General features: G+C 60.7%; 2 protein-coding genes across 2 annotated transcripts in view; one reads left to right on the top strand and one right to left on the bottom strand.

The window, feature by feature from the left end:
- The window catches only part of TOLLIP (toll interacting protein), an 18,628-nt gene extending 5,853 nt beyond the window's left edge, over positions 1–12,775 (top strand). The window contains exons 2-6 of the mRNA XM_001362615.4: positions 3,263–3,412; positions 7,515–7,697; positions 9,681–9,833; positions 10,634–10,724; positions 11,502–12,775. Coding sequence (XP_001362652.1) covers positions 3,263–3,412; positions 7,515–7,697; positions 9,681–9,833; positions 10,634–10,724; positions 11,502–11,716 — 792 coding nt within the window. The 3' untranslated portion in view covers positions 11,717–12,775. The remainder of the gene's footprint in view (positions 1–3,262; positions 3,413–7,514; positions 7,698–9,680; positions 9,834–10,633; positions 10,725–11,501) is intronic.
- Positions 12,776–22,660: 9,885 nt separating this feature from the next.
- Positions 22,661–65,867, bottom strand: MUC5B (mucin 5B, oligomeric mucus/gel-forming). Its single transcript, XM_056803556.1, has 41 exons — positions 65,642–65,867; positions 65,050–65,127; positions 64,254–64,319; positions 63,808–64,069; positions 63,225–63,339; positions 62,769–62,859; positions 61,663–61,769; positions 60,543–60,759; positions 59,082–59,207; positions 58,233–58,350; positions 57,995–58,133; positions 57,537–57,647; positions 56,685–56,754; positions 54,973–55,110; positions 54,611–54,775; positions 54,220–54,314; positions 53,703–53,829; positions 52,184–52,439; positions 51,136–51,188; positions 50,766–50,866; positions 49,969–50,120; positions 49,444–49,582; positions 49,244–49,357; positions 48,570–48,749; positions 47,989–48,228; positions 46,984–47,140; positions 46,300–46,428; positions 42,397–42,541; positions 41,994–42,037; positions 41,706–41,906; positions 31,799–40,399; positions 31,369–31,550; positions 29,025–29,202; positions 27,330–27,434; positions 27,166–27,203; positions 26,021–26,270; positions 25,136–25,353; positions 24,904–25,026; positions 24,214–24,262; positions 23,858–23,966; positions 22,661–23,130 (listed from the first exon to the last, which is right to left on the bottom strand). The coding sequence occupies exons 1-41, from the start codon at positions 65,865–65,867 to the stop codon at positions 22,953–22,955; spliced, it is 14,193 nt and encodes a 4,730-aa protein (XP_056659534.1). The 3' UTR covers positions 22,661–22,952.
- Between the last annotated feature and the right edge of the window lie 1,959 nt (positions 65,868–67,826).

The raw sequence follows: 67,826 nt of genomic DNA, 5'->3' as shown, positions 1-67,826 counted from the left end.
GCCAGCCCACCCTCACGTGCCCATAGTTGGTTGGGATTTGAATCTTAAATTTTTGCCCAAGAATCAGATTAGAGTCCAATAAGTTGGGTTTACTGAGGAGAGAAGAAAAGATAAGAAAAGAAATGAGAAGCTAATGAAGAGAAGAGCCAAGCCTTCTCACTGCAGTCCTTGTGTCATCCTCCAGCCAGTGTTCATGGAGCCTTCGTGGCCCTTCCTCACCCTATCCAGGCACCATTTTGTATTGTGTGCCTAACAAAACCAAGTGATTGGGCCATGCTTAATGAGCCCCAGCTGTCTGAGGAGTGGGCCAGATGCTCCCTCTGTTTCCAGGCAGCTTGAGGTGGCCTTTCCTGGGCCCCTTCACTCCCAGACTCCAGGTCCAGTCCAGCTTAGGTCCTGCAGTGCTAGGTTGTCTCCAGGTGTAGCAGGATTCCTTCCCTGGCGCCATTTTTGTGTGCGTGAATGGGAAGAAAAGCAGACAATCTGCCCACCCGTGAGTCCTCAGTCCCCAGGAGCATAGGCCAGCTTGGAGATAGCCACAGGACTGCTTACCCCGGCATGGAGTGTGGCCCAGCGGACGGAGAGCTGGCTTTGGGAACAGAAGGACCTGCCTCTGAGATGAGCCGCTGGGGTCACGCTGGCCCTTCCCCATTGGGATTTCCCTGAAGTTGCCAAAAGGTTGTTAACTAGCCTCGACGGGGAGGTTCTCTGGAAAGGCCAGCTCGGGGTGCCTTGTTCCCAGGACTGTTCCACGTATTGGCCGGCCCCAGCAGCCCGCCCCTCTTCCCAGGACAGGACCGCTGCGTCGTCATAGTGATTCGCAGTAAAGGAAGTCCCTGGAGCTTTCTGGAGTGGACAGCACGGAGCAGCCACCATCTCATTGGTGCTTCATGTCAGCCTCACTTGGAAGGCGCCAGGGCCCCCGAAGGCTAGCCTTGCTGGACTTTCCAGACTCCACTTGTTCCCCGCTCCAGCCAGGTGTGCCATCCCTAGGCTGCTTGGTGCCTGTGAGGCCTCCCGGGCCCTGATGTACAGCTTGGACCCCATTTATGCCCTCCCTCCTGAGCCGTCCCCGTTCCTGGTGGGTGGGTGTGATTATTCCCTCGTAGACGTGGCTGAGTCTTCTCCTTTGGGCCAGAACCTCCAGGCCAGTAGGAGTCGGTCCACTCTTTGTCCTTGTACGTCCAGCTCCTGGCCAGAGCCGAGCACGTGGTCTGCCTTTGCTAACATGCTGGATTGCTGAGATGCCCCGGCCGGGAGGTGGGTGTCCCTGACCCAGGGGAGATGACGTCCATTCAGGCCGGTACGGAGGGCAGGGATCGGACAGTTTGGGCCTCTGAGGCCTTCCCATTCCCAAGATGCTTGAGTTCATCCTGTCAGAGGCCCGGAGTCGAGGCCGGACTTGGCTGAGAGACGAGGGGGGCTGGTCAGTGAGGCCCGAAGGCTCCTCGCAGCAGGAGACGGGGAGGTCAGAGAAGAGCCTCCAGGCGGTTTTGTTTCCGGGACAGACCTCCGGGCCGGCCCTAAGCGTGCTCCTCGGGCTCCGTTCTGTGACGCGGATTTGCTGCCTTTTTTGTCAGGGAGCGTCAGGACCGATAGAGACGGTTTAAATGCCGAAGCCGGGAGGCCTCTCATTCCGTTACCTAATGTATCGTCCACAGAGCCCTGGAGCTTGTCCTCCTCCTGAATCCTTTTCATCGCGTGGTTCCCCTCCAGTCTGTGGCCTCCGTGCACCCGGGGAGCCCGGAGCGGGCCTGCCAAGAGGGCTCCTCGGGGGAGAGCGTTCCGGTGGTGCTGGTCTGGTCCCTGGAGACAGTGCCTGTGCCTAGGCAGCGGCTGTCTTCACGGTGGTTTGGTGGCCGGTCCTCGTGCTGGGCCGCCGGCTCGTCAAGGAGGCGAAGGTTTCCCTTTCACCAGACTTTTATTTATCTGTTAAACATGTCCTAGTTCCAGGTCAACGTTTTCGTGTTCTCCCCCCCCCCGGAGAAGACCAGCAGTTGGATATCGGCTCCACATTCATCTGGGCTGTTTGTGCCCGACCCGTGGCAGAGATTGGTCTCCCGCCGGACTTGGACCCGCCGTAGTGCTGACACTGGGATCAGCTTCGAGCAGAGGACAGCAGCCTCGCCAGACACATTGTAGAGCCTCGGTGCGGAAGAAAACCAAGAAAAATGAGGGAGGCTGGGCATCTCAGCCCGCACCCGGGCTTCTCTGCTTGTGCTCGGCCCCCCCGGCCCCCTGGGAGTTGCTTTGGGCGGAGGAGCCCGCTCTCCTGGTTCTGCATCCGTTCCTGCAGGTCCTCCCAGGCTCCTTGGAGACCCCTCAGCATTTCTTAGCTCCCCGCAGTGGTTCCCTGATCGTGGGCCTCCCAATGAACGTCTGACAAGGTTGGGCGGCCTCAGCCGGGCGACCTTGCCCTTGGTAGGCCGGAAGAGGCCGGGCAAGGTAGGGCCTGCCTCAGTCTCCTCGTTTGTAAAACCGGGACAGCGGCCCCCGACTTGGCCCGCTCCTGAGGGCGAGCTGCCGTGGTGGTTCTGTGGCTCGCTGGAACTAAACAGAGCCAGGACGTGCCTCGTCCGAGCTTGGGACTGGGCTGGAACCCGGCCGGGCCCTCTCCAGGGCCGCCAACAGGGCTTTGTGAAGTTACTAGTGATCCGAGTGGCCGCGCTGCGCGGGGCCCCGGGGGTCTGTGCCCACGGCTTGCCCCTTTTTATCGGGCACGCGGGCAAAGGCGCCGATGGCACACTGGTGCAGAGCTGGGAGGAGTCCTCAATCCCGCCGCCGCCAGAGTTAGGAGCCGGAAGGGAGCCCTGGGCCGGATAAAGGCCGGCACGCACGTGGGACAAAAGCTTCAGCACCCCAGTGTGAGGAGGGTCCGATGAAGTGAGCCTGGCACAGGCAGGCTCAGAAGAAATGCTTCTTCCCTTCCCTTCTCCCTTCCCGCTTGTTCTGAAAGCAGGCCGCGGGGCACCCCACAAGCTGGCCCGGTGCCCTTGTGGCAGTTTGTGGGGGTGGGAGGCGAGCGTCGGCCCCGCACAGATCTCCCCTGGGCCAGCGGGCTTCATTCCGGGAGCTGCCGTTTAGGGCGCACGTTGCTGGGGAAGCTGGAGAGGTCGCAGGGAGGTAGTGGAGGGCCTGGAGAGAAGGCTCTGTGGGGACAGGAGCGCCGCCTTCGGTGTTTGAAGGGCTCCCTCGTTCAGGAGGCCCCCAGAGGCCGGCTGGGAGCTGGAGAGTCCTCACCGTGCTCCCTCTGTTCCCCCAGGTTTACATCGGCGAGCTGCCCCAAGATTTCCTGCGCATCACCCCCACCCAGCAGCAGCAGCAGATCCAGCTGGACGCCCAGGCTGCCCAGCAGCTGCAGTATGGCGGAGCCTTGAACACTGTGGGCCGACTCAACATCACTGTGGTGCAGGTACTGGCTTGCCGTTGGCCCCGGGGTGGGCGGAATTCCCTCAGAGGGCGGCTTTATGCATGGCCAGTTGGACCCGAAGATGTCGTTCTTGCTTTATCATCCCGCGTCTGGGAGCATTTTGTCTTTTTGTCGTCTCAAAGGAGAGCTGGGCAGTTTGACCCTGACTGGTGATTGTTGCCCCCCTTGTCCAGAGTGGTGGGAGGAGGCCGTGACGGAAGGCGAGTCTTCCCCTCCTTGACGGGTGCTTGCCAGGCTTTCTGTCCCGGGCCCCTCTTGAAGCTTCTCCCATCAGCCTCCATCCCCAGAGGCCAGAGGGGGCTTGCTCTGGGGCTGCTGTGGCTGGAATTGCTCATTTTTGGTGGGCACCTGCCGGGTTTCCCCGAGGGCATCTCGTGTATAGGTGACTGCCAGACGGGGCTGTGCCAGGGCTCTCAAGTGTAGAGATGATACGGGGCAGGTGGAGATGGCAGCCACAGTTTCCCGTTCTGTCCATCCAGTGGGTTGGTTTTCCTTGTTATTAGGGCTGTAGTCAGCACAGGGATCATACAAACCGGGGGGACATCCCCACCCTGGGCCAGGTCTGCTTGGTCTGATGGCTTGTGAAGGGCCTCAGGGGTGCTGCAGTCAAGGAGGCCCAAAGGCCTCTCCTGGAGGGTAGCTTTGGAGAATCCCCAGACCCCCATCAGCTGCTCAGCTGGAAAGTCTGCGGAAGGCCTCAGCTGAAAACTTGCCCAGCCCCTTCCTTCTCTGGCTTGCTGTCTCGCCAGTTTTTTCCCAAGATGTGTAGGAGTCAAAGGGAACATTTCAATGCTGCCCCTGCGTCTGTGCAAGGTCCTAGCAACGCTGCCCCGATGGTCTGAGCAGACAGCTCCTGCCCTCTTCCCCATCTTTGGGGAATGGTTCAGGGATGCTCTTGTCTCTTTTTCTTGAGTTTTGGCATCACGAGCACCATCTACCACCGCTGACTCTTCCTTTAACAAGTGAAATGAGGCCACGCACTGGCTCTGCCTCTCCCTGGACAGCTTCAGACTGAGGCCCCTGAACATTGGTCCCCTTCCTTGCTCGGGCAGCCAGATGAGCCTCTAGCTTGGTCTGGCACCCAGCCACCATTCTGCCCTGGCTGCTTACACTCTGTGGTTGTGGGGGGCTTCTCTGGCTTGTTGATGTTTTCATCGGTGTCCATGGATTTTGCTGTCACCTCCAAGCAGACAGTTTGCTGATCTGTGATCTTTTCAGCCCTCACTGATCGTCAGTCTTGGGGCAGCAGCTGCCCATGGATATCGGGAACTGGATGTCCAGGAGACAGCCAAAGCTCAACGTGTGCCCAACTCAATGATTAATTCATTCCTCCAACCCTCCCTCCCCTCCTCCCCTCCCTGTTACCGTCCAGCTCCCATCTAGGAGTCATCCTGGAGTCTTCAGTCTCTCTCATCCCCCAGATCCAAGATGGTGACAAGGCCTATGTTTCACCTCTGCAACATTTCTGGTCAATCTCATCTGTCACATCTCTTATCAATTTCACTTTGGGACCATCTCTGGTCAATTTCACATCTCCAAACATCTCTTGTTTATTTCACCCCCTGGACCATTTCTTGTCCATTTAGCCTTGCAGCATCTTCGTTTCCTCAGTGTCTGCTGGGGGTGGGGGTGGGGGTGGGGGCTTCCTCCCTAGAGGCTCTCTCCACTCCAGGACCTCCTCTTGACTATCAAAGTGAGCTCCCAAAAGCCAGGTCTGATCACTATACTGCCCCCACCCCATCCCCACTCAGTAAACTTGGGGGGCTCCTTGTGGCCTCCAGAAACACAGAGAAACTCTGTGTTCTCACTTAGGAAGCCTCCACTGCCTGTACCCTTCTTGCCTTTCTGGTCTTCTGACACACTTCCCTCCCCTTCCCAGTGATGCCGGCCTCTGGGCTCTTCCTCACCCAGGACATCTCTTCTCGAGGCCTAGAGTGCTTTTGCAGAAGGCCTTCCTGGTCCTCTCTGAGGGAATGGCTGAGCAAACATAATCTCATCTGATCCTCAGGCCAGCCCTGTGAAGCCTGCAGGAGTTAACCTCCCCCTCATCTTACAGTTGGGGAAACTCAGGCAGAAACCGGGTCAGCAATTTGCCCCCAAGGGTCACCCAGCTAGGAAGTGTCTGAAGCTGGATTCGAATTTGGATCTGACTTTCTCTCTCCTGTTCTGTAGCAGCTGGCCCGGTTACTGCCTGTGTAGTTGTTTGCTTGTTCCCTTGAAAGCAGGCACTGATTTTTTGCTTTTTGGCAATGGTGATGGAATGAAAGACACTGGGCCCCCCCTCCATTGGCCAGGCTGGTTTCTTATCTTTCTTCTCACCTTTTTGTCCAGAACGCTGCTTGCCTCAGTTTCCTCATCTGTAAAATGAGCTGGAGGAGAAAATGGCCAGCCTCTGTCAAAAAAACTCCCGATGGGGCCATCTGACACAACCACAATTTTGCTGGAACACGTTTGACTTGGCCATCTCGTATGGGGCACTTTTCGGGTGTTGTGGCAGCTTCATCACCAGCTTACTGGCATGAGCTGTCTTTGCCCATTCGTGCCAGATCTCTCCAGAACCCTCCCAAAAGCAGGCCTTTGTCTCCTAGAAGGACCCTGGCCGTTTCTCCCCATTCTTCTTTGGGGTGGCTGGGATTCACCTGGAAATCCGTCTGCTTTGGAAGTGGCCTGGGATTCTCTTGGGCCGGCGCCTGACCCACTTTTCATTCAGCTGCGGCGGGCGGGCGGGCGTGTGCTGGTGCCCAGAAGCAGCTCGGAACACTTGGAGCTTCTGTTCTGCCCTTAGAGGCCCCCAGCACGTACGGTGGCGGCACTCACTGGGCTGCAGTTGTGACCCTTGGAGGCTCCCCCGGGGGGCCGAACCAGCTCTTCCACGGACTGTTTTGATTGGATGTTACGGGGGAGTCTCTGCTCTTTGCCTTGAAGATAAAAGGTCGGCCTGCTTTGGGGGGGCATTTCAGCTCTGAAACAAGTGCTTGTGCCCAGTGGGGAAACTGAGGGCTCCGCTTTGGATGGAGGCAATCCCGCCTGCTCTCCTGGGCCCAGCACAAGCTCTCGGGGTCGTCTGTCCGTGATAGCCCCAGGAGGGCTGGAATCTGGGCCCTGGCATTTCCTCCATTTGCCCCCTTGGAGCGACTGCCAGGCTCCTGTGGGAGCTTCTGGTGGCTTCTGGGCCTTGGTTGCTCCCCCCTTCCCCGTTTAGCGGGGCATCGGCAGCTCCTTTCTGCTCTTCCATCTTCCAGAGGGTCTGGACCGAGTGGGGTGGATAGACGGGAGAGCCCTCGCGGGAAGGAATGAGCATTTGTTGGGCCCGTGCCGTGTTTAAGTCCAGGAGGACGGCGCCGGCCCCCAGAGGGCTCCCACCAGCTGGGGGAGGCGGCCCCCCAAGGGAACTTGAGCTTGTTGACTGCTGGGGGGTGTCGAGACCTGGAAGGAGGGGTCCTGGGGGGAGGCAGTCGGCAGCTGTCACGGTACAGCCGCACACCTGCCAGTCGTGCAGAAACAGTGGCCGCTCCGTCGAGGGCCGGCTCGTCCCCTGCCTCGGGAGGGTGGCTCGCTTCACGCTCTCATCCTTGGGCTCCGTGGGCCCCCGCTGCTCCCTGTTCCTAGATGGGGACTCCTGGGAGGCCTTTGGTGGCCTCGTGCCCAGCTTTTCCAGGCCAGGGACCGCCCTCTGGTGCCATCCCCTGCGTGGGCCTAGAAACAGGGTCGTGCAGGTTAGACAAGTGGTTCTGGTGCTCGGCCGCCCTTTCCTTCCTCTCGTAGTGCTTGGTTTGGTGGTAACAGCAGAAGCTGTGATGGGCCCGGACTCAGACTCGGGCATCTGGCCCACCTCTGCTTGAGCCTCCCTCTCAGGACGGGGAGCTCAGCACCTGCCAGGGCAGCCCAAGGCCCTCTGGAGCCAGGAAGCGAGAATTGGATCCAGGGTGTTGCTGACCTAGTTTTGGCTGTGTCGAACTATAAAATGCTTCCTTCAGGCCACGCGGGTGAGCCGCAATTGAGCCTCGGACCTGGGAAGATTTCGAGGTCTGCTGGGTGCTTCGGGTCCCTCAAACCCCTTTTCTCTGACCGGGTTTTCTCGTAGGCCAAGTTGGCAAAGAACTATGGGGTGACCCGGATGGATCCGTACTGCCGTATCCGCCTGGGCTACGCCGTGTACGAGACAGCCACTGCCCACAACGGCGCCAAGAACCCTCGGTGGAATAAAGTGATTCAGTGCACGGTGCCCCCCGGGGTGGACTCTTTTTACCTGGAGATCTTTGACGAGGTAAGGCCCGAGGGATGGACAAACGGATGCGCAGTGAGTGATTGCCCCCGCAGCGCTGTGTGCGAGTGGCGTGGCAGGTTTGTGTCGTGCGTGTCTGAGTCAGGGCCTGTTTAGGATCTGGATGGGCTTGAATCAGCCACATCCTGGGAGGCTCTCTCACCCTCTCGTATTCTTGAAGAACCGAGGCTGTTGGCCAAGAGCCCCTTTTGTCCCGCTCCTTTCCTCTCATCCCCCAGGCGCCTTCGGCCGCAGTTCGGTGTCTGCCATCTCCCTCTCCTCTGTGATGCTCCCCTTCCATCCCATCTCCTCCGGCAGATGGCTGCCCCCCCCCCCCGCCCATCACTCCTGCTTCGGGGCTCCCCGTCTACGGGCAGCAAGCACCCCCACGTGCCCTCGCCCTCAGTGCCCATCCTTCCCTGCCAGCTGTCTGCCCGCCTCCGCTCCTTTTTGTGGCTCAGGGCCTGGAGAAGGCCCCGGGTGATAGGCGTCTCCAGTCCTGCTCTCGGCCTCGGCCTCGGCCTCTAAGAACTAGTCTCTGCGCAGTTCCTCGTGGATCTTTGATGACCGCTCGCTTCTCCTCCTCCTTGGCTTCTGCAGCCGGGGGCACCCACCAGTAGTCTCGCTGCCCTCTTTTCTCCAGGGTCTCCTCTCTCTTTGCGGCCTTGTGGCCCTGGGCAGCCCTCTGCGCTTTTAGTGATCTTCCCGTGGCCCACGATCATCCGGCCTGCCCTTCCTTCCCCAGGCTCTCCGCTCACCCCCAGACCCTGACGGGATGCCCCATCGACATCTCTCACTTTCCCCGGAGCCCCCTTAGCTTCTGCGTGCTTCCCGCAGATTGGGCCTTCGTTGCCCTGCTCTCTTCCCTTCTCAGCCCCTGGAGCCTTTCAGAAAGCCTTGAATCCATCTCCTCTCTTCCTCCCAGCCCTGGTCTCCTGCCGGAGCTGCTGGCCGGCCTCTTCTCTCCCTCTAGCCCTCTCCGGGTTCTAAAGCAGTTTGTTTGTTTGTTTGTTTCTGAGAGTCCTTGAAATCCGATGGCCAGACTCTTTTTGGAGGCAGCTTTCAGAGTTAAGCCCTTCCCTTCCATCTTAGAAGTAGTATTGGTTCCAAGGCAGAAGAGTGGTCAGGGCTGGGCAGCGGGGGTGAAGTGACTTGTCCAGGGTCACCCAGATAAGACGTGTCTGAGGCCGGATTGGAACCAGGACCTCCGGTCTCTAGGCCTGGCCCTCCAGCTGCCCCTTATTCAGTGATTCTTGACCTTTTTTCTCCTTCCTCTCTTTTCCAGGTCAGGTGTTTTCGCTGTGCGAAAGCTGCCTTGAAACTCTTGCTTTGTCTCTTCCAGGAATGCCCGGGTGGTGCTCTGTGCCCGGCCTTTGTCTCTCGGTGCTCTGAAGCCGTTCTCTTCCTGGGTTTCTGTCCCCAGAGCCTCTCTGAGCCCGGGGAAGCTTTTTATGGCCGGGTTCTTCATTGGCGGCTCATTCTTCCTGCCCCTGGCCTTGGGTTGGGCGGAGGGAAGGCCTGGCCTGCTTCTCTTGTGCTTGCTTGGGGGGCCCTGCCAGCCAGTGGGGAGGCTCCGGAGGGAAGGAGCTGCAGCTCCCCTTTGGCCTGGGCTTCCTGCCCCGGTTCTTCCTCTCAGGCTACAGATGGGGCTGGAAGCTGGCCTCTGAGCCGCACACACGCTGCGCACGTCTGACCGGCTTCTCTCCTGCGTGGTCGCCCCCGGCCGCTCCTTAGCTCAGGACGCCTCTCCTGGCGCCCCTTCTCCAGTGGCCTCGATCAGTGCTGGGAGGGGGGGGGGGGCAGCCCAGGCTGCGGGGCCGGACTGGTGTTTTCTGCGTTTGTTTGGAGAACAAGGGCGGAACTCGCTGGACCTGCCTGGCTCTGGGAATTTGAGTTGTGAATGAATGAAAATGATCGCGGCAGGCCGAGGCGGGGGGTGGGGGCTGGCCTGTGTGCGCGCTCTGACTCGGGCCTCTCCCTTCTCAGCGAGCCTTCTCCATGGACGACCGCATCGCCTGGACCCACATCACCATCCCCGAGTCGCTCAAGCAAGGGAAGGTGGAGGACGAGTGGTACAGCCTGAGCGGCAGGCAGGGCGACGACAAGGAGGGCATGATCAACCTGGTCATGTCCTACTCGGTAGGTGGGGCGCAGCCCTGGCTGCAGGGCCCCTTTCCGTGGTGCGTGTCGAGAAGGCCCAGGGCGGCGGCGCCCTCACCGGGGCCCTGAGGGCCCGAGCGGACGCCGGCTGGGAGCGCCTCGGCCGCCGGAATCGGGGCGGGTTTCCTCACTGCAAAGCATGTCTGTCCTTCTGCCCTCCGAGGGAGTTGTAGTCCTTTGTTTCCTTTCAAAGCCTGCGAGTCCGAGCCAGGAGGGCTGGCCAGTGGGGGTGGGGTGACTTGACCTGGGCCACACCTCCAGGATTTGCACCCAGGACCCCAACTCTGGGTTGAGCCACCTGGCTGCCCCCTACTTTGACCCCCTAAACCCCAAGCCCGAAGAGTCAGTCGGGCGGTAGCATCGCCTCCACGGCTACATGGGGGCAGCGGGGTTGATTTGAAGTTTCTCCGGGGTGATTGTCCCCCCGGGATGTGCCCTTCGTGGCCCGGCACGCACCCCGAACCCCTGTAGGGGCAGAGCAGGCCCTCTGCCTCGTGTCCCGACGTAGCCAGGCTGTCTGCGGCTGCCCAGTGCCGTCCGTCGCCTCCATGAGCTTCTGAGGAAAGAGCCCGGCGGACGAGAGCCCGGCCTCCAGACTCGGTGTGGCCGGAGAGGTCAGAGGCATCCTAGCGGTCATCGCGGGGCCCAGAGCCAGAGAAGGAGGCTCCGCCTGTGCCCGGGGCAGCGAGCTCCCGCTTTCCCCCCAAGGCCTCCTCTCTGGGCCATCCTCCGTGCGGCCGGCCCGGCCCGCTGACCACCTCTTGTCTTTCTGTCCCCAGTCTCTGCCGACCGCCATGATGACGCAGCCTCAGCCTGTGGTCCTGATGCCCACAGTGTACCAGCAGGGGGTCGGCTACGTGCCCATCACAGGTACGTCGCTCCTCCCCCCGCCCGGCCCCGAGGACTCCCAGTCCTCCTGGAGCGTGGCGACGGCCGGCCGCCATCATGGAAACTCGGAAGCCTCCTGGGCTTTGGGCGGCCCTTTCTCGCGGGCACGTTCCTCTTCCTGGCTGCTGTTGTGCCAAGTGCCCGGCCCTGGGGGAGGGGAGAAGCCTTTCAAAGGCTTTGCCGGGAGCAGTGCTTAAGGCGGCAGCTTCATCGACTTGGCCGGCCGCTGGGCAGCACGTCCAGAGCGGCTTCCTCAGCCGCCACAGGAAGTGGCCGATGAAGAGAGCGTGGGCGGCGCGCCACAGCCCGCGTGGCTCGTCGGTTTCCCTCGTGGAAACTGAAATTGCCCCGTGGGACTTCCTGAGAAGCACCTTCGGGTCAGCGAGGTCGTGGGCTGTCCCTGCCCCCGGAGGGAGCCTGCAGGGCCGAAGAGGACGGACGGGGGACGCCCGCCCGCCTTCGGGGAAACGTGGGGCCCCTGCGTGTGGCCGCTGTTACTGTGCGTGTAGGGCCGGCTGGCTCTGAGCCCCCCGGCCAGCTCCGCGGCTTGGAGCCGCCCGCCCGCTCCTCTCCGCCCCGGACCCCGGGGCTTGCCCGGCGGCCTGTGTGGGGGCTGCGGGGGCGCAGACTCGGCCTCGTGGCTCGCTGGGTCAGGAGGGGAGAAGCTGAGGCGCGCGGAGGGGCCCCCCGAGAAGGCGGACGTGGCCCAGCTCTCAAGGCAGGGAGGCGCGCTGAGTTGCCATTTCTTCTCGTTCGCAGGCGTGCCGGCGGTGTGCGGCCCGGGCGTGATGCCCCTGGCCGTGGCCCCTCCGGTGGTCAGCCCCCCGGCCCCGTGCAGCGAGGACGACCTGAAGGCCATCCAGGACATGTTCCCCAACATGGACAGAGAGGTGATCCGCTCGGTGCTGGAAGCCCAGAGGGGGAACCGGGAGGCCGCCATCAACTCCCTGCTTCAGATCGGGGAGGAGTCGTAGGCGCGGGGGGCCTCGCGCGGGACCTGGAGAGAGGAAGGTGGCCCACGAGCGAGCGTCCGTGCGTCTGTGCGTGCGTGCGTGCGTCCGTGCGATCGTCCTCTCTCCGTGCCCCCTCCCCCTACGCTGTCGTGGCCACTGTCTGCACATGGGTGTGGGTTTCCCACCTCCCAGCGGCGGCGCCACACGTCGGCGCCATTGGGCTGAGGGGGGAGAAGCGTCATCGCGTGTATTTATTCCCTCGCCTCCCCTCCCCCCGCCTCCCCGGGAGGAGGCTCACAGGCATGCCCCCCACGTAGCTGTACCCCGAGAGCATGCTCCCCCGAGCGTAGCCCTTAGGTCGCCCCGAGGGGGCCCGTCCATGCCAGCCCTGCTCGTGTTCACCGCTGAGCCCCTCCAGGGGGCGTGGGGGGGCGCCCAGGGGCCCCCCAGCCCTCTTTAGACAACTCGAGGCCGTGCACTTTCCGGGGGGCCGCAGGGGGAGGCCCCTTTGTCCCCGCCAGGCTTGGGGAAGGACCAAACGCGGGGTCGGGCCGCTCTGAAGAGGCGGCGCCCCTCGGGGCCAGCTTGGGGCCGGCTTCCCGCTGGCCTGGGGCCCTGCTAGCCTGGATTCTTGGGCCCCATCGTGGTGTTGAACCCGAGGGCTGGAGCGCCAGACCTTGGCCGCCGCGTGACCAGAGGAGGCGTGGTCATGCCCCCCCCCCCCCCCCCCCCCCCGCTCTCCTTTGGGGCTGCGCGGCTGGACCTCGGAAGGACTTTCTCAGGCGGGGACTGGGGAGGGCCGTCACCGTGGCCCGAGACGGGCTCGGACCCGGGCGCCGCGCCCTGCGGCTGCTCGGCTGGGCATGTGGCACAAGGCAGGCGGCCGGAGGGCATCTGCCCAGCCCGGGACAGCAGAACGACTGGCCGTCGGCCCTCCTCTCCTTCGGCGGGCGCGGGTGCGAGCTCGCTGGCGGATCGCCCGGGGTGCGGGTCCTCGTTCTGTAGTTGGGTCCAGCGTCTGCGTCTTCTGCTTCGCGAATGTCTTCTAACTTAATAAATGGTCGTCTGCGTGGATGTTAAGCAGGCCGTCCAAGGCCTTCCGGAGCTCATTCTGCGACCTCGAGCCCAGAACACGGGGGCTTCCCTTGGCCTGCGCGGCCCCCGGGGTCCCCGACGAGGGGGAGGGCGTGCCGGGCCGCCCTTCCTGCCCCTCCCAAGCGCGCTCCCAGGGACTCCCCGCCCCGGGCGCCCCCACTTGTCTTTGTGCTCCTGGCCTGGCTGGAGGCTCGAGGGAGCCGTTCTAGAGCCCCAAAATCCCCCCAAACCTGGACGCCGTGCCGGGAAAGGCCGGACCGCGGCCTCCGCCAGACGTGCCTTCGCTGGAGGAGACGCTGCTGGCCGCCGCGGTCCGGCTCACGAATGGAAGCAAGAAGCCTCTCCTCGGACGGGACTGCGAACTGGGGCTCGCCAGCCTCGGAGCGGCCGCCTCACCGAGGAGCCTCAGCTGGGTCCACGGAGGGGTCCCGGTTCTGTTGGACCAGGAAGGACCAGAGCAAACATCCTGCCGGGGGGGAAGGGACCGTCCTGAGCCGGCGCAGGAGGCGGGATGCCGGGGCTGGGGATCAGCCTTGGACCAGCCACGGGGCGCCAGGCGCTCTCGATGGCTGCGCCACACGCGTGGGAGGAGGCCGAGGCTGGTGGCCTTTGAGGAGGGGGAAGGAGGCTGCGGCCTGGAGTCCTCGGCAGCCTCGTGGCCCGTCTCATCCGGGGGCTTGGCCGATGGGCCAGAAGGTCCTGCTTGCGGGGAGACGCCGCTGCCAGGCAGGAGGGTCCTCGGGGGCCGCTTTTGGCAGGGCCGAGGCCTTGGGGAGTCTTCAGGAGCCCACAGACCCCAGGCTGCCTCTCTGCCCGGAGGATGCCCGGGAAGCAAGCCGTCTCCTCCATCGGCGTCTGGGGCTGCTTGCCTGGCTCCCGGCTCTCCCTCGGGCGGCCTCGCTTCTTCAGGGCTGGGTTGGGGGTTTGGGCCGGTCGGGGTGCTGAGGAAGGTGGGCTCCTCCCAGACAGAAGAAACGCTGCTGGCCCCGGGGCGACCAGGAGGGACTCCAGGCCCACCCCCAAAGCCGGCCTCGGCCCGCTTTGTTCAGGGAGAGCCTCTCCTGCGCTCCACCCCGGCTGCCAGCCCTTCCCCCCTCCCCACCCTGAGTAATCCGGCCAATAAACATTAACCGAATCCCGCCGGCGTGCCAGAACAGAGTCCTTGCCCCAAGAAGCTCACGGTCCCCTCCCCTCGGGGAGACGGCACCCGAAGGAGCCCCGGGGGAAGGGGAGGTAGCCGGCGGGGGGCACAGACGACCCCAAGGGAAATGCATGTCGGCTAGGCCTGGCCCCTCCTTAAAGGGAGGAAGAGGCTGGCTCGTCTGCAGCCGGAGGCCGGGCCCAGGAAGCCCAGAACTCCTGGGCCGTTCACTTGGCATCCTCGGGCTCCGGCGCAGTGCTTGGCCCAGCAGAGAGCGAGTAGGTGCCGCTTCACTGATGCTGCGCCACTCCCTTCTTTCGGCAGAGCTGGGGAACCCTGGGAAAAGCCACCAAGAATTAGCAAAGGGTTGGACCAAACCGCTCATTCTGTCTTGCACCCGGACGGCACAGTGGGTAGAGTCAGGACCTCGGCAAGGCCCGAGTTCAAATCAAGCGGGATGCTGCCTGGGTGAACCGGGGACGTCCCTTCATCCTGTTTGCCTTGGTTTTCCCATCTGTCAAATGAGCCGGAGAAGGAAATGGCCGGGAAAACCCCGACTGGGGCTGTGCGAATGGCCACAGAGGGAGGGCCCCGGCGAGGGGGACGCTGCACGGACGGACGCCGGACCCTTCCTGCCCCTCCGCTCGTGCCGTGTCTAGGCAGGCCCTCGCCCAGCCGTCCCCCACGTTCGGTTGATGCTCTGAGAGGAGCCTTCCCCGCGCCGCTGCCCCTCTGCCCTTCCGAAGGTGGCTCCTCCAGGCCCAGCGCCTTGGTCAGAGGGGCGCCCGGCCTTGAGCTCCCACTCTGGGCCCCTTCCCGGCCCTTCCCCGGGAGCTCCGAATGGAGCCGAGTGCCGACTGCGGAGGCCCCGGAGGGAGCCCTGGGAGGGCACAGGCTGCTCCTGTCCCTGCGTCCCCGGCGCCAGCGGCGAGTGGCGAGCGGTCGGCGCAGGCTCCGATCGCGCTGTCTGCCGGGCAGCCGCGGGGAGGCCTCCGTGGCTTAAAGGCACCGACGGTCGTCGGGGGCGTCCCAACTGGGCCTCGGCATGGCGGTGTGGCGCCCTGGGGAAGGCGGCGGGTGTAAACACGCGGGCCCTGGGCTCGTTGCCTGGTGCTCGGCCATGGGGATCGGTCCTGAGGGAGGCGGGCCACCAGCGGGCCCTGCTCTCGCCTCCGCTCCCCTCCTGCTTCTGGAGGGTCAGCTGGCAGCGACCCGAGAGCTGGGCAGCGCCCAGGGAGGCTGCGGGCGGAGCTCGGCCTGCCCGGCCGGGTGCTAGCTCTTGGTCTTACCTCGGCAGGCGCCCTGGGCCAGCATCCTCTTAGGCCACTCAGCTTGGGGGGGTCCAAGAGGGCTCTCACGGCCATCAGGCCCTGCCCGGAGCCTCAAGCCAAGGAAGTCAAGACCTTCCTGTGTGCCAGGCCACTTGGAGAGAGAATGGAGAAGGAAAGGGAGAAAGAGGAGGGGAGGAGGGGAGGAGGAGGGGGAAGAGTCGGGCTCAGCCCGCTTGTCCTGGGGGATCACCGGCATGAGGATGGCTTCACTCCAAGCAGAGAAGCCTGCCCAGCCCCAGGGACAACTCCTCGCCCTCTGCCCAGGAGAGCTGGTGCCAGGCGCCTGTGCGCCTGAGAGCAGGGCCTGAGGGGAGGGGAACTTTCTCCTCGCGCTTCCATCCCGCCACCCGCTGCGCCACTCACATCCTCAGGGAGGTTCCGGAGATTCAGTGAGAACATCTCGGCTTTCCTCAGGGAACTCGAGGCCCAGAAAAAGGGAAAGTTCTGCCATGCTCCCTCGTGGGAGGTGCAGGCGGGCAGATCTGTGGAGACGATGGCTACCACATTCCTTTTTGCCTCAGCAAAGTGGGGTAACGGGACAGATGCCAGCAACACTGACGGCTGGAGCCCCTGGAGGGGTCTGGGGGGCCAGTTTTGCCAGCCCGAGTCCCCCACCTCCTCCTGACAGCCTTCCTTGATTGCTTCCATCTTCCATGCCTCTCAGGCATCTTGTCGATGCTCACCCCTGCATTCAGTCAGCATTTATGAAGCGCCTGTGGTGGTCTTGGCCTTCTGCTGCCTTGGGGTGTCCAGAGACAAAAAGGGAACAGTGCCTGCCCTCAAGCTGCTTCCCTTTCCTGGAGGATAGGCAATAGTAAGGAATAAGTAAATAGAAATTATATAGGAACTCATGTAAAAAATGGGTAGCTAGCTGGTGTTATAGTGGATAAAGCACCAGGCCTGGAGTCAGGAAGACCCGAGTTCAGATCTGGATTCAGACAAATACTAGCAGTGTGACCCTGGGCAAGTCATTTCCCCTGTTTGCCTCAGTTTCCTTATCTGTCAACTGAACTGGAGAAGGAAATGGCTGACCCCTTCAGCATCTCTGCCAAGAAAACCCCAAAATACCTCCAAAAGAGTCTGTCGCCATGACCTAACAACAAAAAGGAAAACCACGGCCACCTCCCCGTCCATCCTTTCCAAGCACCCTGTTGTCCAGCCCAACTGACTTTCTCGCCATTTTTCCTGCATGAGAGCTATTTCCCATCTCCACCCCTTTGCCCAAGCTGCCCCTTGCCTGGGAAGCCCTCCTTCCTCCCCTTCACAGATCCCTTGTTTCCTCCTATCAGCCAAGATGCCTCCTTCTGCCCGAAACTTTGAGGGGAATGTTCTGTGGATGGTCCCACCCAGCATGTCCCAGACCGAGCTCATCACCTTCCCTTTCCTGGCCCCCCAGCCCCCCCCCCCAGGGGCTCCAGCCATCAGTGTTGCTGGCATCTGTCCCGTTACCCCATTTTGCTGAGGAAACGGGCAAGCACTGGTGAAGTGATGTGCCCAGGATCACACAGCGAGGAAGCATCTGAGCTTATTGACCAGGGCCTCTTGGCTTATTCATCCATTATTTCTGTCCACAGCACCCCCTCAGAGATCTAACCATGCTACTCCCCTATTCAGTAAACCTCAGTAGCTCCCTATTACAAAATAAGCTATCTTAGACCTAGAGCCATAAAGGACTTTGGAGAGCACCTGGCCCTCCCCCCATTTTGAAGATCAGCAAACTGAGGTCTAGGGAGGTCTCGCTGGCATTCTGATTCCTAGAGCCAGCCTTAGTCTCTGGCCTGAGTTCCAAAGCTACATTATGTACTGCCTCCTGGGCATTCCCAACTGGTAAGCATGGGCCATCTTGGACCTGATGTGTGTGAGCAGAACACAGTGCCTTCTCCCTCCAGCCCTTCCTCACTGCTGCCCTTTTTCCAGGCACCCTCAGCCCCCTCCCCTGAGAGCCAGCCAATGGCCAGCAATGCCCGAGACTCCTTCTCTTCCCCGAGGACCCTCTGGTGTATCCACCACTCGGCCTGGGCCTTGCCACCAAACCGAGGAGTTTGTGCTTGAATTTGGGGATGGTGGTGTGGGAAGAGCACAGAGGCTGGAGTCTTGGTGCCCCAGCCCAAGCCACCTACCCAGTGGCTCCCCAGGGATCTGCTAAGGACGTCTTGGCTCTGGGTGCCAGGAGTTTGCCATAAGAGCCAAGCCTTGTCCTCAAGGGCTCCAGCCCAGCAGGGGAAACAAGCTGTGTGTGGCTGTGCCATCAGTTTGGGGAGGGCTCCGAAGGCCAGAAGACTCTCAAACATCCGATCCTGGAGGGAATGGCAAGCCATGGAGGCATGGAAGGGTGACATTAGAGGCCGAGTTTTATTTTATTTTTTTTTAAGTTTTGGAAAATTTTATTAATTAATTTAGAATCTTTTCCCATGGTTATAAGATTCATGTTCTTTCTCTCCCCTCCTCCCTCCCCCACTCCCAGAGCCAATGAGCAATTCCACTGGGTTTTATATGTGTCTTTGATCAAGACCTATTTCCATATTAATATTTGCATTAGGGTGATCATTTAGAGTCTACATCCCCAATCCTATCCCCATTGAATCGTGATCAAGCAGTCGTTTGTCTTTAGTTTCTGCTCCCACAGTTCTTTCTCTGGATGTGGATACAATCTTTCTCCTCAGTCCCTCGGTTGTCCTGGGTCATTGCAGCTGCTGCTAGTAGCAAAGTCAGTTGCATTCGATTGTGCTACAATGTATCAGCCTGTGTACAATGTTCTCCTGGTTCTGCTCCTCTCACTCTGCATCACTTCCTGGAGGTCTTTCCAGTTCACATGGAGTCCCTCCAGTTTTTATTCCTTTGAGCACAATAGTATTCCATCACCAACATATACCATGGTCTGTTCAGCCATTCCCCAATCGAAGGGCATCCCCTCATCTTCCAGTTTTTTGAGGCCCGAGTTTTAGAAGTGCCACCTGAGGGGAGGCTAGACGGCAGCGGGGAGAGATTTAAAGAAGGGGGCACCATATGGTTCTTCTGTGGGGAGGGGGGATTCTCATTCCCAGAGGCACAATCTTGGCTCTGAGACTTCAGCTCTAGACCTCAGTTTCCTCCTCTGTAAGATGGGGCTTTTCCATGTAGCGCCAGCCTCAGCATGTTGTGAGGATCCAGGGAGGTTGCACCTGCAGAGCCACCAACTGAGACGGTTCGGCTCATGTGGTGGCATCTGGAGGAGCCTGTGAAGGTGCCCCTGGGAGAGGCTTGAGCTGACCTGCATGGGAGAGGGGGACACAAGGGCATAGCTGTTGTGTGCACAGGCAGCACTCAGGGACCAGGCAGAGACTACCCCATTGGGGCTGCGGGTCTCCAGAGGTGGGGGATGCTGGGCAGCCCTGCTTGGTTCTTCCGCATTCTTGGGGCTTTGGCCCTCCCCTCAGTTTCTTCAGGGCTGTGGGAGAAGGTGGCGCTGGATGACTTGCAGGATCCCTGCCGGTTCCAAGCGAAGCCCCAGCATCCTGTGAGAGACGTCTGTCCTCGAGGGGCACTGCACAGAGACTGGGGAGAGCAGGAGGCAGCCTGGCGTGGTGCAGTGCTTCTGGCCAGCAGAGGGCAGCAGAGTGCCTCCTGGGTGCTGGGTCCCAGGCCCTTCCTCACTCCTGGTAGGCCTGTTGGTAAGCTAGGAATAACCTGACTCACTGAGTCTGGGCCTTGGGAAAACCCCAGACAGCAGGCAGGAAGCCATCCCTGCCTGCCCTGAGTTGGCGTTCCAGGACACAGGTGTCCCAGGGCTGCCACGGGAGGTCAGGAGCATCTGGAGGGATGGTGCAAGTAAGGCAGGGAGGACTTCCTGAAAGAGACGGTGCTGCCCCTGCCCACCTACCTGAATCTAGAAGGGACCATCTTGTTCATTGCCCCCAAAGATGGGAGCTGACCCCCTCCAGAGGCAGGCCCTACGGGACTCACAGAGAACTTCCCAGGCACAATGGCAGAGGTCGAAGGTCAAACAAACTCCATTGCCCCTCCCACTGGTTTAAGCGGCACCCCTCAACCACCAACAGGCTGCCCTGGAGACTCCTTCCGTGTCCCCAAGGCCCTGGATTGCCACTGCCACCCTCAGTCAGTTAGCAAAGTTTGGGTAGAGCTTATGGGCTGGCACTGTGCTAAGCACCGGGGTACACTTCTGGCCCTCAAGGAGCTCCTAGGCTTGTGGGGAGACAACACGGGAAAGGGGTGCGGGCACCGGGAGCACTGGAGGAGCCTCCTGGGAGAGGGCACGACGTCCTGGACGGGATCCTTGGCTACAGAGATGGGCTTGGGTGTTTCTGTCAGCTGGCCTGTGGGTCATCAGTCCAGTGTTGGGGGCTTCCAGAGGCCACAGATTAGGGGATGGGGGGGGGCGGAGCAGCTGAAGAGAGGCCAGTGAATTCAGAAGCCTCAGGCCTCTCCTGGAGAGAACAGGGAGCCTGGGAGGGGCGCCTTGGGAAAACAAGACAGGGCGATCACCTGTGCAGTGGCCTGAGGCAGTCTGACCAACCAGGGGTGAGCTGATGGTCTGAGCCACAGCTATGGCCATGTGTGAAGGTAGGAACCGCCTGATGTGGCAGATGGTTGGGTGTTGGAGGAGACCCTGGCGAGCCAGCTGAGCCCTTGGAGGTGAGAGGCAGGGAAGGGAGGAGGGAGGACTTGGGGGGGGGAGGGGCTATGTTAGATCCCCAGAGTTGATCCGGTCTGGTTTGGCAGCTGCCAGTCGGAGATGGAGGAGGTTCAGGAAGGAGGCCAGAGAATGGGATGCGAAGGAACCCGCTTTTTCCTTCCTTGGGGGTGGATGGGTAGGAGAGACTCCGGAGCCAGGGATTTTCCTGTTTAAAAGAAATCAAGAGAAATAATGCAAAAGATGTGAAGGACTTGGGATAGAGCAGTTGTGTGAACAACGAGGCCAGGAGGAGGAGTTGAGGCCCAAAGGGGAGGGGAGATGAATTCGCAGGGTGACAGCCCCGAGGCCACATTTGTAGGGAGCCGGGCAGCAGCCAGTAGCCAGAGAGCCAAGGGAAAGAGGACATGGGGCGGCACCTCGAGAGAGAGAGATGGAATGGGACCACACACGTGCACGTAGAAGGGTTTGCCTTGGCAAGAAGAGCCAGAAGCAAAGGCTTCTGGGTTATGTGAGGCGAGGGGGCGGCACTCTCTCAGGGACCAGCCTCCATCCTCCAGAAAATGCTAGGGAACAAGGCTCTGGGGAGAGGAGAGGAGGCCACATTTGTAGGGAGCCGGGCAGCAGCCAGTAGCCAGAGAGCCAAGGGAAAAAGGACATGGGGCGGCACCTCGAGAGAGAGAGATGGAATGGGACCACACACGTGCACGTAGAAGGGTTTGCCTTGGCAAGAAGAGCCAGAAGCAAAGGCTTCTGGGTTATGTGAGGCGAGGGGGCGGCACTCTCTCAGGGACCAGCCTCCATCCTCCAGAAAATGCTAGGGAACAAGGCTCTGGGGAGAGGAGAGGAGGCCACATTTGTAGGGAGCCGGGCAGCAGCCAGTAGCCAGAGCCGAGGAAGGGAGGACATGGGGCGGCACCACGAGTGGGAGAAGCCCCTGTGCAGAGGGGGGGCCGTGAAGGGTCTCCTTGTGGCTGCTGAGTCTGTAATGACGCTGCCCCCTCCACAAGGGCTGATGCAGCAGGCGCCGTTCATCCGCTTGGCCTTTTACTTCCCTGGATCGGCCCAGGGAGGACGCGTGCCCGCGGGGGGGAGGATTGGCCAGGGAAAGTAAGCAGAGTTTACAGACTTGGAGGGCCAGTTTGCCAACTGCCTCTTGGTGTGTTCTGTGAATCTCCTTTATTCTTGCAGCAGCCCTGGGAGGCGGGCGCTGTTAGCCTCACTTTACCCATGAGGCAGCCGAGGGGAGGGTCTCAAAGCTGGCAAATGTCCAAAATGGGCTCCTCTGATTTCAGGGCCCCCCTGGAGCCCCCTAAGAACAGGGGCAGCGGCCGAGGGGGGACGCCGTCAATGGCTGGGGTTGGGAAGATGTCGTCCTCCCCCCTCCCCTCTCATAGCCAATCAGTTGCCCAGTTTTGTCTTCGCCCTTCTCGTTTCTCGCGTTGGTCCCGTTTGCCGTCCTCGCGGCACAGCCGCCCTGGTTTGGGCCCTTCTCTGTTCCCTTCTGGGCCGTCTCCATGCTCATCCTGCCTCTAGTCTCCCCTCGGCCACCAGTGATGGTCCCCTCGAGGGCACAATGGCGAGGCCCTTCCCATCCTCAGTCCAACCTCCCTTTCCAGCCTCCCTGTCCATCCCTCCCCCTCATACTGTTCCCTGGACGTGACACCCTGCTTGGGCCCAGGTATGTGCCTGGAATGGCCTCCCTCGTCCCCCTCTAAAATGCTGGCAGGGAAGGACAGAGTCAGGATCCAAAAGGACTTTGGGAGGCTGGAGCCCCAGGGCTAGTCTGATGTGCCCACCGGCGCATGTACCACAGAAAGGGAAGATGTGGCAGCTTATTTGAAAAAGGTCTGTGGGTCTGAGTGGAATCCAAGCCCATTATGAGTGATCAGTCAGTGCAATTGTGGGTGGCACGAGCTTGGCCAGGACCAGAAGGAGGCAGAGCCTTGTCCTCTGCTCTGGGCAGACCTGGCCTCAGATCAAAGGCTGGGGAAGGGTTGGACTCGTGTCCCCTGAGCATCAGCCACAGGACTTGGACATGAGCCTGGATCAGAGGAAAGCTCAAGGGCACACGAGAGTCGTGTTCAAGTGTCACAGACTGTCCTGTGGGGATGACACGGGAATCTGTGACTTAAAAACTATTGGATCCGGGGCAGCGAGATGGAGAGCCGGGAGGTCCTGGGTTCAGATCTGGCCTCAGATCTTTCCTCACTGTGAGACTGTGGGCGGGTCACTTCACCCCAACTGCCTAGCCCTAACTGCTTCCCTGCCTTGGAAACAACACCGCATTGATTCTAGGAGGGAAGAAAAGGGGCTAAAAACATTCCTGGATCTTCTTCCCTCCACAGCCGTGTCCAGCTCAGATCGTGCCCCCAGAGGCCACGAGGCTTGTCCCACCCCAACATCTCTCCTAGTGTCTGGCTGGTGGCCCTGCCTTCTCCTCCCCCACTCTGGGGCTTCCCCAAGAGCCTCCTGGGAGACCCTAAGATTAAAGATGGCGCTGCCAAAAGAGGCAGAGCCCAGCGCGTCCCGGAACGTGGCAGACGGATCGAAGAGCCCACGGAGGCTGCGCTGCCCTTCTGCCTGCCTGGCACACCTGTGTGCGAGGAGCTGGGACCAGGGGCCAGAGATGGGCACGCAGTGGCTGGCGACGGGGACATCAAGCTAGGACCCGACTGAGCACGCCCGCCCACCCCGAGGCCCTTGGAGGACACGGGGGAGGCCGGTGGCCCCCCTTCCCATCTTTAAGGGCTACGAGACCTCCTGTCAGTAGTCAGTAAGCATTTATTAGGCACTTTCAGGGTGCAGACACGAAGGGAAAGCGGCCCCTGCTCCCCAGGAGCTCACAGTCTACGTCCATTAGCCCAGAAAACCTGGAGCGTCACCTGACCCAGCGGACCGGCCCCCCAGGGTATTTGGCCAGCCAGGGGGGAGCCCCAAGACTCTCCAGCCTTCTTGGGGAGAATGGGGGGCGCGGCGGGCGAAGGCGGCCCAGGGACCCTTCCTGGACTCGCAGGGGAGTTTCCGTCCACGCCGGGCTGCAGTCCTCCAGCGCGGTCCCTAGGCCACGTCGTGGGAGGGCTGGCAGGCAGGCGTGCAGCCACAGGCATCCACGCGTGTGTAGCTGTGCTGGATGGCCGAGCCGTCGGGACACCTCATCCGCACCTCTTCCTGGTGCACCCGGGTCTCGTGGCAGCAGGTGCACTGCCTCCGCATCTCCTTGGCCTCCAGAGAATACCTGGGGGGTGAAGGCACTCTTGGGGGCGCCCGGGGCAGGAGGAGGGGCAACCCGGGAAGGCAGAGTACAGGCACCTCCAGACCGGGGCGGGGGTCCCCCTCTGCTTCCTTTCCCACGTGGCCCTCCCGGCCCCCTCTCTGCAGCTCGCCCCGGGAGCCTTCACCTCCGCTCTCACTTGGCTCTTCCTCTGGGGCCATCCCCAGGCACGGGCCACCCTGCTCTTACCCCGGGGACGCCCAAGGGTGGCAGCTGCGGCCGTGCGGCCCTCCGTGAGAGCGGGCGGGGCTCTCGTCCCACGGCTGGATGCCGAGGCCGGCAGCACCCGGAGAGGATCGAGGCTGCCCCCGAGGCCGTCCTGGTCTGCTTGGGGCAGCAGCTGGGGCCCCCGGCCCGACGGGGGGCCTGTCTGTCCCCACAGGCACCCCCAAGAAGGAGGGATGCCGCCCGGGCCGGGCCCTGTGCGGGGCCAGTGGCGCCCCTTTGCCCCGCTCGTATCTGCGGTCCGTCTGGCGCCTCTCTGGAAGGCACCCTAAGCCGCGTCTCTCCGGGTGTCCCCACACTGCGTCTGCCCTAACGGCAGGGCTAGAGCCGTCTCGCGGGACGAGGGAGGCTCTTGCCCGGTGCAGACGCAGACACTTCCTGGGGAGGGTTTGGGCTGTGGCTGGGCCGGGATTGGGGGGGCAGCTGGCGAGGAAGAGGAAGAGGAAGGGGCTCGTTCCTCACTCACATGGACGTGGAGAAGCACGACCCAGCGCAGAAGGTGACGTGGACGGCCGTCTCCGACACGCAGCCGCCGTATCGGAGGAGAGTTTCATTGGACCGAACCTCACAGTTTTCTGGAAAGAGGAGGAGAGAAATTGCCCCGGTGCGGCCTCCCTTCCTTTATCCTCCAACCCCTAGGCAGGGGCCGGGGCGGGGGGGGGGGGCTGGAGATCATGGGGGTGGAGGAGGGCCCTGGGAGCCCCTGGAGACTTCTAGCAAAAGGAGGGGGCAGACGGGCTGTTTTATCACCCGGGAGCTGGATGGGGCCTTTGGGGTCAGCCCAGCTATTGGGCCCTCCAGGTCTGCCCTGCCTTGACTTACCTTCGACGTGCTCACATTCATAGCAGCAGCCCACTTTCCTGAGGACTCCCTGCAGGCAAAGCACAGCAAGCGGAAGGCTTTAGAGCCTGGACTGGGCAGTGCGGGGAGGCGGGGCCCCAAGTGGGGGGGCAGGTCTCCAGGACAACGGCCGGCCGCAGGAGCACCAAGAGCCCCCAAAGGGGCTCCGGGCCTCAGTCTCCTGTGATCCTCCTGAAGGGCGGGGCCACCCCAAGGAGGAAGCGGGCTCAATGGCTGGAGGGTCCACGGCTGGCAAGTGGCAAAGGTCCTCGGGGTCTGGAGCCCAGGGGCCCCGGAAGCGTTGGTCTGGGTGGGCCTTGAGGGGTTCACACCAGCCTTCCTTCCTGTCCCTGGCTGTCATTCTCCTCCTCAGCTCACACTGATTTGGCGCCTACTGTATGCTGAGCACTTTGCTAATGCCGCCTCATTTGCTGGTCACCCCAGCCCTGTGGGGAAATGCTGCTGTCCCCCCCGTTTTACCCCTGAGGAGATCAAGGCAGACCGAGGGTGAAGGACTCATCCAGGGTCGCAGCAAGCGTCTCCCCGACTCCTTGCCGGCTGTCTGCACCCCGTGGCCCCCCGAGCCGCCCCGGCGGTGCCAGCCTCCTGGCCGTCCTGGGGCTCTGTGTGTGTCCTGGCACACGCCGTGCGTCTGACGGAGGGAAGCGGTACCTTGCATGAGGGCACGTCTGGGCACTCGACGGGTCTCTGCGACAGCATGAACTGGCCGTCCACTTTCTCGCAGTGGTATTCTGTACAGTTGTCCACGCTGCTGTTGACCCAGGTCTCGTTGAGCTGAAATGCCAGGGGAAGCCGGTCACGTGCCTGCTTACCTCAGAACCCTCTGCTGGGGGGCACAAGGGGACTGCCCGGGCCTGGCTCTGGCCCCCTCCGGCCTTCTCACCTTAATCCTCTTCCCATCTGGGGTGAGGCACACGGCTGGCACACACTGCCCACAGCACTGGCCCGGGAGGACCTGGTACTCCTGGTCCTGCGGCGAGAGGCGGAGAGCAGAGGCTGAGTCCTGCCGGCACTGGCAGCCCTCTCGGCTTCCCCAGGACTGTTGCTCCGGGCACGTGCCCCCTCGCGCCTCCCTGCTGCTCCCTGGCAGTCGTCTCCCCCCTCATCACCAGCCTCCCATCCACCTCGCGCCCACCGTCTCAGCGAGGTCTGACCGCCACCCCGTCCTCTGCTCAGGGATCGCCTACAGCATAAAGCTCCGCCTTCTCAGGGGCAGGCAAGGCCCGCCTCGCCTCCTCTCTTGCTGGCCCTTGGCACCACACTGTGCCTACCTGCCCGGGCAGGGCTGGCTCAGCCTCCCCTCCAAGCCCTGGCTCACGGCTGCCTGTGTTCAGGGAACTTTCAGGGGCTCTTGTTCAGCCCAGCGTGCCCTCCCCTTGCCAACGCCAGCCCCCTGGCTCTCCCTGCTCCCTCAAGTCTTGGAGTGGGCAGCCTTTACAGCCTGGCACCCCCAGCTCCTGCCAGGCCATCCAGGCTTCCTCCTCCGTGGATTGTGAACTCCCCGAAGATAGGGCTGGACTTTCCCAGGATCCTCTCACCCCGAGCTGGCAGAGCTGGCATCTCAAGCCACTCTTCCTTTTTCATCCGAGGAAACTGAGGCTGGGGAGGGGAGGGATTTGCCCTGGGTGGCGGGGGTCTTCTGCCTCAGGGCTGGGACTCAATCCCGTGTCCCTGACTTTGGGGGTGTCTTTTCCTCGGACCCAAGAAGCAGGGGTAAATGAGGAGGAGCTTGGGGGAAGACGGGAGCTCAAGGCTGTCGATGACAGACCCTCGTGAGAGCTTCTGGGCCCCTGGACACGGCCCCTTGGCCACACTGAGCCAGCTCGGGGTCCTCCGGGAGACCAGGAGAAGTCCATGAAGGGGGAGGCTGGCCAGGGAAGGGGCTGGGCTCTCACCGGGCCACAGGCGGTCGAGCAGGGCTCGGCCTCACACCACACCGTGCTGTTGGTGTCCGGGTTCACTTCGGCGTGACAGGTACACGTGTGGCAGGGCAGGTCTGAGGGAACAGTTGACCCAATCTGGGAGGAGGAGGAGAACGAGTCAGGGGAAGGAGTGGCACCCTGTCCAGGCAAGCTGAGGAGCGCTGCCACCTCCCGTCCAGCCAGGAGGGATGTTTGCGAGGGAGCCGCTTCCCCTGCTCCTCCCCTAGAGCTGGCCCCGCTGGCGGGCACACACACATCCATAGATGCACAGCAGTGAGAGGAGAGGAAAGGCCACGGTGCTCTAAACAGCGAACGTTCCACGCCAGGCCAGGGTGGCTGCCGTTGAGGAACCACGAGCCACGACGCGTCTTCCCACAGGGATTTCTTAAGAGCCGCTGGAGCCTTCTCTGCTCTTCCGGAGGACGGGGGGCGTCTGCCTTCCTCTCCCCCCTCCCAGGGTCGCTGCTCAGACTGGCATCAGTGCCACTGAGAGTGGGCCCATTGTGCAGATGGAAACTCCGGCACATGGAGAAGCCTCAGGAGGTGACCCCAGTCCCACATGGCCGTGGGACAAGCACAGAGAGCACCCTTCTGGGCACCCGAGTTCTCACCTGTGGGTGCTCTCTGTCTGTCTCCATCCCTCCCTTAGCCAGTCTCTGCCTCTGGGTTTTCTCCTCAGGCCTGGAATGTTCTGCCTGCTGGCTCCCATCAAGTCCCAACCAAAGACCCCCTTCTCCAGGCAGCCTTCCCCCCACCCCCCTGTGCACAGCTGGCTCTGGATGCGCTTGCTTGCCCGTTGAGCCCCCCAACAGTTAGATAGCAAACCCCTCGGCGGCAGGGGCCCGTCCGGGCTGAGGGCCCGAGTGTGTCTGTCTCTGCCTCCCTCCCTGGGGGAGCTGCCCAGAGGACGGGCTCCTGACCGGCTTCTTCCCTTGGGAACTGGCCCCGTGGGTGATCGGGGGAGACCCCGGCGCGGGACAGGCTCACTCACCCCGTACGTGGTCCCGTTGTGCTCACACTGTCTCTCTCCTGCGAAGGACAAGAATGGGAAACGGGAATGGAGCGTGCCTTAGAACCCTGATGATGCCCCCCACCCCCAGCGTGGGCAGGACAGGCTGGTCCCAGGAGTCCCCGGGGCCCAGGCTCAGCACTCACGGCAGCCAAAGACAGGGCAGCAGGCGCCTTCGGGCAGGAAGCTGAACGGCTCCTCTTGGGGCTGACAGCTCGGCTGATCTTGTGGGCAAGTGGCCGGGTCACACACTAAGAGAGTGGGAGAGGGAGCCACAGGTGAAGGGAGAGCCCGGAATTCTGGGAAATTCTCCTCTGGCTCTCCTCTGCAAACTTGACTGCTGGGTCTGCCAGTGGTCCCTCACTGTCCATGCAGAAGCCAGTGCTCTCCTCCCCACCTGGCTTCACTGTCAGAGGAAGGGGGGCATCCCTGCCCCTCCCTCCCCAGGCCCCCCATAAGGAAGGCAGGAAAGCTGTTTTCATGCTGGGTTACAAGATGGGCAAACTGAAACAGAGAGGGGTTAAATGACTTTCCCAAAGTCACACAATCAGCAAATTATCAAGTCAGTACTAGCTTAAAATAACAATGACCCTGAGACCAAGGTAGGATGACTCATATTGTCCCCATTTCATAGAGGAGGCCAAGGCAGCCCCAAAAGGAAAGTGATCTACCCAGGGTCACACACCTGGTAAGTGGTAGAGCCAAGATTTGAACTCATGTCCAGGTTCTAGACTAACCCTAACCCACCTGTGTTGATAATGCTTCCAGATCCATAAAACTCACCTATGGAAAGCAGTGTACCAATCCTGGGTTTGTCTAATCAGCAAATGAACTTTGACCTCCCTGGCTGGCTGGTGCCATCTTTTCTCACTTTCTCCTGCCCTCCCCCTCTGGACCCACGCCAGAAAGCTGCTCACCCCTAAAGAACCAAGATTCCCTCTTCCCCAACTCTCGCCCTTGGCCACCTCAGCAGCTTCTGCTCCTGCTGCAGGACCCATCCCACCACTCTGGAATCTTGCCAGCCCGCAGGGCATCAACATCTACATGTCCTGCCAAGCCCTCAGTGGCTCCAGGGGCCAATCCAAGTCCCAGCCAGGCCTCAGGCCAAGTCTCCCTGGGCTTTTCCTAGTCCCTTGCTATCCTCGGTGGTCACCTTCCTCTAGTCGGATGGCCATCAGCTGCCAGTGATCCTCCTAAAATTCGGGGCCAAGGCTGCCCCCTTCCATCCCTGGAATGGTCTCTTCTGAGCAGCCTAAAAAGCCCAGAGTTCTGTCCCAGCCTCTCTGACCATTCCTGCCCCATCAATATGTGTAAGTCTTGTAGCTCTCCTGGGTTTCCTCATCTGAAACGTGTTGTGACTCCCCAGGGAAGTGGGGGCTCTTCAAGGGCAAGACCTTCCTCCCTTTGGCATTTTGCCACGCACATGGTTTGTGCTCCTTGAGGGGAAGTCCAACTCCCTATCTGGCATTTAAAGCCTTCCACGATGTGGCCTCCCTCAGCCAAACCAATCTATTTGCTGTCTGACTCCTTCTTGGGCTTCTGTATGTCCATGTCTCTCATTTCTGCTGTGTCCTGAGCTGAACTCCCTCCCCATCACAAGCTTTTGAACAGCTGTCTGACTACGTCTTTGAGCCCCAACCCTGCAGGCATTTTTGAAGTTCCTACTATGTGCTGGAGATCCAGGGGCAGAAAGAGAGAACACAATGGCCCTTGCCCTCAAGGAACATAGTGACCCTCTCTTGGAGAGATCCTAGGAGCTGCTCAGAGCTCATCTAGGCCAGCCTCCTCATTTTAGAGGTGAGAGAATGAGGCCCAGGGAGGTGAGTCCTGGCAGTACTTACCGCAGTGTGCCTCCATGCAGCAGGCATTGTCTGCCCGAGGTTGGTAGACAATGGTGAAGCCCTTCTGGCAGTTGGGGGGTGGCGTGGGCTCCTGGCACTGCACGGGTCTACATTGCACCGTGAGGGAGCTGTTGTCACAGACGCAGTCTTGGCAGTTACTGGTCCACTGCTCTCCAGGCTGTGAGGAATACATCGACATTGAGAACAGATATTGGTCTGGTTGGGGCCAAGGAGAAAGTTCCTCCAGGGCTCTTGGATCTCCCCAGCCCCAGGGCTAGGCTGCCCCCCCTACCCCCCCCCACCCTGGCTTTTTCCAACTGTATATGGAGGTGACTGCCCCTAGCTATGGGCATTGGGAGCCCCTCTCCTGCCATGCTCTCCATCTGGGAGATCAGCCACTGGGACCTTCTTACCCAGACATTCCTGCACATCTCTCAAGCCCATCCTCAGCTCCTTTGCCCATCACCTCTGCTGCCAGAGCATAAACTCATTTTGGCTGTAAGCAAAGGGTGGAGCACATAGCGAGGAAGGAGACTGCTCCTGGAAATGCTCAGAGAAATGACTTGTGGGTTATGTGCCCCGCCACCCCGCCTCCAGTTCTATCCCCATGATCCATGTAGGTATTGGGTTCAAGGCTGGTGTCTAGAGACAGAAGAGAAGCGAGTCCCAGATGGACCCCTTTGGGAATCCCAACATGAAGGGACTGCAAAAGGGACAAAGCAGCAAAACAACAAAGAAGAAGCTGTTGGAGAGGTGAGATGAGAATTGCCAGCGTGTGATCCCTCTGAAGCCAGGGGAGGAAAGAAGATGCGAGGGTCTGGGTGGTCGACAGGACCACAAGCTGCAGAGATGTCAAAAAGGATGAAAATGGAGGAAAAGCCAGTTGATTGCATATGAAAGAGACCGCTCATGACTTTAGAGGGGACAAGTTCAGCCTAGGAGTAGAATTTCAAAACTAGACTGCGAAGAGTTGAGAGAAAAATAGGTCACGAAGGAAAATATAGAACCCAGCAGCAATCCATCCATCTATCTGGATTTCCATCCATTCATCCATCTACCATTTGTCCTGTCTAGGAATGAATAACAATAATACAATAGCCAGCATTTATTTAACAGCCAGCTTTAAGCCTTCATTGATTCACTGATTGATTGAGTTTATCTAATTTAACAGCCAGCTTTAAGATTTGCAAAGACCTCTTCTGTATGGCGCCTTTCAGTCTTCACAACAACCTTGTGAGACACGTATGGTTATTATCTCTGTTTTGCAGAACAGGAAGCTGAGCCTGAGAGACACTGAATCTTGCCCAGGGTCATAGAGCTAGTATCTGTTTGAAGTCAGATTCAAACTCAGGGCTTCTGGACTTCAATTCAAATGCTCGATGCCTTGTGCATTCCTGCAATCTGTCCACCCGCCCACCCACCCATCCACCCATCCATCCATCCACCCACCCATCCATCCATCCATCCACCCATCCACCCATCTATCCATGCATTCATCCACCCACCCATCCATCCATCCACCCACCCATCCATCCATCCATCCACCCATCTATCCATGCATTCATCCACCCACCCATCCATCCATCCATCCACCCATCCACCCATCTATCCATGCATTCATCCACCCACCCATCCATCCATCCATCCACCCATCCACCCATCTATCCATGCATTCATCCACCCACCCATCCATCCATCTATCCACCCATCCATCCATCCATCCATCCACCCATCCATCCATCCATCGACCCATCCACCCATCTATCCATGCATTCATCCACCCACCCATCCATCCATCTATCCACCCATCCATCCATCCATCCACCCACCCATCCATCCATCCATCCACCCATCCACCCATCTATCCATGCATTCATCCACCCACCCATCCATCCATCCATCCACCCATCCACCCATCTATCCATGCATTCATCCACCCATCTATCCATCCATCCATCCACCCACCCATCCATCCATCCATCCACCCATCCACCCATCTATCCATGCATTCATCCACCCACCCATCCATCCATCCATCCACCCATCTATCCATGCATTCATCCACCCACCCACCCATCCATCCATCCATCCATCCACCCATCCATCCATCCACCCATCCATCCATCCATCCATCCACCCATCCACCCATCTATCCATGCATTCATCCACCCATCCATCCATCCATCCATCCATTCATTCCCTGGATCCATTTAGACATGCGTTGATTGCTCCACCCGTTTGCCCGGCCATCCCTCCGTCTCTCCATCCCTGAGTCATGCCTGTTTCCCACAGGAAGAAAGCCGGCCCGCTTTGGAGGGGCCCAGACGATGTGTGTGTCGGTCACCTGTCTTGGCGGGTGGACATCATAGCAGCCTGGAGGAGGAGTGCTTTGTGGAACAGCGGAGGAGGGTACAGATGGTGTTGGAGTTGGACACGGCCCATTAAATCTCTCTATTTCACATTGTTGGTTGCAAATGGCAAAAAAACTACAGCCTGCTTTGTCTGTCCTGTTGTAGATCACGTCACCTGTGAAAAGCAAAGGAATCTGAGAAGTTCCTCGTCTGTGTTGAGGCCCCTTGTGTGTCCTAGAACCTTAGGAGGCACCACGAAGGGAGAAGGCAAGAAACGGGCTATGAGAAGCATTGGGCACGCCAATGGGTGTGGAGGAAACATTCACTTGGCTCTGAGAACTTCCCCAACAAATGGATTTCAAAGAAATCGGAACTAGTGGCAGGATGGAATTTGCTCGAGGTAAAAATGAGAATTCTACTCACCGGGAGAAAACAGGTCACCTGACACGAGGCAGAAGCACGGAGGTGTGAGGGTTGAGGGCACTGGGGATGTCTGTGGCCCAGGAGGCACGGAGACAGACGTGGGAAAGGACGAGATGGAGGATGTCTGCAGAGTAGGGATGGTCACAGAGGCAGTGGAGACGCTTGGTGGCGTGGTTGCGCAGTGACTGTAGTCATCACAGCAGAGCACCCGGAGGTGATAGTTCAGGCAGTACTTGGTGAGTCCATCCTGGTCCCGGTTTCTGCAGATCAGACCAAAACTGACGTTGCACTGCACAACCTGTTTCACTTGACTGAGGGGGGTACTCGAGTACTTCTCTGCCCGGCACTGGATGGCCTGAGGCTCCTCGCAGATGGTTTCCCCTGCGGCCCGGAGGTTGGCGTAGGTCTCAAAGTCTCCGCCATCTTCTCCAGGGATGGGGTAGCTGTGGTCAAGCCAGTCCGTCCAAGTGCAGATGGGTGTACAGGTGGTGGATGCCGGGGCTGGACTGCTGAACGCTGAATGGGTGGAGGGCCCCTTTGAAGAAGTCAGCCCTGTAGACGTAGGCGCGGTGTGGGTGACTGTGCTGCTGGGGACGGGAGACAGCGAGAGTGTGGCTCCTCCAGTCATGGTTGAGGACAGAGAGCGGGTCCCTGGAGACTCAGAAGTAGTGTGTGTGGTGAGCACGAGCCCAGGGGAAGTCTTCCTGGAAGTCAGAGTAGGCACGGGATGAGCTGAGGTAACTTCCTGGCTGGTGCCAGTGGCATAAGACGTGGCTTGTGTGGAAGGTTTGAGGGTACTCGTGGCGGGGATGGAAGATGATGCTTCGAGTGAGGTTAAGGTCGAGCCTGTTGGGGACGTGGTAGACATGGTGGTAAGCGGTGTCGATGGCGTGGTTGCGCAGTGACTGTAGTCATCACAGCAGAGCACCCGGAAGTGATAGTTCAGGCAGTACTTGGTGAGTCCATCCTGGTCCCGGTTTCTGCAGATCAGACCAAAACTGACGTTGCACTGCACAACCTGTTTCACTTGACTGAGGGGGGTACTCGAGTACTTCTCTGCCTGGCACTGGATGGCCTGAGGCTCCTCGCAGATGGTTTCCCCTGCGGCCCGGAGGTTGTCGTAGGTCTCAAAGTCTCCGCCATCTTCTCCGGGGATGGGGTAGCTGTGGTCAAACCAGTCCGTCCACACACACCTGGGCCGGCACTCTGGGGTTGTTGTCACCATGCTGGCGGCTGTACCCAGTGACCCGGGAGTCGTCTTTGTCAGTGTGGTGACCCCAGTGGAGTGTGATGGTGACAAGGTGCTTGGTCCTGCTGTGGTGGACCCCAGAGGGGAGGTTCCTGCAGAGGTTGTTGCTGTAGGGCCAGTAGGTGATGGGTTGGAGGGTGTCACCGAGCTGGTAGCTTCCTCGGTCCTGCCCGGTGTGAGTTGTGTTGGCTTGGTGCCCGCTGTCTTCACATTTGGGGCGAGAGAGGAGGTGCCCGAGGACGTGGAGCCGGCAGACACGGTTGTGATGCTGGTGGAGGATGTCGTCCAGGTTGCCGATTCCATGGACGCTGCGCTTGTCAGAGATGCGGTTGTCCCACAGTGACTGTAGTCGTCACAGCACAACACTCGGATTTGGTAGTTGAGGCAGGTTGTCTGAGGAGCCTTCTGTTGACTGTTTCTGCAGATTAAGCCATAATCGACGTTGCATCGCACCACCTGCCTGAGCTGCTCAAGTGGCAGGTCTGGATGGAGCAGTGACTGGCACTCGATGGCTATGGGCTCCAGACAGATGTTGCCCCCGGCGTCCATGATGCTGTAATAAGTCTCAATATCCCCCCCAAACCTGCCTGGTTGGGGTTTGTCAGTGTCAAACCAATCTGTCCACCGACACCGGGGCACACAGCCCGTGGTGGGCATCGTGCTGCCCGTGGGCACACCGCCGCCAGTGGTGGTGGTGGTGATGGTGAAGGGGGTGGATAACAGCGGGGTGGTCCCAGGCGGGGTTTCCGCAGTAGACAGAGTACTAATGTAAGGTGTGGTTGTTGATCTGGCTGTTGTAGGGCAATGGGTGTAATCGCAGCAGAGCACCCTGACGTGGTAATTGAGGCACATTTTAAACCTTCCAGTCTGGTCTTGGTTATTGCAGACCAGTCCAGTGCCCACGTGACATTTTACCACTTGTCCCACTTCACCGATGGGCTTGTCCATGAACTTCTCTGCCCGACACTGGATGGCCTGAGGCTCCTCGCAGATGGTTTCCCCTGCGGCCCGGAGGTTGGCGTAGGTCTCAAAGTCTCCGCCATCTTCTCCAGGGATGGGGTAGCTGTGGTCAAGCCAGTCCGTCCAAGTGCAGATGGGTGTACAGGTGGTGGATGCCGGGGCTGGACTGCTGAACGCTGAATGGGTGGAGGGCCCCTTTGAAGAGGTCAGCCCTGTAGACGTAGGCGCGGTGTGGGTGACTGTGCTGCTGGGGACGGGAGACAGCGAGAGTGTGGCTCCTCCAGTCATGGTTGAGGACAGAGAGCGGGTCCCTGGAGACTCAGAAGTAGTGTGTGTGGTGAGCACGAGCCCAGGGGAAGTCTTCCTGGAAGTCAGAGTAGGCACGGGATAAGCTGAGGTAACTTCCTGGCTGGTGCCAGTGGCATAAGACGTGGCTTGTGTGGAAGGTTTGAGGGTACTCGTGGCGGGGATGGAAGATGATGCTTCGAGTGAGGTTAAGGTCGAGCCTGTTGGGGACGTGGTAGACATGGTGGTAAGCGGTGTCGATGGCGTGGTTGCGCAGTGACTGTAGTCATCACAGCAGAGCACCCGGAAGTGATAGTTCAGGCAGTACTTGGTGAGTCCATCCTGGTCCCGGTTTCTGCAGATCAGACCAAAACTGACGTTGCACTGCACAACCTGTTTCACTTGACTGAGGGGGGTACTCGAGTACTTCTCTGCCCGGCACTGGATGGCCTGAGGCTCCTCGCAGATGGTTTCCCCTGCGGCCCGGAGGTTGTCGTAGGTCTCAAAGTCTCCGCCATCTTCTCCGGGGATGGGGTAGCTGTGGTCAAACCAGTCCGTCCACACACACCTGGGCCGGCACTCTGGGGTTGTTGTCACCATGCTGGCGGCTGTACCCAGGGACCCGGGAGTCGTCTTTGTCAGTGTGGTGACCCCAGTGGAGTGTGATGGTGACAAGGTGCTTGGTCCTGCTGTGGTGGACCCCAGAGGGGAGGTTCCTGCAGAGGTTGTTGCTGTAGGGCCAGTAGGTGATGGGTTGGAGGGTGTCACCGAGCTGGTAGCTTCCTCGGTCCTGCCCGGTGTGAGTTGTGTTGGCTTGGTGCCCGCTGTCTTCACATTTGGGGCGTGAGAGGAGGTGCCCGAGGACGTGGAGCCGGCAGACACGGTTGTGATGCTGGTGGAGGATGTCGTCCAGGTTGCCGATTCCGTGGACGCTGCGCTTGTCAGAGATGCGGTTGTCCCACAGTGACTGTAGTCGTCACAGCACAACACTCGGATTTGGTAGTTGAGGCAGGTTGTCTGAGGAGCCTTCTGTTGACTGTTTCTGCAGATTAAGCCATAATCGACGTTGCATCGCACCACCTGCCTGAGCTGCTCAAGTGGCAAGTCTGGATGGAGCAGTGACTGGCACTCGATGGCTATGGGCTCCAGACAGATGTTGCCCCCGGCGTCCATGATGCTGTAATAAGTCTCAATATCCCCCCCAAACCTGCCTGGTTGGGGTTTGTCAGTGTCAAACCAATCTGTCCACCGACACCGGGGCACACAGCCCGTGGTGGGCATCGTGCTGCCCGTGGGCACACCGCCGCCAGTGGTGGTGGTGGTGATGGTGAAGGGGGTGGATAACAGCGGGGTGGTCCCAGGCGGGGTTTCCGCAGTAGACAGAGTACTAATGTAAGGTGTGGTTGTTGATCTGGCTGTTGTAGGGCAATGGGTGTAATCGCAGCAGAGCACCCTGACGTGGTAATTGAGGCACATTTTAAACCTTCCAGTCTGGTCTTGGTTATTGCAGACCAGTCCAGTGCCCACGTGACATTTTACCACTTGTCCCACTTCACCGATGGGCTTGTCCATGAACTTCTCTGCCCGACACTGGATGGCCTGAGGCTCCTCGCAGATGGTTTCCCCTGCGGCCCGGAGGTTGGCGTAGGTCTCAAAGTCTCCGCCATCTTCTCCAGGGATGGGGTAGCTGTGGTCAAGCCAGTCCGTCCAAGTGCAGATGGGTGTACAGGTGGTGGATGCCGGGGCTGGACTGCTGAACGCTGAATGGGTGGAGGGCCCCTTTGAAGAGGTCAGCCCTGTAGACGTAGGCGCGGTGTGGGTGACTGTGCTGCTGGGGACGGGAGACAGCGAGAGTGTGGCTCCTCCAGTCATGGTTGAGGACAGAGAGCGGGTCCCTGGAGACTCAGAAGTAGTGTGTGTGGTGAGCACGAGCCCAGGGGAAGTCTTCCTGGAAGTCAGAGTAGGCACGGGATAAGCTGAGGTAACTTCCTGGCTGGTGCCAGTGGCATAAGACGTGGCTTGTGTGGAAGGTTTGAGGGTACTCGTGGCGGGGATGGAAGATGATGCTTCGAGTGAGGTTAAGGTCGAGCCTGTTGGGGACGTGGTAGACATGGTGGTAAGCGGTGTCGATGGCGTGGTTGCGCAGTGACTGTAGTCATCACAGCAGAGCACCCGGAAGTGATAGTTCAGGCAGTACTTGGTGAGTCCATCCTGGTCCCGGTTTCTGCAGATCAGACCAAAACTGACGTTGCACTGCACAACCTGTTTCACTTGACTGAGGGGGGTACTCGAGTACTTCTCTGCCCGGCACTGGATGGCCTGAGGCTCCTCGCAGATGGTTTCCCCTGCGGCCCGGAGGTTGTCGTAGGTCTCAAAGTCTCCGCCATCTTCTCCGGGGATGGGGTAGCTGTGGTCAAACCAGTCCGTCCACACACACCTGGGCCGGCACTCTGGGGTTGTTGTCACCATGCTGGCGGCTGTACCCAGGGACCCGGGAGTCGTCTTTGTCAGTGTGGTGACCCCAGTGGAGTGTGATGGTGACAAGGTGCTTGGTCCTGCTGTGGTGGACCCCAGAGGGGAGGTTCCTGCAGGGGTTGTTGCTGTAGGGCCAGTAGGTGATGGGTTGGAGGGTGTCACCGAGCTGGTAGCTTCCTTGGTCCTGCCCGGTGTGAGTTGTGTTGGCTTGGTGCCCGCCGTCTTCACATTTGGGGCGAGAGAGGAGGTGCCCGAGGACGTGGAGCCGGCAGACACGGTTGTGATGCTGGTGGAGGATGTCGTCCAGGTTGCCGATTCCGTGGACGCTGCGCTTGTCGGAGATGGGGAGGTTCTTGTTGTTGTGGATTGACCAGAGGTCAGGGGACTATTTTTTGTTAAGATTGGGGCTGACAAGGGCTTGGAACTAGTAAATTTCAAAGTTGTGCCCTGAGGTCCTGAGGAAGTATGGGTTATGTTCCTGCCTGGCACAGAAACCCTTTGGGGAGTCCAAATGGGCTTTGTAGATGTCGTCAGTGTTGAAGAGGAGGTGCTCAGTGTTGTCGATGGAGTCTGTGTTGGCTCTATTGTCTTGGAGGTCGGTGAGGAAGGGAAGCTTGTTTGCGTTGTTTGCCCTGTTACTGTGGCAGTGCAGTTTGTGTAGTCATCACAGCACAACACACGGATGTTGTAATTAAAGCACATATTGAATTTCCCCTTTTGATCCTCATTTCTGCAGATCAGCCCAAATTTGGGGTTGCATTGCACAACCTGTCCGATCTGGTCAATGCTTACCTCAGAGTAATTTTCAGCTCGACACTCAAGTTTTTTGGGCTCTTGACAAATATTTCCTCCTGCCTTCCTGATGTTTTCATATGTTTCAATGTCTCCCCCTTTGATTCCAGAAGTTGGGAAGTCCATATCAAACCATTCTGTCCACTCACACTTTGGTTGACAGGGAGTAGAGCCTCGGGTTGTGACCTGTGGGAGTGGCCTTGGTGAGGTGGTTATGAATGTAGATGTGGGGCCAAGAGGACCTGGTGTAGTAGTCTGTGGCCCCAAAGTTGTGCTCAGTCGCATTGGGGCTATCGAGATCTCTGAGTATGTAGACTGACGCTTTGTTGTCCATGTTGCTTCTGTAGATAAATGGATGTGGGGAGAACTTGCCTTGACCGTGGTCTGCGTTGGGCTGGGAGAAGTTGCTGTTGTCACCACCATCTTGGTCGTTGTAGCCACGGAAGTTGATACTGGCACTCGTGAGGTCCTTGCTGTGCTGCCGATGGCAGTGTTGGGAGTTGGGGGAGCTGAAGTAGATGTTGATGGCGATGCAGTGGTCGTGGTTCTTGTTGGGCTTGGAGGTGAACCTGTGGACTGTTGGGTTGCAGTGGTGGCTGGGCTGCTCTCTGTTCCCAGGCTTGTGGTAGCTAATGATGGAGTCTTGGGAGTCCTCTGTGTTCTTTGTGTTGTCCGTGTTGCTTCTGTAGATAAATGGATGCGGGGAGAACTTGCCTTGACTGTGGTCTGTGTTGGGCTGGGAGAAGTTGCTGTTGTCACCACCATCTTGGTCGTTGTAGCCACGGAAGTTGATACTGGTACTCGTGTGGTCCTTGCTGTGCTGCCGATGGCAGTGTTGGGAGTTGGGGGAGCTGAAGTAGATGTTGATGGCGATGCAGTGGTCGTGGTTCTTGTTGGGCTTGGAGGTGAACCTGTGGACTGTTGGGTTGCAGTGGTGGCTGGGCTGCTCTCTGTTCCCAGGCTTGTGGTAGCTAATGATGGAGTCTTGGGCGTCTGGGGTGTTCTCTGTGTTGTCTGTGTTGCTTCTGTAGATAAATGGATGTGGGGAGAACTTGCCTTGACCGTGGTCTGCGTTGGGCTGGGAGAAGTTGCTGTTGTCACCACCATCTTGGTCGTTGTAGCCACGGAAGTTGATACTGGCACTCGTGTGGTCCTTGCTGTGCTGCCGATGGCAGTGTTGGGAGTTGGGGGAGCTGAAGTAGATGTTGATGGCGATGCAGTGGTCGTGGTTCTTGTTGGGCTTGGAGGTGAACCTGTGGACTGTTGGGTTGCAGTGGTGGCTGGGCTGCTCTCTGTTCCCAGGCTTGTGGTAGCTAATGATGGAGTCTTGGGCGTCTGGGGTGTTCTCTGTGTTGTCTGTGTTGCTTCTGTAGATAAATGGATGTGGGGAGAACTTGCCTTGACCGTGGTCTGCGTTGGGCTGGGAGAAGTTGCTGTTGTCACCACCATCTTGGTCGTTGTAGCCACGGAAGTTGATACTGGCACTCGTGAGGTCCTTGCTGTGCTGCCGATGGCAGTGTTGGGAGTTGGGGGAGCTGAAGTAGACATTGATGGCGATGCAGTGGTCGTGGTTCTTGTTGGGCTTGGAGGTGAACCTGTGGACTGTTGGGTTGCAGTGGTGGCTGGGCTGCTCTCTGTTCCCAGGCTTGTGGTAGCTAATGATGGAGTCTTGGGAGTCCTCTGTGTTCTTTGTGTTGCTTCTGTAGATAAATGGATGTGGGGAGAACTTGCCTTGACCGTGGTCTGCGTTGGGCTGGGAGAAGTTGCTGTTGTCACCACCATCTTGGTCGTGGTAGCCACGGAAGTTGATACTGGCACTCGTGAGGTCCTTGCTGTGCTGCCGATGGCAGTGTTGGGAGTTGGGGGAGCTGAAGTAGATGTTGATGGCGATGCAGTGGTCGTGGTTCTTGTTGGGCTTGGAGGTGAACCTGTGGACTGTTGGGTTGCAGTGGTGGCTGGGCTGCTCTCTGTCACTAGAGGTATGGTAGTGAGGGGTAGTTGTGCTGTGGTGCCAGTCCCCAGGCTGGTGGTCAGTTGTGGTGTGGGTGCTGGTGGGGTGGCTGAAGTCTTTCCAATGCAATGGCTGTCATCACAACACAGAACCCTGATCTTGTAGTTTTGGCATATTTTGAACAATCCTGGTTGTTCTTTATTATTGCAGATGAGGCCATAGTGAACATCACAAAAGACAACCTGTCCTAATTTCTCAATAGGAATGTTAGGGAAGTTCTCTGCCTGGCATTGGATTTCCAGGGGTTTCTGGCAGAAGGTTTTCCCTGTGCTCCTGATCTTGTCATATGTCTCTATGTCCCCCCCAAATGCTCCTGACTTGGGGTAATCCGTATCAAACCACTCAGACCATTCACACCGAGGCTGGCAGGCCACACTAGTAGTATTGGCCCCAGTGGGGGTGGACCATATCCGTGAGGTCAAGGCTGTAGAAGGTGCAGCTGTGGTTGTGGATTTTGTGACTGATGGACTGGTCATCAAGGCTGTGGACCCTTCACAGGGCACGTAGCGGCAGCACAACATCCGGATCTCATAGTCATGGCACAAGGGTGGGTCCTGTTCTACATTGTAGCATAGCAGCCCACGGGACCGGCTGCACTCCACCTTCTGTCCCACTTCTTCTAGTGACATGCCAGGAAATGCCCGGGCCCTACACTCTACATCACGGGCAGCAGGGCAGACTTGGTATCCGCTTAGCTGTAGGTTTTCAAATGTGTCAAAGTCCCCACTTGTCAGCCCTGATTCCGGCGTGCTGCTGTCATACCAGTCAGACCACTCACAGGCTTCTCGTACACACACAGTGGAAGTGGCTGAGATGGTGGGTGTGGGCCCTAAACAGGGAGACAGAAAAGGAGATCCCTTGTGGACCTGGTCTCCTGGGGAGCACAGTCCTTGGGATTAATGCCAACAGGGCACCTGTTTCTACAGGACCAAGGGCTCTCCTCACAACAGCATCATTCAAAGGAATGGTGGCTCCTAAAGGAGACCAGACAGAGGAAAGGATGTCAGCACTAATGACAAAGACCATGGATTTGGAGACAGGGAGCCCTGGGCTTGAATCTCACCTCTGGCATTTATTTCCTATATAGCTGGGGGCCAGTCATTTTAATCTGCTTCAGCCTCAGTTTCTTCATTTGTATGTGGGATGAGAATATCCTCTACCTTATGGGTATTTTGTGAAAATCATGAGATCCCATCAATAGGGTGCTTATGGAAAGCTCCACTGCTCCCTTTAATGGCCTCCAGTTAGACTTCTAGGAAATATCAAGTCTGAGACAGATTCAGGGCCTCTACCATGTGGCCTCTTCAGAGAGATTATCACCCCCACCCAACTGCCATCCTGTTGGCACAACAGAGCTTCCCCTGGGGGCGTTGGCCACTGACTTTCCTGGTGATGACCCCAGAGATCTCTGACTGGAGGACTCTAAGGCACTTTCTCCAGAGGACTAATGTGCACATGAAACAATTTGGGGGGCCCGTGAGGCCCTAGCTAGGAGTTCTGAGCATTCTGGGGCTCTTGGGAAGCTGCCAACAGGACCCAGAGGACCAGGGAGAGAATGCAATAAGTCCTCATGGGGGTCAGAGCTGCTGGCTGGCAGCTAAGAGACCCAGCATCTGACCCGCCCTCTGCTCATCACTAGCTCTCATTCAGAGGAATCCTTCTCCTCTCTCTGTAAGGGGAAGTAGCTACAGTGGGCCTGGGTTCAAATCTAACCTTAGAGACTTCCTAGTTGTGTGACCCTGGGCAAGTCACTTAACCTATTTGCCTAGCCCATACCCTTCTATCGTATAAGAAAGTAAGGATTTAGAGAAAAAGATTAGGTGGCTAGATTAGGCAGTCTTCAAGGGCCCTCCCAGCATTCTCATTCTGGAATTCTGAAGTCTTAAACATCCAAGTCAAAAAGAAAATGTTTATTCCCTGCTCTGAACATCTCCAAATACTTGACTGAATGAATAAATGTGGGTGTTGTGGCTCTGCTGGGTCGTAATCTTGGCTTTTGGGCAGGACCCCATTGTTATAATTCTCATTAATTTGTTGTATTCATTATTACTATTTATTTTTAACCATTCTTGTCCCAAATGATGGTAGCCCTGGGAGGATGCATGCTCCACCGTCCATCTGGCCCCAGATATTACCTGCGGTGGACCGTGGTACGCCACTGGTAGTGAAGGTGAATGGCACGGTGGTGGAGGGTGTCACCGGGCAGTCTTCAGACATTCGCTTGATCTCTCCATTATCTCCACAGATGGCAATGAGGCAGGCCCCCAGGCCATCAGTGGTGTTGTAGATGACCTCGTGGAAATGGTACGTGTGACCCTCATACAAGCAGGTGCACTCTGGAAAGACAGGAGACCAAATGGCATTATCTGAGCCCTGCAACTGAGCCAAGTCCCTGTGCCCAGGCATCTGGGTCTCTTACTCACCATTCTGGTCCTGGACACATTGTATGCCGCTCGTAGTGCAGTTACTAGGAGAGAGAGGAGAGGGGAGAAGATGTGGGGCATGGAAGAGGACCCACGAGGATGAAGACCAATGATACATCACCTCTTTGCCAGGAAACTCTCAGCTGGGCCCTGAATACATTCATTTCCCTTTTCCCCTTCCCATCTCAGAACCCACGCACTCTCCACTGTATGTTGCTCAGGCACCACCTTCAGGACTGCCCCCAATCTCTCCCTCCTGGTGGCACCCTACCCGGGAGGTGTTAATAAATGGTGGGGGAATTGGATGGAATCACTTCACTGGACCTTGTGGGGAATTCAGGGACCACTCTGGGCACTTTCCTCCCCATGCCCAAAGCAAGGGCAGGCAGCCCTTCTCACATACCAGCTCTGGCAATTAGCTAGACTCGTGACTCGGTCTCCCACTTTGTAATAGTTGCCATCCTCATCATAACAGCCACACTGGTCCACACACTTCATCTCGTCTTCACTGAAGAAAGGTTTCTCAGCGGGGCAGTTTGGGTAGCAGCCTAGGGTGGGCAGAGAGGAACAAAGCTTCAGAGAGGTCCCCTGCCCAGGGAAGAGGAAGATGCAGGACAGACAGCGCCCTCTCTCCTAAGATAGCAAAGGGTCTCAAAGGTCCAAAGCTGTGGCTGTTTAGACTGGGAAGAGAAAGTTGGGGCTGGGTTGGGGCAGGAGAACCGGCCTCAAGCATTGTCAGGGGAGGAGGCCTCGGGCTGGTTCTGTCGGGTCTCAGGGCAGAACCAGGAACAATGAGGGAGAGAGAAACCCCCTGTGATCTTGATGTCCCTAACGGAAGCCATCCTGAAGGGCCATATGGTGGTCCCTCCCCAGCCCGAGGCCCTGAGGCCAAATCTCAGTGGCCCCCCAGAGGCCGTTAGGAAGTTGGGGCTGAGACTTGCAGTCAGGGACAGGCTGAGGAGAGTCCATGATTCTGAGGCCCTTCACCAAGCCCGGGTCTGGCCGAGGGAGGCCACTGAACATTCCTCAGGAAGCCTCCAGGTCCAGCTCTCTTTTTCACAGATGAGGAAAGGGAGGCCCCGAGGAGGGAACAGACTTGTCTAAAAATCGCACAGCAGAGTGCTGGTGGCAAAGCCAGGAGTAAGAGCAGCTGCTCCCGGTTGCCCCAGCCCCGAGATCTTGGCCTTGCCCATCCTTTGTGCTCTGGGTGGGACTTGGCACCTGTCCCTTGGGGGGAAAAGCCCAGCTCTCAAGGGGGCCATTTCCCCTGAGCTCTCTCAATGAGGCACAAGATCCTCCTAAAGCCCCAGCCTCTCATTCCCTAGTACTGGGTGGAGGGAAGGGGGCAAGGGGGAGCAGAGGCCACCCCTGGCCGTCCCACTGTGCCAGATTCTAGTGTCTACTCAGCCTGGGTGGACCTCGTGGCCTCGGCTCCTGTGGTGGAAGGGCCTTGGGGGCACAGTCTGAAGACAGTGAGGCCATAGAGGAGTGGTGATGATGAAGCGGAGGAAATAGCCCCAGTGGGCTGGATGAGTGTCAAGCTAGCTCCAGACTCCGGGGTGAACAACAGCAACCACCATAATAGCTAACTTGTGTAAGGGTTTGCTTGTGGGTCAAAGCACTGGGCTAAGAGCTCATTTACAAATGAGATCTCCTCTGACCTTCCCAGCAGCCCTGGGAGGTAAGTGCTCTGATTAGCACCATTTGAGGGTGAAAGAAACTGAGGCAGACCGGGGTGAAGTGATTTGTCCAGGGTCACACAGCTAGTGAGGGTCTGAGTAGAGATTAGAACTCATGTCTTCCTGACTCCAGGTTAAGCTCTAGAGGCACCATGCCTCCTAGCTGGCCCACATGACCCTCACCATCCATTTCCTTCCTAAAGGCCTGGGGGTCTCTAACCCTGTGATCTCTGGTCTCCAGAGGCCAAAGGAACCTCGTTCATAAGTTCCCAGAATCCCGGACTTGGGAGGGACTCCAAAGACTATCCATTCCAAACCATGCCCATGGCGGTCGGGCTGCATTGGCAGCTTGGCTCAGGCAAGATGAAGCAGGGGGGCACAGCTGAAATTGGTGGTCAGGGTTTTGTTTGGGGAATCTGACCCCCTTTGCTACGGGTGCAAGTCAGATTTCAGGCCAGCCCATGGGGCTGCACATTGGATCCTCTCTCCCCTCCCCCAACCTTGGAGCCTGGGAAAGCTCAGTTCCCCGGACACTTCCGACCCCCAGGTGAAAAATCTCCTTTTCCCACCTTGGCTCCTTGCTCAAGCAGTTTGGAGTCCTTGCCCCTTCACCCCAATCAGCACTTGGATTGCTCCCACCATCTGCCACCTACAGCCTTTCTTGTACCTGAACCCTGAATCTGCTGCAGCAAGTCATTCTGTCTGTCCACGGGAGCCTCTCCCACACTCACCACAAGGCTGTTCCAGAGCTGCTGGCCTCTCCCTAAGCCTTTGGGGCCTCCTGCCCCACAGTCTCGCACCTGAGGCCCTGGCTTCAGACTCCACAGAAGACTGCCAGAGCTCCTTGGTGTCACACTTCTCTTCCCGGCCTTCTCCTTCACTCCTGGCAGCCCTTCGTGCGGAGGCCAACCCTTTTATAGAGAGGGCCAGACCTCTAGATCCAGTCCTGCTCACTCCCCCCTCCTGTTTTTAGTAATGTTGGGAAGACAATCTGCAGCCATGCTTTCTTCCTTACATGCCATTCACCTTACCCTAGCCCTGGCACTGGTGCACAAAGCATGCCCAGTCACCTGAAGGAAAGAAGTGAGGTGACCTGGGGGCACCGATCATTTTCCTCCTGAAATTTCCCCTTCCATCCTAGAATGTTATTGTCTCAGGAACAATCCTCAAGCCATCATTCAACACCCACTTGGCCTTGTACTGACCTCATCACCCCCGGGCTTGACAAACTATGACCTTATATGGGAGGATGTGCTAGCATCTCCGGTGGATTTCACCTCTCTGCATCTCTGGTGGATTTCACCTCTCTGCATCTCCGGTGGATTTCACCTCTCTGCATCTCTGGTGGATTTCACCTCTCTGCATCTCCGGTGGATTTCACCTCTCTGCATCTCCGGTGGATTTCACCTCTCTGCATCTCCGGTGGATTTCACCTCTCTGCATCTCCAGTGGATTTCACCTCTCTGCATCTCCAGTGGATTTCACCTCTCTGCTTCTCCGGTGGATTTCACCTCTCCTCATCTCTGGTTGATTTCTTCTCTGCATCTCTGGTGGATTTCACCTCTGCGTATCTTTGGTTGATTTCTCAGCATCTACTGTGGATTTCACTCTTGGAGCATCTCTCTAATACTCCTCCCTCTCTCCTTATTCTAGGGCAGACCTCACCACCTCACTTCTAGACTACTGCAATTAACTGCTGGGGGAGTGGGTCTCCCCAATTCTAGTCTCTCTCTCCACCCTGCTAGTCCATCATCCATCAAAATGATTCCGGTAATGATCAAGGCACCCCCTTACTCAGTAGTCTTCACTGGCTCCCTGTCATCTCCAGGAGTAAATACAAAATGCTCCGTTTGGCATCTAAAGCCCTCCCTAACCCAGCCCTCTCCCATCTTTCCAGGCTTACACCTTATTTCCAGACACGTCTCCTTCAACCCCGAGACACTGGCCTCCTGACTGGTCTTTGAACATAAGGCTCTTTCCGGGCTCTCTCTCCCATGCCTAGGATGTTGTCTCACCTGACTTTCACCTCTTAGCTTCCCTGGCCTCCTTCGAGTTCATCAAGACCTACCTTCTGCCAGAGGCCTTTCCTAGGTCCCCCAGCAGCTTATACCTTCTCTCTGAGATTGCCTTGCATTTATATTACATGTGTGTACCATAGGATCAGTTTAGGTGGTATGGCTGTGGAGTCATGAAGACCTGAGTTCAAATTCAGACACTAGCTGGGCAAGTCACATGATCCTGATTGCCTCAGTTTCTTCATCTGTAAAATGATTTGGAGAAGGACGTGGCCAACCACTTGGTCAATACCTTTGCCAAGAAAACCCCAAACAGGGTCATAAAGAGTCAGACCTGACTGAAACGAATGAACAACGACGATAATGAACCATGGCGCCCCTTCCAATGTGAGCTCTGAGGATGAGGGCTTTCAGGCCCTTTTGTAACTCGAGTCCATCTGGCCTGCGGGAAGCCTGGGATGATTGCTTGTTGACTAGGTGATGGAGAGTGGGTCAGAAATGAAGGGAACGACTGGACCCTCAGCCACCCACCCCAGAGAGCTGTCCCAAGTCCTGGCTTTCCCTTTTCTTCCTTGAGGAGGGATGGGGCTTAAGCCCAGGGGCTGTGTGTACCTTCTAGCCCAGGTAAGTTCACCAAGCACTTCCCACTTGGGTTGCGGCAGGTCTTCAGACAAGGTGCTCCACACGGCTGGTAGTGCCAGTCACACTCTCCGTGGGGGTTGTAGAAGTCGCAGAACATAGCTGAGGGCAAGCAGAGGGGAGCAGTGGGAAGAGGGGAAGAGGAAGGCTTCCCCAGCTTCCAGCACTGTCCAACGACTCCCAGAGGGCAGACTCCAAGAGAGCCCCAAGAGCAGCTGTTCTCCTGAATTCCCAGGAGCCTTCTCTCCCTCCTCTGGTCCACCCAGACTATCCTCTCCCGCCTCCACACGCTTGCTCAGGCAGGTCTCTATGCCTGTAACACCTCCGTTCCCTGCCCCCCCCTTGGGAGCCCACATCCATCACCACTTGCTGCCCACCATCTGGGCCTTGTCACATCTATCCCAGCCTCTCCTACAACCGGCTGTGTGGGTGGCCTGCCCGCCCCCCCCCCCCGTTGGGAGCTCTGCCCAACTCTGCCCCTGGGCCTGGCATGGGGCAAAGGCTCGTCTGACAGATGAGGGTGCCTGGAGCCATTTCCTTTGAAGGTGACCATCCCGGGGGTGCCTGAGGCGGTCGTGGGGGGGGCGGGCACGCTGCCAGGGCCTGGGCACTGCCCCCACCCCCATCTCCTCCCTGGCACACACGCCGTCCACTCACGACAGACGTCGGGCTTCCTCCAGGACACGCAGACACCCACGTCATTGCAGGCCTGCGCATAGGCGGCCACGGCCGTGCAGAAGCACTCGCAGTCCCCGCCAGAGTCACAGGCGCAGGCGTCGGACACGCAGGCCTCGTAGTACTTGGTGGCGTCCACCTGGCAGAGAAGAGGAGCTGAGCGCCCGGCCTCCCTTCGCGCCTGCCTCCTCGGCCCGGCCCGCGCCCGGCGGCAGACGCCCCCCACCACCTCTCTGCCCCCGGCCCGCGCCCGGCGGCAGACGCCCCCCAGGACAGAGCCTGGACCCCAGCCCGGAGGCCTCCCTGGCCAGCCCCTGCCCGTCAGCGCCCGGTCGGGGCTGTCTAGAGGACGCCCCCTGAGCCGCGCCCGGGCCCTGCGCACAACAGGCCCTTTGTTGGGGCGTCCCGAGGCGCGGCACAAGCTGTCCAACCAGGTCTGCCGGCCAAGACCCGAGAGAGGACCTTCAGGGCGGGGGCCCCGGAGCGGGCAGCAGCAGCAGACCTCGCCGAGAATCCCGAAGGGCCTATCTGTGGCCTTTGAGGAGCACGAGCCCTCCCCCTCCTCACGGGGCCCCACGACAGCCCTGGGCGGCTGGGGGCGCCTGGCCTATTGCCCCATTTTGCAGATGGGGCCACCGAAGGAGACTGCTGGGTGCGGGGGGCAGCTGGGAGGCTCTGGGATGGACCCTGGCCAAGTCACTTGACCCCCCTGCCCAGCCCTGACCCGGATGCCAAGGAGGAAGCTGCAGGGTTTAAAAGATGTTCCGCGCCTTCTCCTCCAGGCCAGGCTGCCTCGGCCGCAGCTCGGGGGGCTGCACGAGCCATGGCGGGGACCAGAGCAGACGGGGCAGGTTGGTGAGTCGCTCGGCTTGGCTGCCGATGGCACAAGGGGCGTTTAGGGGGCAGAGGGAGCCCCGCGAGGCTGGGGAAGGCGGGGTGGCCAGGAGGCCGAGGAGCCCGGGGCTGCCCGGCATCCCCTCGCGGTACCTGAGAGTGGCAGGCAGCAAAGACGTCGCTGTTGATGAGGCTGCACTGCTTCTGGGCCCAGGCCTTGCGGTAAGGGTTGGCGGTGCAGGGGTCCCTGGGGGAGGCGGCATCCGGGCACGACGGGGAGATCTTCCAGCTGTTGCCAAACTCCTGCACGTCGCCCACCACCGAGAGGCTCCTGGTGGTGAAGTCGTTGACGCTGTTGCCGTCGTAGTTCCCGCAGAGCCCACAGACCTTCCCCTGCGCACAGAAATGGGGGAGGGGGGCGATGGGGCACCCTGGGCGACGCCAGAAAAGCCGCACCCGCTGGAGGGGCCCCTTGGGGGGACGACAGGACACCGGCGGGCCCCGGGCCGCGGGGGGGCAGGCTGTCCCCTCGCCGCCGGGATTGGGACCCGGGAGAGCCCCCGAGCCCAGGGCCTGGGCAGGCAGCGAGGCTGGCGGGGCCCCCACTTAACCCAGGAGGAACCCGAGGCTGGGGGCTCTCGCCTGCCTTGCTCACAACAGCCCGCGAGATCCAGAGCGCAAGGTTTACAGAGGGGGAAGCGGAGGCCCAGAGGGCGGGTCGCGGCCGGCCTGACCTTGTGGCGCGGCTGCAGCTTGATGAAGATGCTGGTTTTGCGGTCCCACATCAGGACCAGGCCTGCCAGCGTCTCCAGGACCAGGTAGATGCCTCTCGAGTGGAGCTTGTACGGGACCTCCTCGCCCAGCGCTCTCTCCACCACCTTCACCACACCCTCGTTGAATATCAGCTCGGTTCCCTGGAGAGGGAGGCAGGCGGGGGGCACCCGGGTCGGTGCCAGCTGCTGGCTCCCTGCCCAGGGGCGCTGTGCCCCCCGGAGTCTTGTAGGGGCCGGGGCCGGGGCAGGCCGGCTCCTCGGGGCCAGACTCGGCCGGAATGGGAGCCTGGCAAGCAGCTATGGGAGATGGAGTCGCCCCCGGGCCAGTGGGGGCAGGGGCAGGGCAAACGGGCCAACTGAGGCCAAAGCTCAGGAAGGAAGTGAGGAGGGTCCCTCGAAACAGAGGGATGTCAGGGCACACACAGGGTGCCCAGGATGGGGTGCCAGGGGCAAGAGTGCCAGTCAGAGACCAGCAGCCCTTGGAAGAGTCTGAGAATGCGCCAGCCCTCCCGGCACCCAGAACTGCCCCGAGGAGGAATGATGGGGCCCTCTGGGAAGACTCCAGGGTGCCATAGAGGGATGCCCGTTGGAGCAGGGTGGGCCCCCCTTGGGGGAGCCGGGGCCCCTCGGCTCACCCCGAGGAACACTTTGATGGCCTTGGAGCAGGTGACGCCTGTGGTGCCGCACGGGATGTTCTCGGTGATCACACGGAAGGAGCCGTTGGTGCCGGGGCTCCCACCGCAGTAGTCCTGGACAGAGAGGAGAGGAGAGGGCTCGTGAGGCTTGAGCGCTGCAGAGGGCTGTGAGGGCGGGAGGGAGAGGACGGGCTCCCCACCTGGGCCAGGCTGTACTCGCAGTTCCCCTCGAAGGCATAGCGCTCGCCATCGAAGGTGATGAAGTGCCCGTCTCCGTACACAGAGCATGTGCCCAGGCACAGGGCTTGGGTACACTCCCACCTCCGATTTCTGCAGGTGCTGCGGGCGAGAGTTTGGCAAAAGAACAGCGGATTCCTCCCAGCATGCCCATCCTTGGAGCCTGGCTTTTGACACCCTCAAGTGCTCCCTTGTGCCGTTCTTCAGAGCCCAGCACAAGTCTCAGCCTCTTCCTCCAGGAGACCTCCCCAACTGCTGCTGCTCCTGCATTCCCTTCCCTGCCCCTTATGGCTGCTAGGCAGTGGGCTCCCCAGAGAGGCTAAGACCTGGGTTCGAGTCCTGACTTGGACACTAGCTGTGCAACCCTGTCTGGACTCAGTCTTGTGTCCAAAGTGAAGAAGTCAGAGCCCATGGCCTCTCGGCTTCCTTCCTGCCCACCCACGACCCCGTGGGCTCCCTCCAGCCCGATTCTCCCCACGGCCGCCTACCAGTTGTTGCAGTCCACTCGGATGGTCTCCCCTGACTGGTAGGAGGCCTCATTGTGAACACAGGGGCAGTCTTCTGCCTTCACGCAGCGGTCGTGCCCATCCTTCACCAGACCGTTGGGGCAGACGCAGCCGGGCACACACTGGGTGTTGTACTGTTCAAACAGGATTGTGGCTGGATGGCGGGGCCATGGCATTTCCCTGCCACCCTTTGACAGGCCCTGCGGGCCGTGAACCCTGACTCACACCTCCCACCTCCCTCCTCTGTCCCCGAGGCGCAGGATCCCAGGGATTTGGAGGCAACCTGCAGCGTGGGGCTGCCACGCTGGTGACTGAAGCAGCCTAGCCCACCCCTAGGATCCATTTAGCCAGGGCCACAAGGACCCACTTGACTATCCCAAGCAAGGGGAGTCTCGCCCTCTGGGCACTTGGGAGGGCTGGGGATCCCCAGGGGAGGCCAAGGGCACCCCTCTTGGGCTCTTAGACTGAGAGCCTCCAGCTTCTCGTAGACCAAACCAGGGGCTTCTGGATGGTGTGTGACTGGCCAGGGGGGATGGTCTTCAGTGGCCCAAGCCCATCCTCAGCCCCCTAGAAGTTCCAGGGCCAGGAGCCTCATCACCTCCATCCGTGAGAGGGGAGCCCCTCAGGGACGGCCCCCACAAGGGAGGCTCTGCCTTCCACAGCAGCCTCTGAGCCCTCAGGAGCTCCTCTAGGCATGAAGCCCCCATAGAGGAGCACCAGGCCTCCTGGCTGCCTCCAACACGGGACCCACCACGGACCAAGCAGGCTGCCGCACTCACACAGGCCACGTCCAGGGTGTCACAACTTTTCTGGCAAGCGGCCCCCGGGGTCCCTGCCGAGGCGTTGCTGCAGTCCAGGTAGATCATGGGAGCCCTGCACACTGGGGAGGGGGCAGGAGGAAGAGGATGGGGTCAGGTGGGCCCTCGAGGCTCCGCTTGCTCGCCCCCCACCTGGGCACGACCACAGCTGGACGTGGCCTGTCTTACGGGGGGAGGGCCTTCCTGAACCACAGTGCATGGGCAGCCCAGGCCCAGGCAGCGGCCTCTCTCTTTGGTATCTTCTCCCAGGACCCCTCTGGTCGGCTCTGGCCAGAGCAGCTTGGGGCAGTAGGAGGGGGCGGGGGGCAAGAAGGGGGCAAGAAGCTGGTACCTGGGCTGTCATCTGTGGCTCCGAAGCAGCTCAGCTTCCCGCCGGAGCAAGAACTAGGAGCAAGAGGCTGGGTCGGTGGCCCTGTGGCTGCAGGCGTCTCTGAGAGCTCACCCCGAACCCCGCGGCCCTCGCTCTCCCTTGCCATTGAGGCCACCCGCCGCTGCTCTCTTGGACCGGCATCCCCGACTCTGCTGCGTCCCGGGCCCGGGGCTCTCTGGCAATTTCCACCTTCCCTGAGCCTCACGCGTGCCCGGCTCGGTCCCCGACTCCCTTGGCCCCCTGCCTCGGGACCTCCCCTCCGCGTCCAGCCTCCACTCCATGCCAAGTGGCCTTCCTGAAGCCCAGGCCTCCCCGCACCCATCTCCTTCAGTGGGCCCGGGGGCTCCCCTCGGAGCCAGGCTAAGGTTGGGAATCCTCTGCTTGGCTTCTGACTCACCTTCCCAGCCCTGCGCTACGGGCCCTCCCTTCCTGCCCGGGGAGGTCAGCCGAGAGAGCCTTCCTCCTCGTCCTCCGCAGGACGGGTCCTCTCTCACGCCCGAGACTTTGTACCAGCGCCCCCCCCCCACTTCTCCAGAATCCTGGGGTTCCTTCCAAACTCTGATGAAGCACCATTTGGTGCATGCAGTTTTCTGACCCTCCCTCAGGATGCCCATGTGTGTACGAGTGTGTGCGTGTGAGTGTGTGCGTGTGTGAGTGCGTGTGTGCGTGGGTGGGTGTGTGCATATGTGAGTGTATGCGTGTGTGTGCATGTACATGGGTATGAGTGCGTGTGTGAGTGTGTGTGAGTGCGTGTGCGAGTGCGGTTATGGGGGCTCCCCACTTGTGGCTGCCCTGGCAGCTGCCTGCAGAGGGGCCTCCCCCAGCAGCGTCAGGCCCGCACGCGCTACAGAGAAGCCACAGGAAGGGTGGAGGAGCCCCGAGCTGGGAGTCAGAGCCCAGATCCTGCCTCTTACACTGCCCTCAGCACCCCCAGCTGTAAAATGGGGCGACGCCCTGGCCAGCGGCCGGGTGGCCTCCTCCCTCCGCCGGGCCCGGCGAGCCTTCTCACCACACGACGCCGTTCTCCTGGACGGTTTCCCCCAGCGCCACCAGGCTGCCCTTAAAGTAGCAGGGGCACTGGGCGGCCGGCACGCAGCGGCCCTCCTCGCTGAGGTACGTGTCCCCGGGGCAGACGCAGCCGTCCAGGGGGCTGAAGCGGACGCTGCAGGTGACGTCGGGCTCACTCAGGGACCGGCACGTGCGCTGGCACGACTCCACCACGTAGCTGTAGCTCAGGGAGCTTGGACAGCTGTCCATGTACTTGGCTGAAGGGGGAGGGAGACACGGGGACCTGAGAACGGGGCTGGATGGGGGTCTGAGGGCCCTGCTCCACCCCCTGCGAGGGGCCCCTGGGGGCTCTGCTCTATTTCAGGGGGGGCTCTGCTCTATTTCAGGGGGGCTCTGCTCTATTTCAGGGGGGCTCTACTCTATTTCAGAGGGGGCTCTGCTCTATTTCAGGGGGGCTCTGCTCTATTCAGGGGGGCTCTGCTCTATTCAGGGGGGCTCTGCTCTATTTCAGGGGGGCTCTGCTCTATTTCAGGGGGGGCTCTGCTCTATTTCAGGGGGGGCTCTGCTCTATTTCGGGGGGGCTCTGCTCTATTTCAGGGGGGCTCTGCTCTATTCAGGGAGGCTCTGCTCTATTTCGGGGGGCTCTGCTCTATTTCAGGGGGGCTCTGCTCTATTTCAGGGGGGGCTCTGCTCTATTTCAGGGGGGCTCTGCTCTATTTCGGGGGGGCTCTGCTCTATTTCAGGGGGGCTCTGCTCTATTTCAGAGGGGCCTCTGCTCTATTTCGGGGGGGGGCTCTGCTCTATTTTGGGGGGCTCTGCTCTATTTCAGGGGGGCTCTGCTCCACCCCCTGCGAGGGGCCCCTGGGGGGCTCTGCTCTATGGGGGGGGCTCTGCTCCACTCCCTGCCTGCCTGTCCCTCCATCTCTGCCCACAAACAAGCCCAGCCCAGTGACCCTGGGAGGGAGGGAAGGCTGTTGCTATTAGCCCTTTTTAAAAAAGATGAGTCAGTGGGAGGCAGGGCTAAGAGTTTGGGGTTTAAAGGTGGATGTCCCGGGTTCCAGTGCTGGCTTTCCAGCTTATGGGAATCCTGAGCCAGTCACCTGCCTCTCTGTTCTCAGTTTCCCTGTTGGTAAGGGACAAGTTTGGGCTGGTGCCCTTTTAGAATGCTTCGAGCACTGAATGTTAGAATTCTGGAAGGACCCCAGAAGGGAAGGGACTGCCCCAAGGTCACTCAGCAAGTGGGGGCAAAGGCCAGACTGGGGTCTCCTGACTCCCCAAAAGCAGAAGTCCGAGCAGACAGCCCCCTGTCTGGGGCTCACGGCAACCTCAGCCGCCAGGCCCAGGGCCCTCATTCGCTGCCGCACCGGAGGCTGCTGGGCACCCTGAAGGATTCAGGAGGGCCTGAGTTCAAGGCGCGACTCTGGCCTCACCTCGCCTTGCAGCCTCTCAGCCTGGGCTCTCGTGCCTCCTGGGGCCATTCTGAGACTCACAAGGGGCAGGCACGATGTGGCTCCACTTACTGCAGACTCTGGCCCTCCAGCCGCTCAGCACCACTCCCCGGGCGGCGCAGGCTCGCACGTAGGAAGAGAGCGCCGCACACAGACAGTCCTCGCTCTTCTCACAGTTGCACGTGTCGAACATGCAGTTCTGGGGAGCAGAAAAGCGCCTCAGTGGCCCGCGGAGCCTTGGGGGGTGGGTAAAACTTGGCCCTGTCAGCCAGGGAGGTCCCTGCGGGGATCCCGGCCCCAATGGCCACCCCGTCCTCCCTGGGCCAGATCTCCTTCCTGCCTGCCTTCCTACCCTGGAGGGGGCAGGTGGGGGTCCAGGGGCTGGGCCTGATCACCCCCAAACACCCACAGTGGTCGGTGGAGAGGAGGGCTTGGCCCGAGGGCCCTGGGAGCTCCCTGAGGGGGGGAGAGGCTCGTCTTTAGGCCCTGATCCCCCAGAGGCCTCCCCAGGCTCCGCTGCAGCCTTTTGGCTTCTGGGACAGGGCCTGAGCCTTTCCTTGAGAGCAGCCTCGGGCCAGGCTGGACCTACCTTGTAGTAGGGAGCAGGGCTCACGATGGAGTGGCATTGGGAGAAGGTGCCATTGGGGTCCGTCAGCAGGGAGCACCAGTGCTGGGCATAGTTTTCTGGGGAGGCGGGAGGAGGAGATGACTTTATTTCCCTTCAGGGTGAGGCCACTCTGTGGGTGCCAGGATGCAGGGGGGACCCACAGCCACAGCTCCTCGGGGCCCAGGGCCTCATTCCCCAAAGCCTCGGCCCCCCAGCGGCCCTCCTGGCGCTGAGCCTCCCCGGCCTCCCCAGCTGACCCCACTTCCCTGGTCCCTTCTCCCCAGGAGAGCCCTGATGCCCCCCCGGCCCCCTCCCTGCCTGCCCAGGCTCTCCCCGGAGCACCCTCTGAGGGCACCCCACAGGGCCCGGGTACCATTCTCAACGCTGAGTGAGCACGGGTTCTCAAAGCTGTTCTTGACGTTGGCACAGTCAGCCTGGGTCTTCCAGGTGTTGGCGAAGGCTGCTCCCGTCCCTTCCACCACCCCGCTGATGGCCGTGAAGTCATCCGCCTGGTTCTGGTTGAAGTTTCCACACAGGCCTGGGGGACAGCACGGGGGGCTCAGAAGAGACGCCACCTCTGGGCGCCCCTACAGGAGCCCGTCTGAAGAGAGGCCGCAGAGGGCATCCGTGCCCACATAGGGGGTGGGGGCAGCTCGGACCGGGCGACAGGCCGGCACGGCCGATGGACCCACCCCAGGCCGCGCCCTCCCCCTGGCCGGGGGCAGCAGGTCTCACCGCACATCTGGCCCCGGAAGGAGGGATCCAGCTGCACAGACACCTGCATGATGGGCACCAGCTGGATCTGCAGAAGCAGGCCGAAGGCCGCGTGGACCAGGACGAAGTAGGTGGAGGGCTGGAATACGGTGATGTTGGCTGCAGCGGACACAGGAGGGGCCGGGCAGGTCAGCGGGCTGCCCGCAGCCTTGCTGGGCCCTCAGCCTTTCCCCAGTCTTGGGGTGACCCGAGGGACGCCCTCGCTCCTCCCTGGTGACCCGGCAGTCTGAGTGCGCCAAAGAGGAGGGCGAAGAGGCGGTGAGCAGGGACGTGGGGCCCAGCCTGGTCGCGGCTACAGCCCCAGAGGCTGCTCTCGCTCTGCCTGCCCAAGAACCCGGCCCTCGGGGATGTTGGACTCCCTCATCTGCCCCCACAGAGCCATCAGGGACCCTGGGGCCAGGAGGATGGGGGGCTGCCATCAGGGACCCCGGGGCCAGGAGGATGGGGGGCTGCCATCAGGGACCCCGGGGCCAGGAGGATGGGGGGCTGCCATCAGGGACCCCGGGGGCAGGAGGATGGGGGGCTGCCATCAGGGACCCCGGGGGCAGGAGGATGGGGGGCTGCCATCAGGGACCCCGGGGCCAGGAGGATGGGGGGCTGCCATCAGGGACCCCGGGGCCAGGAGGATGGGGGGCTGCCATCAGGGACCCCGGGGCCAGGAGGATGGGGGGGCTGCCATCAGGGACCCCGGGGCCAGGAGGATGGGGGGCTGCCATCAGGGACCCCGGGGGCAGGAGGATGGGGGGCTGCCATCAGGGACCCCGGGGGCAGGAGGATGGGGGGCTGCCATCAGGGACCCCGGGGGCAGGAGGATGGGGGGCTGCCATCAGGGACCCCAGGGGCAGGAGGATGGGGGGCTGCCATCAGGGACCCCGGGGGCAGGAGGATGGGGGGATGCCATCAGGGACCCTGGGGCCAGGAGGATGGGGGGCTGCCATCAGGGACCCCGGGGGCAGGAGGATGGGGGGCTGCTGGGGGCTGCCATCAGGGACCCCGGGGGCAGGAGGATGGGGGGCCATCAGGGACCCCGGGGGCAGGAGGATGGGGGGCTGCCATCAGGGACCCCGGGGGCAGGAGGATGGGGGGCTGCCATCAGGGACCCCGGGGCCAGGAGGATGGGGGGCTGCCATCAGGGACCCCGGGGCCAGGAGGATGGGGGGCTGCCATCAGGGACCCCGGGGGCAGAGCCCAAGGATCCCAACCCAGGTCTGCTGACTGGGTCAGCCGAGCCCTCCACGGCCCCACAGAAGCACAGCCTGAGATCGGTGGCCTCCCGATCTGGCCGTGAAATGGGTGCGCTCATGCCGGCGGGCAGCTCAAGGCCTGGGGCGGGGTCAGGAGTCCCCTCTAGCTCTGAGCGGGCCCCAGATGGACGATGGAGCCCTGGCCAGTCAGGAAGCCCCGCTGGCCGCTCCTTCTCTCAGCTCGAGGGAGAACCAGGATGCCGATGCCAAGATGTGTGCCCGTCGGCCCTGGAGCAGCTTGACCCAAGGCCAAGTGTAAAGAACCTCCTTGAAGTAGTGGCCATGACCCCACTGGACACAGCTGTGGGCCAAGTCATGGCAACGTCCCACCAGGCAGGAGGGGTCAATGGTGAGGGTGGCACATTCTGCCTCAGGGGCTGGCAGCCACACTCCCTGCAGACCCGGGCTTCCGGGCACAGGGGCACCTACCTGCCGAGATGGGCAGCTGGGAGTAGATGGAGTTCACAAACACGGCTCCGTTGGACTGGACTCGAATGACCTGGTGGAAGACAAGGCCCCGGCCCGGTCACCTCCAGGGTCTCTGCACCCCAGAGAGGCGTCCGAGGCGCCCCACGGCCCCTCCAGGGGTGGCAGCTCATTCCGCTGGCATGTGGCGCTCTCTCCTGAAGTGGCTCCGGAGCCAGAAGGGTCCTCTGGGCACCTCTTTCCTCCCCTCTGCCCCCCAGAACTCCTGGGTCTTCCCTCCAGGGCCAAATAGAACAAGGGGAGCCCCTTCTCTGCAGCATAGCATTTTCCAGGCTTGATCCCAGAGCCTTCCCACCTTCGTCCTTCCATATCTTTCCTAGGACAGGCACCAAGGCCCTTCCCCGGCACTCAACACTCCTGCTTGTACCCCAGAGGGGCCTGGCCAGAGAGCAAGAGGGGGCGACGTGCCCTCAGGCAGCCTCAGGATGGTGGGTGACAAGGGGATCCACCTCCCCTGTGGTCAGGTCCAAGAGAGAAGGGAGGCCGTCTAGAGCTGGGGGGCTGAGAGGGAGCCCCCCAAACACCAAGAAGGTGCCAGGCAGAGAAGGCCCTCCTCCAGGCCCCAAAGGGAGACAGAGGGAGCAGAGGGACTGGCTTCTGTCACTCACTCCCATGCGATTGCCTTGGGGCCTCAGTTTCTCCCTTTGTAAAATAAGACAGTTGGCCTGGATGAGCCGAAGGGCACTGGCCCCAGCCTCTGTCCTGATGCCCTAAGGGCCAGCGCTGCCCTGCGGGGGGCGGATGGTTCTGTTGCCATTGCCCACAGGAGGCCCTGGCTCCTCAGTGCCCACTTACCGTCTCGCCCCCGTGCAGGTTCAGGGTCACTGACTTGAGGCAGTTCTCGTTGTCCGTCAGGCCACACTTGCGCAGCTCCCCCAGGATGGTGAAGGCAGCATCCGCACATTTCTGAGGGGGAAGAATTCCAAAGCGGCATCACTTGTGAGTGTGGCAGAGAGTCAGTGTGTGCCAGTGTGTGTCTGTGCCAGCCTCATCCCCAGAGCCCCAGCACCCCGGCTCCTCCTAGGTGGGCCGGGGGCCCCAAGGGCGCATCCTGAGCATTGGCTGCCCTGGAAGGGGAGGAAGTGTCCTCTGAGACCACATTGGGCAGAGGAGGTCACTGACGCTCAGTGAGGCCACACAACTTCCACGTGGACCCCTCAATGATGCCACAAAGTGGGGGCCTGGTCTCCTTCCCTGCCCGGCTCACCCCCTCCGACCTCATGAGCCTCCCCACTTCTCGTGCCCCCGGTTACCTTGGACAAGACATAGCTGCAGTCCCCGTGGATGTTGTAACGCTTCTGGTCGAAGGTGGTGATGTGGGAGCCACCATCCACTGAGCACATACCTGGGCACGGGAGTTCCTCGCAGTGCCAGAGGCCGGAAAGGCAGGTGCTGGAGGGAACCCAGAGAAGACAGGCAGGTGAGGGGTCAGAGTGGGGACACTTTGCAGGAGGAGCCGCTGGGGCAGCTGGGGTGGCAGAGGGCAGTTACCAAGTGCGGCAGGGCGTGGAGAAGGAGCCTCCGGGCTTGTAGGACTGGCCCTTGTGGGTGCAGTGACACTGGCTCAGGGGCACACAGCCCTGGCCCTCGATGTCATCCAGGACGGTCCCTACAGAGACAGGCAGCACAGGTCTGGAGTCAGGGATGGGGCACGGCAGGGTGGCTACTGTGCCACCTCTGAGCTGGCACTCGCAGGGCTGGGAGCATCCCGGGCTGAGCTGGCCAAGGGGGAGCTCCAGGAGCCACCCCCAAAGGCAGTAAAACAAGTCTGAAGAGGATGCTGGGAGAGCCTCATCCCCTCGTTCTTGGGGCAGCAGCCTCTCTGTGGAAGATGGGGCCTGGGACACAGGGCCCAGCTAGGTGACCAGAGCCAAGGCCAGGCTCCCAGCCCTGGGGAGCCCTCCACCACGTCCCCAAGGGGAGGGAAAGCTCCCACTGGTCCAGGCAGTCCACCTGGCTTTGGGGCAGCTCTCCTTGCTGGGCGAATCTTCCCGGGATCACCCCCGGCTCCTAATTCTTCCCACTGGGGCAATGTAGAGGAAGGCTACCCCCTCCACCATGGGATGGCTCTTGCTAGAAAATGGGGCTGAGGCCATGGTGCCTACCTGGCACACACTTAAGAGGGGCCCTTTGGCTACTGACCTCTAATTCTCTGGGTCATTCGTGTTCCCCAGGCCCCCTCCTACCCATTGCCTCTGCCATGGCAGCCTCAGTAATGCCATGTGTTGAGGTAGGAGGATGCCAGAGTGCTCTGTGCCAATGCTGGGGGCATTTGTGACTGCTGTGGGCCCCAGGCAGGCCTGGGGAGTGAGGGATGGCTTCATGACAGGGGAAACTTGCCTGGGGGGCAGAAGCAGCCGTCCACACAGTGGTCCTCGCAGAGCTGGGACTGCTCGGGGTTGGAGCAGCTATCCACACAAGGGGAGCCGCACTCATGATATTGCATGTTGGAAGGGCATGTCTTGCCTGGAATGGGGAAACCAAGGCACAAGCTTGCTTCATGGAAAGCCTATATGACTGAGAGTCTGGACCCTGGTTCTTCTATTTACCCACCTTGTGGCCTTGGCCAAGCCCCATCTCCCTCAAAGCCTCAGCTTCCTCATCTCTAAAATGAGGACATTAAAGACTGCCTGCCTTTTGATCCAGCCATAGCACTGCTGGGCTTGTACCCCAAAGAGATAATAAGGAAAAAGACTTGTACAAAAATATTCATAGCTGCGCTCTTTGTGGTGCCAAAAATTGGAAAATGAGGGGCTGCCCTTCGATTGGGGAATGGCTGAACAAACTGTGGTATATGTTGGTGATGGAATACTCTTGTGCTAAAAGGAATAATGAACTGGAGGGATTCCATGTGAACTGGGGCGACCTCCAGATCTGATACAGAGTGGAAGGAGCAGAACCAGGACTACATTGTACACAGAGGCTGATACATTGTAGCACAATTGAATGTAACTTCTTCTCTACTAGCAGCAGTGCAATGACCCAGGACAATCCCGAGGGACTTATGAGAAAGAACTGTGGGAGCAGAAAAGCAGAAGAAAACAACTGCTTGATCACATCGGTTGATGGGGATAAGATTGGGGACGCAGACTCTAAACAATCACCCTAGTGCAATTATTATCAATAATATAGAAATGGGTAACAACACATGTAAAACCCAGTGGAATTGCATGTTGGCTACAGGAGGGGGATGCAGGGAAGGAGAGAGAGAACATGAATCACGTAACCACCTAAAATATTTTAATTAATTAAATAAAAATCCCCCCAAAGTAAATAAATAAAATGGGGCCATTGAATGCCTTCTGAGGGGCCCTGACCATTCTGGCTCCATGATCCTATGGCCTAGAAATTAAATGACAAGTGTCTAGACCTGGCATTCAAGGCCCACCACAATCTGGTGCCTCCTCCCTACCTTTCCTCCTTCCCTTTTATTATTCCTTCCTCCCTTCCCTCTGTAGCCATGGGCACCCTCACTCCTCCTGCCTCAACACCTACCCACAGACACTCCTCAAAGGCCAGAATGGTCTCCCTCTGCATCTTTGCTTCACAGCCTATAAAGCCCACCTCCTCCGGGAAGCCTTCCCTGCAGCCTTTCCCTTTGCCCTCAGACCTCCCATAGCCCCCGGCATGGTGTATGGATTCCTCTAATGTGTGTAGCTCTAAACCTAGCTGGACTGCCAGCTCCCCAAGGGCCTCCCCTGGCACCTCACTCCAGGGGCCAGACACAAAAGGTACCTAATAAACATTTGTTTGAAAAGTCCCAGGGGCTGAGGAAAGGGCGGCTTTGCACCCAGCACTCACCGCACAGGTTCTGGCTCCGCCAGTTGAGGGGCTGCCCGCCTGCATGGGCGCACTGCCGTGAGTACTCCGAGAAGGTGGCACAAAGGCAGGAGGACTGGTTAGCTTCTTGGCATCCACAGAGGTCCTGCATACAGGCCTCCACGTAGGGCCTGGGATCCACCAGCTGGTGGCACCCCGCGAAGGCCGGGCCGTTCAGGACGCTCAGGCAGCTGCTCTCCTGGAGGACATGCCCAGCAGGGTCAGTGACCCAGCCTCGGTGGCCAGTGCCATCTCACAGAGGAGGAGACTGAGGAAGGGGCTTCATGTTCACTGCCAGCAACCGAACCGGGACTAGACCCAGAGCTTCCCCAGCCCCAGCCCAACCCACACCGGGATGACCCGCAGACACCTCTGAATCTGTTTCTCCTCTGTGAGGCAAGAGGACCAGAAGTGGGTTCGAAAGATGAGGCCAAGGCCCTCCTCACGGGAAACCCCGCCGTCCCGTGGCCTCCAGGCTCCCTCCAGGACCCTTCTTGAGCTGTCTTTGCAGAGCCCAGGCAGGGGCAGGGCAGGTTCTATCCCCTGACTGTGCCACCCCATCCCTGAAGCCTTCCTCCGGGTTCTTCCCACCTCTGCCCCCCACCCAGGGCTCCCACATGGAGCCCTTTCTAGGCTCTTCCCACCAGCCACCTGGGGGCTTCCATCTTCCAAGCCCATGAAGAAATCCTCCCTCCCTCCATGCCTGCACCATTCAGCCATCCAAGTATCCATCCATCGCCTACTGCATCTAACCATTGAACCATCCATCCACCCAGTGGCCATTTGCTGGTTTTCCACCCCACGTATGGCCTTGTGATGACTGCTGAAGGGGAAGCAAAGGTAATGTTGGCACAGGTGACCCCTCGGAGACAGGCCAGTTCAACAGGGGCTGTTGGCCCAGGGCTGGTGTGAGCAGGGCCCCTGCCAAGCTCCGGCGAGCCCATGGAGGGGATCGTGCTGGGCGTTAGGTCGGCCCGGGCTAGGGAGGATTCCCAGCTAGAGCAGACGAGGGAGGGAGAGCACTCCAGGCCGCTGGAGGCCGGGGAGGACGTCGCACCGCAGGCCTTGTGGGCCTGACCCCACGTGCAGGTTGGCTCCTCACCTCGTCTGTGCAGTTGCTCGTCGGCGAGGACGTGGCGTCCTCACACTGTTCGTTGGGTCCATCTAACTTCTGCAGGTTCCCAAACTGCCAAGTGGTCAGCCTGACATCTAGGAGAGACACAACCCTGCCAGGCTTCTGGGGGCCTCGGGGGGGGGACGCCTGGCACACGAGGGAGGGCACGTGCTGGGCAAGGGGCATTCCCCAAGCCACTGGGAGGGCGTCCAGGCAGGAAGCCCCAGCCCTTTCCTGCCCACGGCTTCCTCTGAGCCTCCCCATAAGCCTGGGCAAGGGGCATTGCTCCCATTGCCCAGTACTGTAAGTGAAGGCCAGAAAGGGAAGGGGAGGGGGCTTGCCCAAGACCACCCAGGAAACGCTGGGCGCCATTTAAACCCAACCCCATTAACCCTTTTGTGTGGCATCTGCCCTGAGAGTGACCGGAGGCCTGGGCATCGCGGCGGCCAGTATGAGGTCCTCCTTACTGCCCCCCGCCGGCCCCCAGGGCCACTAGGCCTGAGGAGGGGCCCCTGCCCATGGGTGCATCAGACTCCAACTCTGACACCCTGCGGTCCGGTCCTCTAGGGTGGGCTGGGGGGATTCCTGGGGTCCCAAGTGCCCTGGGGCCCAGACGTGATGTCAGAGCTGGCCCTGGGCTGGGGGCTCCCAACTCCACCCTCAGGAGGCCTCCCCTCCCCGAGCCTCAGTTTCCACTTCTGGGAAGTGGGCGTCCGGACTGTGAAGGGGCCGGCCCAGGGGTCTGCGTCAGGCTAACTGGAGCTGCCCGGCTCAGTCTGGGCCCCCATCTGTAAAACGAGGTGGGTGCTGCGGCCCCTCCGGCTCGGACCCCTCAGGAAGCCCAGACAAGCGGGGGGGCCAGGCCCGATGCAGGGAGGGGAGCCCCCACTTTGCCCGCCGGAGGATGGGGCTCAGCAAGGCGCAGGAGCAGGCTGGGAAGGGGCCTGGGCAGATTCTGCTTCCCGCTCTGCCGGGGGCTGCTTTCTTGTCCCTTCCCCGAGGGCCCGACGGCCAGGCCCTCCTGGGCCCCCACCACTAGTGACCGGAACTGAGGCCTGGTCCAAGGCCTGGCCGCGGTTCTGGCTGTCACTCACTGTTGGAGTAGAACTCGTTGTACGTCGAGAGGCCGTTGAAGTCCCCGCAGAGCCCACACGTCCTGTTGGCGTATTTCGCATCCAGTTCCAGCTGAGGAGAAAGCCCAGGTAGAGGGGTCAGGCCGGAGGAGACCCCATCATTTGTGTCGGGGGGCCGGCAGCGCTTGGCGAGAGGTTTGGGGCTGGGGAGGAGCCTGCCTGGGCAGCGGAGGGACGAGGGGGATCCCCCTAGAACAGCATCCGGTGCCCCTGGGAGCGGGGTGCCCCCTCCTCAGTCCGGCTCTTTAGGGACCTCTGCCCCTTGGCAGGAATTTCCCCAGGGCAGTGCCAAGGTGCCAAGGGCTCTGGTGGGCAAACAAGATCGGCGCCTGGCCAGGGCTCCTGATAGGGCCAGGCTGTGGGGAGAGGGTGCCCGCCTTCATCCCCCGATGCCAGGCTCCCCGAGGAGCCCCTCACCAGGGCGCCGTCGTCCCCGTTCCACAGGAGGGTCAGGACGGTCCTCACGGTGACCCGCACGTAGCCGCTGCTCGTCTCCACGGTGACCCCCGAGCGGCTGTAGGGCAGCGGCTCCCTGCGAGAGCGAGAGCCGTCGGCCACGGGAGGGACCCACCCAGGGACTGCCCGGCCTGACCTCAGGCCTCCCGAGCCAGGAGGGGCAGCCCCTCCCCGGCTTAGAGGTGGGGGACTTGGGGAAGCCCTCGAGTCGGGGCTCCGTCGCCGGGCACGGCAGCAGCAAGGGCTTGCAGGGCCCAGAGCCCTGGTGTGGGGGGGCGCAAGAACCACCCCACTTTACAGCTAAGGAAAGTGGGGCGGGCAGGAGGTCAGGGACTCGCCGGGGCCACGCAGCTAGGGAGCGTCCAAGGCTAGCGAGACCTCCAGCCCCGGGCGGCCCCGTCCAGCTTCCAGGGGCCTCCCGGGTCCTGGGGGTGGAGACGCTCGCCCGGGCTCAGAGGAGCTGGGTGCGAATGCCAGGCCCCGCCTTGCTCCCTTCGGGCCCGGGCAGTTTCCTGGCCTCTTGGGCGGCCCAGGAAGGGCTCACCGGAGCCCGTTGATCAGGATGGCGCCGGGGGACACCTCCACGACCGTCCCCTCCGTCCGGACGACGATGCGGCCGATGGTGGGCGTCTCCCCGAGCAGGGCGCGCCGAAGCTGGACGTTGAAGTCCTCGTAGGCGGCGCGGCAGTGCGCGGCCAGGACGTAATTGCAGAGGCCGGGGAAGCGGAAGACGGCGCCGTCGAAGGTCTTGAAGTGGAAGCGGCCCCACGTGCTGCACACGCGGCCGCTGTGGGGAGGGTTCCAGGCTGCGGGCAGAGGGGAGGGCATGAGCCCCGCGGGCACAGAGCCGGCCTCCCCCGGCCCCCAGCCAGGAGGGCCTCAGGAGGAGCCCCCCCCTTCCCCGCCAGCCTCAGGAGGAGACCCCCCTGCCCAGCGGCCTTGGGTCCCGCCTCGCATCCCAGATGAGGGGTGCCAGCCGGGGAGACTCACCCTGCGCGATAGGGGCCACGGTGCCCGGGGGGATGAGGGTCACCCGCTGGGAGGTCATGGCGTGGCCTGGGGGGAGAAGAGAGCCCCATGGTCGGGCTGCCCCAGGGGAGCTCTTGATACATGGGGGGGCCCAGGCTACCCCGAGGTCCCTCCAGCCCCCCCCCCAGCTCTCTCAGCCTGGCTCTTGTTTGACGCCCCCAGGACATGCACAGAAGTGGGGGGCGGCCCGGGGAGGAGGGGAGGAGGCTGGGGGGGCCTTGGGCACTGCCCTGCACAGACCCTCCAGGCCGGTGTCTCTTCCGCTCCCTGGTGCCAAGGGCCGGCCTGGCATGACTCCTGGAGCTGTGGGGTGCCCATGCTGCGGCCGAGTCCTCTTTGCCCCTTGTGGGGGCACCACAAGGGCTGGCACCGTGCCTTGGGCCGAGGGACCCTCTGTGCCCGCCCCGGACCTGCTTCCCCACATCCTCCCCCGCCCGGCGCTGCCTGGGCCTGGACTTTCCTGGCCCGTCGGGGCAGAGGCCTTTGGCCTTCCTTGGGTCCCCCCCCCGGCCCAGGGTGCCAAGGCAGCTGGGTGGTTCAGTGCTTAGAGCACTGGGCTGGGCGGCCAGAAGACGAGCGCGGATCGTGCCTCAGGGACGTCCCAGCCCTCGACCCCTCCTTGCCTCCGTCCCTGAGTGCGCCTCCCTGGCACCCAGTGGGTGCTCTCCTGGTCCCTCTTCCCTCCCCCTCTGGCACGCCGGTCGGGGCTCCAGAGTCACTGGGGAATGGAGGCAGCCTCCAAAGGGGTCGCCCTCACCATAGTCGTCCGGCTGCGAGCTGGCGGCCACGTAGTCCGGCGGAGCCGTCCACGCCTCCAGGGGAGGCTCCTGGGTTCCTGCGGAGGCATTGGGGGAATCGTGAGGCCCACTGGGTGGCCCGCAGTGGGCAGCCTGAGCTCGGAGCGAGGCCCTGGGGGCCGAGAACCAGGACCCAGCTCAGGGCTCAACAATGCCAGATTCCAAGAGCAGGGAAGGGAGGGCTGCTGGCAGGGGATGCGGAATGAGCCGACCTTGTGGGCAGGGAAGGGCATACCAGGCAGAGAGCATGGCCTGGGCAAAGGGGCCGAGGTGGGAGGTGATGGAAGAGCCAGTGAACTGAGTGGTCTGGGAAGCAGTGAGAAGAGGGGAGCCCTAGCAGGAGCCCCAGGAAAGTGAGGATGGAGCCAGGGGGCTGGATGGGGCCAGGATATGGGCAGCCAGGAAGTGTTGAGGCCTGGGCAAGGCTCGAGGCCAGATGCCCTGCCTCAGGGGTGGAGGGGGGCTCGAGGGCAGCCCCTGAGCAGCAGTGAGGAGCTGGGGCCGATGGGAGAGATTTGGACACACCAGGAGGCCTGGGTCCAGGATTCCTACCTCTGCCCTCCCGATGCCCCCGGACCCTCCTCAGGCAAACTGGGCAGCCTGGCAGAGCACCCCAGATTGGGGCAGGGCTGCGCTCCCTCTGCAGAGGCCTCTGTCCCATGGAGGACAGGCCTGGCATGCAGAAGCCCGGCCCGGGTGCAATGCCTTCTGGGAAGCGGCCGGGCTGTACCGAGAGGGGCACGGCCGGCCCAGGTCCCTGGGGATCCGCCTGTTCCATCTGACCGCGGGGGACGGGGCTGAGTGGGGGCCTGGGGGGGGCTTGGAGCCCAGAGCTGGAAGCCGGGCTCATGCCAGGCAGCTCTTTCCTGGTAGCCTGGAGGCTGAGAGTGGCCAAAGGACCCCTGGGCTGACCACTGCCCTCTGCCCTTGGCAGCTCGTCTCCTCTGACAGGAATCTCCAGCCTCAGCTGGAGCCCAGCTTAGGGCTGGGGGGCATCCTGAGGCGGGGCTGGGGGCTGGGGGCATCCCTAGCCCTCCCACCCCCAGGGCCAAGACTCCAAATCCTCTTCCAGAATGCATGAGCTAGGAGACCCTGGGCCAGTCCTGTGACCTCTCTGACTCAATTCATGGTCCTCACAGCTCCTTCCTTCTGGGGCTGCTGGGCCTTTAGGAGGAGCAGGAGTCATGGCTATGGGCCCGCTACGGAGCAGTGGAAGCTGTGGCGGGGGCCGGGGGCCTTCTCGGGATCTGTGGAGCTGCTGGGACACCTTCCATTGTGGCCATAAGGAAGTGATGGCGGCACTTGGATGCCAAGGCTCAGGGACAGCCCGAGCCCTCAGGCCCAGGGGAATTTGTGTGCCCAGGGCCCCTGGCTCCAGCTCCTGGCAGTGCCACATTTGGCAGGAGTGCCAGCCCCCGGGTGCCTGGCAGGTTGCCAGCCTGGTGGCAGGTTGCCAAAGGCTGGACAGCTCTGGAATTGCCTGGGAATTTTCCCAGCCCCTGCACCCTAGTGGCCACTGCGTCACCTCTGCCCTAGGGCCTTTGTGCTTTCCAGGGGTACAGGTGACCCCTCTCTCCCCAGCCTCCCTTCTGTCCAGGAACACCACTCCTGCGCTGAACCTCAGTGCTCCCCTCTGTAAAATGGGGACAACAAATCTGGTAACATCTCTCTTTCAGAGGGGTGGGGAGGAACCCCACCGGGAACCCCAAAGCAGGAGACTAGAGGGAGAGAAGCAGCTGCCACTGTCTTTGTTACTGCTGCTCCCTCCTGGGGGGGTGCTGGGAGGGAGGGAGACAGATGGACAGAGACAGGGGGGAGAGAGAGACAGAGAAAGAGGGAGAGAGAAAAAGAGAGCCGGAGCCAGACAGAGATGGAGAGGAGAGAGGAAAGAAGGGAGAGACAGAGAGAGACAGAGACAGAGAGAGGGAGAGAGAGACAGAGAAAGAGGGAGAGAGAAAAAGAGAGCCGGAGCCAGACAGAGATGGAGAGGAGAGAGGAAAGAAGGGAGAGACAGAGACAGAGAGAGACAGAGAGAGGGAGAGAGAGACAGAGAGAGAGGGAGAGAGAAAAAGAGAGCCGGAGCCAGACAGAGATGGAGAGGAGAGAGGAAAGAAGGGAGAGACAGAGAGAGACAGAGACAGAGACAGAGAGAGGGAGAGAGAGACAGAGAGAGAGGGAGAGAGAAAAGGAGAGCCGGAGCCAGACAGAGATGGAGAGGAGAGAGGAAAGAAGGGGGAGATCCCCTTGCCCATTTCTAGCTGATCAGATTCCAGCCCACCTGGGTTGGATACTGAGGCTCCCCGCCTGGCGCTTGCTGCTCTCCTCTAGCCCATTCTCCCTCTCAGCTAGCCTCATCCCAGGATTCCCTGCTCCAAGAGGAAGAAAAGACTTCCCTGGCCTGGAGTGCCCAAGGGGAGGAGAGCCCCTGCCTCCAGAAGGCTGAGCCTGGACCATCCCCTATTTATTTGATTCTGGAGTGTCTTGGGCAGGAGGGACCCCAGAGAGCCTAGAGCCCGCCCCCTCCCACTTTCCTGAGAGGGAGACTGAGGATCCAAGGAGGGAAAGGGCTTTTCCAGGCTGGGGGGGGGGGGGACCAGCCCCAGGAAGCTCTGATGGCAAAGCCCTTTGGACCAGCTCCAGAGAAGGCCACGAATGAGGGGACACACAGCATCCTGAGGGGCAGCCGAGTGGGGGGACTCTCCTTGGATTTCTTTCAAATGTCTCCCAGCCTGTTCGG

The sequence above is a fragment of the Monodelphis domestica genome, chromosome 6 (genome assembly GCF_027887165.1).
Source record: "Monodelphis domestica isolate mMonDom1 chromosome 6, mMonDom1.pri, whole genome shotgun sequence".
In the NCBI taxonomy this organism is placed as follows: Eukaryota; Metazoa; Chordata; class Mammalia; order Didelphimorphia; family Didelphidae; genus Monodelphis; species Monodelphis domestica.
Note: the sequence above shows the minus strand (reverse complement) of the source record. Positions and strands in the feature narration are given on the sequence as shown.

What these genes read in the sequence shown, in the direction of transcription:
- MUC5B (XM_056803556.1), bottom strand. Translation starts at nt 65,867, where the DNA reads ATGGAACAGGCGGATCCCCAGGGACCTGGGCCGGCCGTGCCCCTCTCG. An exon ending in CAACGAGTTCTACTCCAACA is followed by an intron (nt 61,770 to 62,768) that starts GTGAGTGACAGC and finishes TGTCTCTCCTAG; the next exon opens with ATGTCAGGCTGACCACTTGG. An exon ending in CTAGCTAATTGCCAGAGCTG is followed by an intron (nt 42,038 to 42,396) that starts GTATGTGAGAAG and finishes TCTCTCTCCTAG; the next exon opens with TAACTGCACTACGAGCGGCA.